This window comes from Hemibagrus wyckioides, linkage group LG28 (assembly GCF_019097595.1).
Source record: "Hemibagrus wyckioides isolate EC202008001 linkage group LG28, SWU_Hwy_1.0, whole genome shotgun sequence".
NCBI classification, from domain to species: domain Eukaryota; kingdom Metazoa; phylum Chordata; class Actinopteri; order Siluriformes; family Bagridae; genus Hemibagrus; species Hemibagrus wyckioides.
The window spans coordinates 5,319,926-5,376,265 of record NC_080737.1 but is presented as its reverse complement, the minus strand read 5'-3'; the positions used below and the strand labels follow the sequence as shown (position 1 = coordinate 5,376,265).

General features: G+C 40.3%; 1 protein-coding gene and 1 long non-coding RNA gene across 3 annotated transcripts; one reads left to right on the top strand and one right to left on the bottom strand.

Moving 5' to 3' along the window:
- The first annotated feature begins 26,602 nt into the window (after nt 1-26,602).
- LOC131348261 (golgin subfamily A member 6-like protein 4) lies at nt 26,603-41,532 on the top strand. 2 transcript variants are annotated; one of them, XM_058383056.1, is made up of 19 exons: nt 26,604-27,299; nt 27,501-27,580; nt 28,380-28,529; nt 29,846-30,016; nt 30,193-30,285; nt 30,380-30,457; nt 30,970-31,050; nt 31,194-31,349; nt 31,621-31,701; nt 37,351-37,509; nt 37,650-37,742; nt 37,883-38,053; nt 38,248-38,322; nt 38,591-38,674; nt 40,257-40,337; nt 40,505-40,597; nt 40,774-40,854; nt 41,090-41,182; nt 41,351-41,532. In XM_058383056.1, the coding sequence occupies exons 1-19, from the start codon at nt 27,194-27,196 to the stop codon at nt 41,393-41,395; spliced, it is 1,971 nt and encodes a 656-aa protein (XP_058239039.1). In that variant the 5' UTR covers nt 26,604-27,193; the 3' UTR covers nt 41,396-41,532. The 2 variants fall into 2 exon arrangements, with proteins under 2 accessions (XP_058239040.1, XP_058239039.1); XM_058383057.1 differs by lacking the exon at nt 28,380-28,529 and having other exon boundaries at nt 26,603-27,299.
- A 4,509-nt stretch (nt 41,533-46,041) lies between these two features.
- Nucleotides 46,042-55,523, bottom strand: LOC131348326 (uncharacterized). The gene is made up of 3 exons (XR_009203917.1): nt 55,278-55,523; nt 47,704-47,933; nt 46,042-47,209 (listed from the first exon to the last, which is right to left on the bottom strand). It is a non-coding gene; the product is annotated as an uncharacterized LOC131348326 (long non-coding RNA).
- Between the last annotated feature and the right edge of the window lie 817 nt (nt 55,524-56,340).

Below are 56,340 nucleotides of genomic sequence, written 5' to 3'. Positions count from 1 at the left end.
AGCAAGTTTGGAGTTAAGGAAAGGAACCTTGAAGGACAGATGGTAGTGGACTTTGCTAAGAGGATCGACATGGCTGTGGTTAACACTTATTTTCAGAAGAGGGAGGAGCATAGAGTGACTTACAAGAGTGGAGGTAGGAGTACACAGGTAGACTACATCCTATGTAGAAGAAGCAATCTGAAAGAGATTAGTGACTGTAAAGTGGTAGTGGGAGAGAGTGTAGCCAGACAGCATAGGATGGTGGTGTGTAAGATGACTTTGATGGTCTGTAAGAAGAAGAGGTCAAAGATAGAGACAGAGAAGAAAACCAAGTGGTGGAAGCTGAAAAAGGAGGAATGTTGTGAGGAATTTAGACAGAAGTTGAGGCAGGCTCTGGGTGGGCAGGTAGTGCTGCCAGATGACTGGGAAACTACAGCAGAAGTGATCAGGGAGACAGGAAGAAAGGTGCTGGGTGTGTCATCTGGAAGGAGGAAAGAAGATAAGGAGACTTGGTGGTGGAATGAGGAAGTTCAGGATAGTATTCAGAGAAAGAGGTTAGCCAAGAAGAAGTGGGACATGGACAGGACTGAAGAGAATAGACAGGAATACAAGGAGTTACAGCGCAGAGTGAAGAGGGAGGTGTCTAAGGCCAAGCAGAAGGCGTATGATGAGTTGTACACTAGGTTAGACACTAGAGACAGAGAGAAGGACTTGTACAGGTTAGCTAGGCAGAGGGATCAAAATGGGCAGGATGTGCAGCAAGTTAGAGTTATTAAGGATAGAGATGGAAAGGTGCTCACAAGTGAGGAGAGTGTACAGAGGAGATGGAAGGAGTACTTTGAAGAGCTGATGAATGAGGAAAATGAGAGGGAAAAAAGAGTTGAAGGAGTGAACTCTGTGGAACAAGTAGATAAGATTAGAAAGGATGAAGTCAGGAAGGCTTTGAAGAGAATGAAAAGTGCAAAGGCAGTTGGTCCTGACGACATCCCGGTGGAGGTCTGGAAGTGTCTAGGAGAGGCGGCAGTAGAATTTTTAACTAGTTTGTTTAACAGGGTTTTAGAGAGTGAGAAGATGCCTGAGGAATGGAGAAGAAGTGTATTAGTGCCGATCTTTAAGAATAAGGGTGATGTGCAGAGTTGCAGCAACTATAGGGGGATAAAGTTGATGAGCCATACAATGAAGCTATGGGAAAGAGTAGTGGAAGCTAGGTTAAGGAAGGTAGTGGAAATTTGTGAGCAGCAGTACGGCTTCATGCCCAGAAAGAGCACAACAGATGCAATTTTTGCTCTGAGAATGTTGATGGAGAAGTATAGGGATGGTCAGAGGGAGTTGCACTGTGTGTTTGTAGACTTGGAGAAAGCATATGACAGGGTGCCAAGAGAAGAGCTGTGGTACTGTATGAGGAAGTCAGGAGTAGCAGAGAAGTATGTCAGAGTGGTGCAGGACATGTATGAGAAGAGCAGGACAGTGGTGAGGTGTGCTGTAGGTCAGACAGAGGAGTTCAGAGTGGAGGTGGGACTGCATCAGGGATCGGCTCTGAGCCCCTTCCTGTTTGCTATGGTGATGGACCAGTTGTCAGAGGAGGTCAGACAGGAGTCTCCTTGGACAATGATGTTTGCAGATGACATTGTGATCTGTTGTGAGAGCAGGGAGCAGGTGGAGGAAAACCTGGAGAGGTGGAGGTTTGCGCTGGAGAGAAGAGGAATGAAAGTCAGTCGTAGTAAGACTGAGTACATGTGTGTGAATGAAAGGGAGGGAAGTGGAACAGTAAGATTACAGGGTGAAGAAGGTAAAGGAGTTTAAGTACTTGGGGTCAACAGTCCAGAATAATGGAGAGTGTGGGAAAGAGGTAAAGAAGCGAGTGCAGGCAGGTTGGAATGGGTGGAGAATTCAGGAGTTCTGTGTTATAGAAAGATTTCAGCAAGAATCAAGTGGAAGGTGTACAAGACAGTGGTGAGACCGGCCATGCTGTATGGTTTAGAGGCAGTGTCACTGAGGAAGAGACAGAAGTCGGAGCTGGGGGTGGCAAGAGCTGAGGATGTTGAGGTTCTCTTTGGGAGTGACAAGGTTGGACAGGATTAGGAACGAGTACATCAGAGGGACAGCTCATGTTGGACTTTTGGGGGACAAAGTTAGGGATGCCAGATTAAGATGGTTTGGACATGTTCAGAGGAGGGAGAGTGACTATATTGGTAGGAGAGTGTTGGACATGGAGCTGCCAGGCAGGAGGCAAAGAGGAAGGCCAAAGAGGAGGTATATGGATGTAATAAATGAGGATATGAAGCTAGTGGGTGCAAGTGTAGAGGATGCAGAAGATAGGGATAGGTGGAGAGAGATGATTCGCTGTGGCGACCCCTGAAGAGAAAAGACAAAAGACGAAGAAGAAGAAACATAGTCACTCTTCCACAGTCGGAAGCTATCTCAGATCACTATCTTGTTTCATTTAAAATGCATCTTAGACACAAGATGCTCAATTTGCCACATTACCAAATGAAGCATACATTTATGTCTGCTACTGCAGAGAGATTTACCAATAGTCTCCCAGAACTATCACACATGATTAGTTCGCCATCTGACCCCACAGAACTTGACCAGGTGACTGATTACTTGGAGTCATTATTTCAGAACACCCTAGACACTGTAGCTCCACTTAAATGGAAAATAATTAAAGAGAAGAAACTAGCACCCTGGTTCAACGACCACACACGAGCTTTAAAACAATCAGCTAGGAAACTAGAATGTAAATGGAGTCAAACTAAATTAGCAGTATTTCAGTTAGCCTGGAAGGAAAGCCTTCTGAGATACTGAGTATAGCTAGATCAGCGTATCTCTCTGCCCTAATCGAAAATAACAAAAACAATCCTAAATTTTTATCTAGTACTGTAGCAAAACTAACTAGGAGTAAAACCACTGTAGAAAAGTGCACACCATCTATATTTAGCAGCAATGACTTCATGAATTTTTTCAATGAAAAAATTGACAATATCAGGCAAAAAATTCAGACTATTAATTTAAAACCATATTATTTGTTAGATAATTCTTTAGATACTACCAGTAGCTACCGAACCCCTTCTAAAAATCATTAATTCTTCCCTAAGCACTGGCTATGTGCCTAAATCTTTTAAGCTAGCAGTTATCAAACCCTTGATTAAAAAACCGGACCTCAACCCCTGTCAGCTGTCTAACTATAGACCGATATCAAACCTGCCCTTTATATCCAAGATCCTAGAAAAGGTGGTAGCACAGAAGTTATGTTCTTACCTGCATAGAAATAACATCTATGAAATGTATCAGTCAGGATGTAGGCCTCATCATAGCACAGAGACAGCACTGGTTAAAGTGGTAAATGACCTGTTACTGGCTTCAGATCAGGGTTGTGTCTCCCTACTGGTGTTACTGGATCTTAGTGCAGCTTTTGACACCATTGACCACAATTGGTAGACTAGAACATGTTGTTGGTATTAAAGGAACAGCCCTCTCCTGGCTCAGGTCTTATTTGACTGACCGTTATCAGTTTGTAGATCTAGATGGTGACTTCTCTATGTATACCAAGGTTATGTTCGGTGTTCCACAAGGTTCTGTTTTAGGCCCACTACTTTTCTCCCTATATATGCTACCCCTTGGTGCAATTATTCGTAAACATGGTATTAGCTTCCACTGTTATGCAGATGACACACAGCTATATGTTTCAGCTAAGTCAGATGAGAGACACCAGCTTATTAAGATAGAAGAATGTGTAAAGGACATTAGACATTGGATGGCCACTAACTTTCTCCTGCTTAATTCGGACAAGACAGAGGTGCTTGTATTAGGATCACATGCAGCTAGAAGTAAGCTTTCTGATTACAGAGTAACGGTGGATGGTCTTTTGGTTTCATCTTGTCCAGCAGTAAAAGATCTTGGTGTGATTATTGATTCTGGTCTTTCATTCGAAGCTCATGTAGATAATATCACTTGGGTAGCCTTCTTCCATCTCAGAAATATTGCTAAGATAAGAAATGGGGGTAGAGCTTTCTCTTTCAAAGCCCCAAAGTTATGGAACAGCCTTCCAATTAGTGTTCGGGATTCAGACACAGTCTCAATGTTTAAGTCTAGGCTGAAGACACATTTGCTTAGTCAAGCTTTTAATGTATAGTTCTTAGGTAAAGGAGCAGATCTGGAAGGTTCATGGGCATAGAGTGTTTGGTGTACTGGGATGTTTGGATGCTGTCATCTTACCACCCTTGCAAGTCGCTCAGGTTTGCTGACTGTAAAGTGGTTGGAAGCCTTCATGTCTGTCACCTTCTGGCTCTTCCTTTTAGTTATGCTGTCATAGCTAGTCTTGTCGGAGTCCCTGCCTGCACTTTACACATAATCTTACATTGTCTTAAACATCACACGATCAGAATCATACTTAATATCATTCTCGTTCTCTCTGTCTTTCTCTGTCGAGCTATACACCCCACTCCTGAGCTCCCAGTGTTTGCCAGTTTCCATTGCGACCACTGCCCTACCCCTGGTCGGAGTCTCGTTGCTTGGTGGTGCCCACTGATGCTGTGGATGGATCTGTGTGGACCAGGAGACAGCCATGGACAGAGCCACTTGGGGACTTTCACACCGTCACAGATCTGCCATTTCATCTGTCAGCTTGTGACAGCAAAGAATTTGTGTCTATAATAACCTCAAACTACACTGACCTAATAGTTCCTCATGGGTCATCGATTGCTGTTGTAGAAAGGACATTAATCAGCTTCAGTTACATTATTTACTGTTTAGTGTCACCCAAATGAGGATGGGTTCCCTTCTGAGCCTGGTTCCTCTCAAGGTTTCTTCCTTATTCCATCCCAGGGAGTTTTTCCTTGCCACCGTTGCCACAGGCTTCTCATTAAGGATAAAATAGTCTAATTATTAAATTTAATAATTTATTCTTATTTCTAGATATTTAGTTATTTTTTATTTTAATTTTTCCCCTCCCCTTTCTGTTTTTCTTCCTTTGTAAAGCTGCTTTGAGACAATGTTCATTGTAAAAGGCGCTATACAAAATAAATTGAATTGAATTGAATACTAATTTGATTGTTTGATGATTATTTTGTTTTGTTAATGCAGGTCCTGTATGACTTCTTTGTATTTTTTACTGTGAAAATGTCACTTTGACACGGACAGCATGTAAGGGTTTAAAAGGAGGTGATTAGTTAGGGTTTGAACAGCAGGTGGCGCTAGTGTTATATAACCCGGGTTTATACCCGCGTCTCTCGCCGTGATGAGGACCAGCGCCTCGCATTGTGTCCTTCATCACTTCCTCCTGCTCCTCCTCTTCCTTATACAGTGCTTTCTCAGTCTTTCTGAAGGACCTGATGCAGATCAGAGCTTTTATTGTTTCCTTTTATGTTTTTCTATTTGTTTTCAGACATCTTCATGACAGGAGTGTTTTACTTCTTTGCAATTTCTCAGTAACAGGACAAGCTGATCATTTTTTATCTGAGTAACTTGAAGAGGGAGAATAAAGGGAGGCTGCTGAGGGAACCAATGTGTACAGGAAGAGGAAGTGTAATGATTACTCACCACTACAGTGTAACACAGTACAGTAGAGTCGTAGTTGTATCAGTGTGTGTGTGTGTGTGTGTGTGTCACGTCTGGTCACCCCCGGTGTTTGGCGAGTTTATTCAACCTTTTTAAACACTTCCAGACAACACACACACTGAAACTTATAAAGAGGTGGAACAAAAACAAGCTGTCCAGTCTTCCTCTGTCCAGTCTCCCTCTGTCCTACAAAAGATGTTACAGGAGAGTTTTAAGGGAGGCAAACCCTATCCAGGTACAAAGAGCAGAGTGATTACTTCATTTATTAACTGTACTCTCTCTCTCTCTCTCTCTCTCTCTCTCTCTCTTGTTACCGTTAGGTAAATAAGAATAAAAGTGTGTGTGTGTGTGTTTGCTCATGCATGCACTTCTGCATGTATAGGGGAGGTACCAGTATTACTTACATTACAGAGACCAAAAACATCCCCACAAATATAATAATACCAGTAAATTCTGACCTTCTGGAGATAGAATATACAGTTTGTACAGTATGATAATAATTGTGTTTGGAATGTCCCCTTGTTAGGAATACCAGAATGTTAGGAATACCAGTATGCATGTATATGAATATTTATACTATGTGTGTGTGTGTACAGTGTGTATATTTTGTGTAATTTGCTATTAATGGCCAGTATGTCTTTGTAATTTGCCTTTACATGTAATGATCTATTTTCTAAAAATGAACATTATTTTGAAAAATCACATCCACATTTAAAATAATAAGTGGCATCAGTGCCGTTAAAATTGTAACAAAAATCTGTTTCGTATCACATTAAAAAATTGTGGTATCCCTTATCCCTAGTGACGATTGTCTTTGCTGATTAATTCTTCTTATTGTTGATTATTAAAATGGATAATAATAAAATCTTGCTTAAATGGTATGGAGAAGGAGATCAAGATAAAGTGTAAAAAATAAAATTAGGGGTTTCTATCTTTCTTTCTTTTTTACCCCCCCATACCAAGCTATTTTCTAAGCAAACGGCCAGGCATGGGTGCTTGGTCAGGTGTGGCACTCGCCCATTACAGGAGAGGTCACTTGGCGCTACCTCACCAAACACAATAATACAGTAGGACATGAACGCTATTTATGGTACGAAGAAGAGAGCGACAACATCCTTCCATCCTTTAAACATTTCTACACAGACTCCTAGACATGGTGAGGACTAGTATTTCATTATTTTCTAAAGGAACGAATTTGAAATGGCATTTTTGAACGTACACTATATTGCCAAAAGTATTCGCTCACCTGCCTTGACTCGCATATGAACTTAAGTGACATCCCATTCCTAATCCATAGGGTTCAATATGACGTCGGTCCACCCTTTGCAGCTATAACAGCTTCAACTCTTCTGGGAAGGCTGTCCACAAGGTTTAAGAGTATGTTTATGGGAATTTTTGACCATTCTTCCAGAAGCGCATTTGTGAGGTCACACACTGATGTTGGACGAGAAGGCCTGGCTCTCAGTCTCCACTCTGATTCATCCCAAAGGTGTTCTATCGGGTTGAGGTCAGGACTCTGTGCAGGCCAGTCAAGTTCATCCACACCATACTCTGTCATCCATGTCTTTATGGACCTTGCTTTGTGCACTGGTGCACAGTCATGTTGGAAGAGGAAGGGGCCAGCTCCAAACTGTTCCCACAAAGTTGGGAGCATGGAATTGTCCAAAATGTCTTGGTATGCTGAAGCATTCAGGGTTCCTTTCACTGGAACTAAGGGGCCAAGCCCAGCTCCTGAAAAACAACCCCACACCATAATCCCCCCTCCACCAAACTTTACACTTGGCACAATGCAGTCAGACAAGTACCGTTCTCCTGGCAACCGCCAAACCCAGACTCATCCATCAGATTGCCAGATGGAGAAGCGCGATTCATCACTCCAGAGAACGCGTCTCCACTGCTCTAGAGTCCAGTGGCGGCGTGCTTTACACCACTGCATCCGACGCTTTGCATTGCACTTGGTGGTGTATGGCTTGGATGCAGCTGCTCGGCCATGGAAACCCATTCCATGAAGCTCTCTGCGCACTGTTCTTGAGCTAATCTGAAGGCCACATGGAGTTTGGAGGTCTGTAGCGATTGACTCTGCAGAAAGTTGGCGACCTCTTCGCACTATGCGCCTCAGCATCCGCTGACCCCGCTCCATCAGTTTACGTGGCCTACCACTTCGTGGCTGAGTTGCTGTTGTTCCCAAACACTTCCACGTTCTTATAATACAGCTGACAGTTGACTGTGGAATATTTAGGAGCGAGGAAATTTCACGACTGGATTTGTTGCACAGGTGGCATCCTATCACAGTTCCATGCTGGAATTCACTGAGCTCCTGAGAGCGACCCATTCTTTCACAAATGTTTGTAAAAACAGTCTGCATGCCTAGGTGCTTGATTTTATACACCTGTGACCATGGAAGTGATTGGAACACCTGATTCTGATTATTTGGATGGGTGAGCGAATACTTTTGGCAATATAGTGTATATGTATCTTGGAGTATTCCATTGTGGGCGTGTCCCACTGCACCTACGGCTCTTTTAATACAAGGGTTTGTTGATTGCGCTCGGCAGTAAAGCTAAGATTATTTGTGGATTTATTGACTTATTTCCACGGAACTATCGTAATCCGGCCCTTAATGCTGACGCCAAGCGCATATTTAGTGGTTCCAACTTGTCCGGACTTGGTCAGTGGACTGTTATTTATGGACAAGCTCCGTTCTGCCTTCCGGGTTGTTTCAGTCGAGTTGAGTGACGGTTGAATTGTCCAATCCGCAGAGGGATTGCGTTCGGCTCCCCAGCCTATCAGATGTAAGTAGGGGTGGGACCTGTCGTATCCTAGGGGTTAGTGCTCGTACTTGTAGCTGTGGCTAATATGGTAAGATGAAATGACAGCATACTTGATATTGTTGTCTGGATACTGTTCATAAAAACAGTCGGGAGTTTGTGAGAATGATGTCTAATGTTTACATGCTTTGGTGTCTTTTTGTATCATTGCAAATAAATAAATAAATAAATAATCTCGCTAGCAGCTAATGCTAATCGCTAGCTTGGTCTGTGCCATTACTAAGCCTTGGATTGACACAGGTAAATGATGTTGAGATAGAAATGGTTTTGATATAAATCCTGTTATTTCCTGGTTAAAAGCCTATTCTGGTTAACAGGACACAATTACTGTATAAAAAATGTAGAAATTCATAGTAATGTTCTAGTTAAAGATGTTCTAAAGCTAGAAAGGTTAAAAGTGGATGTTAAATGATTCACTAAGGTGTGTTACTGCTGAAAACATGATCATTAATCATAACCTTAACAGCTGACTAAACTAAAACAGGCATAAAATGTCCATTAAAAATGAAGCAGCTAAGAGGAAATGGGCCTCCTTTCAGAATAAAAGCTTACCTTACCCAATAACTTGTGGGAAGAATGGACCTTTTCATTATAATGACGATGATTAGAGAATAGAAAGTCTATTTTATTTTATTGACTGAAATGTTCTGTTGGTGTTGACTTGATAGTTTAGTGTTTATCATGATGTGTGGTTTGTGGACAGTCCAGATTTCAGGGTGCAGCTAAATATTTATATTGTTTTACTTTTAGGTACGGATGGACGGACAAGCAGAGAGTTGAGCTTCTCTATATGACTACAAGAAAAGAGACAACAACAAAGTCAAGAAGAAGAAGACAAAGACCTTCTCTTTGTGTGGAAAAGACGTAATCCTCGAGAAACTGTGCTGAACATAGGGCTGGGCGATACAGCAAAAAAAATGATCAGGATATAATGTTTCATATCATTCGGTATCAATAATTATTGAATATTTTTTAACAATCCATTTATAAATGAAGACCAGTAGAATAAATGTTTGAATTTAACCACTTTATTTTAATTGACCAACAATACTAAGGCAAATAGTTTTAATAGTCAAAAACAAAAAAATGTAAACATATAAAAATATCTTGTCTCTTGTGTCTTATAATAAAATAAAAATAAGTGTTAAAGCGACTCTTAAAGTTAATAAATAAAATGTTACAAAGTGTGTGCAATGGTCAAGTGTAAACGCTGAACAATCAAAGCAAACCTTGAGGTAGATCAGCATCTGTAAGATGTCAATAATAACGATACACAGTAAACCTCAAACTCTGTAAACAAAACAAATTATGATAATCAAATCTGAGCTTTCATGTAGAGGAACCAACCATCATTATTCACATATACATTGCAACATTACACATTGTGAGCAAGAAAGACAAGTTGGTTCCCTCTCTCTGGTTTTAATGCTGTCCGAGTACATGTGACTACATTACCCCCTGTGCTAAAAATTCTTTCTGAGGGGGTGCTGGTGGCTGGGATGCACAGGTATTTTTTTGCAAGCTTGCTCACTCTTGGGAAGTTGCGCTCATGTAGCCTCCACCACTCCAGTGGTTCAGACTCACTGTCAGCGTCAGGGGACATCAGGTAGCTTTCCAGCTCACTCTGTACCCTTTGTCTTTCAGTGAGAGGTAAGGCATCTGCACTAGGGTTTTGACTCTTAAAGAAACTCCCTAAAGACGTCCTTTGCTTCTTCATACTCAGTGGTGGAGGTGGTTGTGGTTGAGCAGCAGCTCCTCCCTCTGCACCAGTTGCTTCTCTTTCAACCAGAGTCTCTTCCTGGTGTAGGCCTTGGTCATCATCCATAATTTCAGCTAGTGCCCATGTTTTAATGGCTTCCACCTTGTCTGGCTCGATGTATTGAGCTTTGAATCTTGGATCTACTTATGTTGCCATGTCGAGTAGGTCATCAGTGACCTGGTCTGCATAATTTTCATCAAGGTATGCCATGATTTTGGTTTTAAAGTCTTTTGTGAGTTGAGTGTCCTGTTCACTATCACACAGTTGGTTTGTTCTCAGCATCTGGAGAACAGGCGTCACATATGACACAGTCACATATGACTCCCCAGAAAGAGAATCTGTGAACTCCAGTAAGGGACTTAGTGCTTCGTGCACAGATTCTATGACATCAGTGTCCTGCCAGGTAGGAACCAGGTGTCGGGCACTTCTGTCTGAAGACAGGACTTCAGCAATGGCCTTCTGTTGTTCCAGCACTCTTGCAACCATTTTCTGGCGTGAGCCTCACCTGGTGGGTGACTCTGTGACAAGCTGATGTTTGGGGAGACTGAATTTTTCCTGAGCTGCTGCCAGAGAGCCGAGAGCAACGCAGCGTGGCTGCGTAAGCTTATTGGCTGTTTGCTTGTCACTCGTAGCACACTCATTCATCGGAACATCTGATAGGCTGATGAGATTCAGGCAAGGCGCGTGCTCAGCCAGCCGCATTTTAATAAAACTATAGCGCTTTATACCGAACATTGTTTCTATCGTTATCGACAATGGTGTACCATCAATAAATACTGATACCGTTTTATCGCCCAGCCCTAGCTGAACATTTGAAATTCTCCAGTATAAGGTGTTTTTGGTAAACTTTCAAATCTCTCTCTCTCTCATTCTCTTTGAGATCGTGGAGGAATTTGCTATTTGCATGAAGAAGGGAGGTGCTTCTTGATGACACCCTTGACCTTTTAAATGAGGCATGTACGTATAACGCAAGACTTTCGGTAGAGGTTTGATTTGAAAATGGACATCGGCAGGAGTCTCGCTCTAAATAAATGTTAATTTATTAAAATAAATGTTGTGTCCACACTATTTTTGAAGCCATGTTGCTGCTGCTCCTGCTGCTTTTCTTCCGGTGACCTCAACCTGTTGACTTGCTCTCTCATTGAGTGCTGCTGGGCTTTCTTGGTGATGGAGCTGGTGTTGAGTGACCAGGTGAAGTTCTCTGCCAGATGTACACCAAGGAATTTGGTGCTCTTGACGATCTCCACAGAGGATCCATCGATGAACAGCGGAGAATGGTCACTCTGTGCTCTCCTGAAGTTAACAACCATCTCTTTAGTCTTGTCGATGTTCAGAGACAGGTTGTTGGCTCTACATCAGGCAGCTGCACCTCCTCTCTGTATGCAATATCAACATCACAAAAGGTACAATTATTCTGGTCAATATTAAATGTGTATCTAAGAATCTCTAAAGATGGAGAGATATTACAAATCTTAAAGTGTACTTTCTTGGCTAAATGAAGAACTTCAGTTACACTGGGCACTGTATTACTGACCATCAGTACAAAGGCCTTTGGAATACAGTTCAATACCCTGTTATATTGCTTGCACTCACAATGAATATTAGATTTTCCACAAGTGATCCCTGAGGGCTAATCTTATCTACTATGGTTAAACTATCTCTGTAATATTACGTCTCTCTGTTATTAGTGATAACTAACCCTTAAACATGTCCGAATTTGAAAAAAAAAAGAAAAAAAAGATTAGTTCTCGGAGCCAGTGGTTTAAAACAGTGGTGGGGCGCATGCGCACTTCGTGGAATCAATTCATCTTCCCTCAGATGTGCTAATAGCTTAGCATCTTCCAAGGTCTCTATGAGCTGTTTGTTTATTGTTAACATTTCAACAAAATTGTGGTCCCCCTCCCTTTATTTAAAGCTTCGGTGCCTTTTTGTACCATTGCAAATGAATAAATGGTATATTTTATGTGCTAATCGCGTTAGCGCTAGCAGCTAATGCTAAACGCCAGCTTGGTCTGTGCCATTACTAAGCCTAGGATTGGCACAAATAAGTGATGTTGACAGAAATGGTTTTGATATAAATCCTGTTATTCCTGTTCTGGTTAACAGGACACAATTACTGTATAAAAATGTAGAAATTCATAGTAATTTTCTAGTTAAAGATGTTGAAAAGGGTAAAGGTGGATGTTAAATAATTCATTTCAGCAACTTGAATATGGTTATGGTAAGAGTTCATGTTACCTGATTCATGGTTCTATGTTAAAAAGCTTTGTTAAAAAACTTTGTTTTTATCTCATAACGTGTGTTACTACTAAAAACATGACCATTAATCATTCAGACTAAAATCATGTTCAGTTCCTGTTGACTGAAACGTTCTGTTGGTGTTGACTTGTTAGTTTAGTCTTTATCTTGATGTGTGCTTTGTGGACAGTCCAGATTTCAAGGAAGGAGCTAAATATTTTTTCTTTTTTACTTTCTTTTTTACTTTTAGGTACGGATGGATGGACAAACAGAGAGTTGAGCTTCTCTGTATGAGTACAAGAAAAGAGACAACAACAAAGTGAATAACAAAAAGAAGACAAAAACCTTCTCTCTGTGTGGAAAAGACGTAATCCTCGAGAAACCACCTGTGATGGACTTCATTTGAGCTTTCCCAGGTATGTTGGACATTTGAAGTTGTGTTCTCCAATATAAGGTGTTTGTGGCAAAGTTTTACATCTATCTCTCTCTCGGTCTCTCTCTCTCTCTCTCTCTCTCTCTCTTGGTCTGTCTGTCTCTCTCTGTCTCTCCCTCTCTCTCTCTGTCTCTCGCGAGAGTCTGACTTGCCAGCACGGTGTCCGTGTTGTGTGTCCGGTGAGTGTTGAAGAATGTTGTTTAGCAGTCGGTTACGTGGTGGCGCATGAGAACATTGTCTCTGCCTCCAGAATGAACAGTGCCATTGTGGTGTTTCTGAATAATGTTGAAAAAGTCAGAAATCTGATTCAGAAGGGTATTGTGGTGAATAATGAGTCAATACTGGTTTCTCCCCTCAGTTCCCCATCTAAGAAGGTCATTTTGTCCAATGTCCCTCCTTTTATTTCAGATGAGGCCATCTGTAAAGAGCTGTCTCGGTACGGGCGAATTGTCTCCCCTATTAAGAGAATCCCCCTTGGTTGTAAGTCCCCACTGGTCAAACACATGGTTTCTTTTAGGAGGATGGTGTTTATGGTTCTGAAAGAAGGTGTAGAGGAGCTTAATGCTGTTTTTAAATTCAGTGTTGAAGGATTGGATTACAACATCTTTGTTTCTTCTGATGCTGATATGAAGTGTTTCAAATGATGTGTTTCAAAAGCATGTGGAGAGGTGAACTCCCGTTGAGCTGCAGGAGGGCCGTCCTGACCCTGCTACCGAAGAAGGGAGACCTGACCCACCTGAAAAACTGGCCCCCGGTCTCACTACTGTGCACTGACTGCAAGCTGCTCTCAGTAGCATTAGCCTCCAGACTGACTAAGGTAATGGAGCAGCTCATTCACCAGGACTAGACGTACTGTGTGCCTGATAGGTCCATATTCGATAACGTGTGTTTAATTCGTGACATTTTGGACATCTCCCGGCTATTGGGCTTAAAGACTGGTCTGATTTCTCTAGATCAGGAAAAGGCTTTTGACCGGGTTGAGCATGAATATTTGTGGAAGGTGCTGGAAGCCTTTTGGTTCAACCCAAGTTTTATAGCCATGATGAGGGTGTTGTACAGTGAAATTGAGAGTGTAGGTTAATGGTGGTTTATGTGCTCCTTTTAGAGTGTACAGAGGGATCAGGCAGGGCTGTTCCCTCTCTGGAATGTTATACTCTATAGCTATTGAACCTCTTTTAAATAAGTTAAGAAGTAATCTCTCTGGTTTTAATATTCCACATGCTAATGCCTCAATATGTTTATCAGCTTATGCAGATGATCTGGTAGTGATGATAAACACACAGAATGATGTGAATGTTAAACTGATATTTTAAATGACTTTCAGATTTTATCCTCTGCCAAGGTCAACTGGTCAAAGAGTGAAGCCATTTTAGTTGGGGAGTGGGGAGGTGGGCAACCGTCACTACCAGGAGGCTTAGCGTGGAAAAGAGTTGGTTTTAAATATTTGGGTGTCTACCTGGGGAACAACGAGTTTTTAAACAAAAACTGGGAGGGCTCTGTAGAGCATGTAAAGGGCAGACTGAGCAGGTGGAAGTGGCCGGTCCCAAGTTGTCCTACAGGGGGCGAACGCTGGTCATCAACAACCTCGCCGCGTCGTCCCTCTGGCACAAGCTGGCATGCATGGATCCGCCGCCGAACCTGCTAGCAAACATTCAAGCCCTGCTGGTGGACTTCTTCTGGGATGGTCTACACTGGGTTCCACAGAGTGTTCTCCATCTGCCGAAAGAGGAAGGAGGACAGGGGCTGGTCCAGCTGTCCAGCAGAGCCACAGCCTTCCGCCTCCAGTTCAGCCAGAGGCTCCTCACTGGACCCAGAGAGCTAGTATGGAGAGCAGCAGCCAGTGGATTATTATGCACAGTTCGAGGACTGGGGCTGGACAAAGCGTTGTTTTTAATGGACACAAAAATGCTGGACTTTTCTGGATTACCAGCTTTTTACCGTGGACTTTTTAAAATCTGGAACTGTTTTAAGAAACAAAACAAAGGCTGCAGAACGCTACACTGGCTGCTGGAGGAGCCTCTGGTGTATGGCGAGCGACTGGACATATCCAGTGTGACCGTCCCTGCACTGTCCAGAACTCTCATCTCCTCAGGGATTGTAGCGCTCCGGGAGCTTGTGAACATTGCGGGGTCGGACTTGTTGAGGGCAGAGGACCTGGCAGCGCGTATGGGACTGCGGCCCCTGCGTGTTGTCAATCAGCTCCTACACTGCTGGAAATCTGCACTAACATCAGAGGAGCATGTTCAGCTGATGGACTGTCATCATACAGAGACTGGTCCTGCAGAGGACAATCCCTTTCCCCAGCTGAACATCGCTCCTGACCTCGACGGGTGTGCAGGCCCCCTCCTGGAGTGCCGGGGCGAATGATGGACTTTGGGTCAGTGTTTCAGAGAGAAACAGTTTTTCATGGTTTTATTCACTGCTCCAGGTTACTTCCACTGTTTGTGTTTTTACGGAGCATTTTAAGGGCTTTTAATGTTGTTTTTACTTTTCAGTGTTTTATTTTTGGTTTTAAGTATGTCAGAAAACACCGGTTAAGGTGCCAACTGATCAATTTTATCTTTGGTCAGGCAAAAATGGCAATATACCTGAGCCGGAAAAACCAGATTGCACAAAACACTGACTGTGATGCCATAAAAATTCTGAAAAGGCTGATGAAATCTAGAATTTTAATTGATTTTAATTTTTATAAAAGTATGAATGACTTGGATGTGTTTAAATGTGTGTGGTGAGAATGCATTGTGCTCTGTTGCAGAAGGAAAAATTAACTTTGCAGCAGAGCTAAACTAATCACTCAAGTTTAAAATAATTTATTGGCATTATTTTAATACGTATTTATTTATTTATCTATTTATTTGTTAAGTCATTGTGACATATGTGACTTGTGAAAATAAAGATGCGTAAAAAGTCAAAAGTCTCTCTCTGTCTCTCTTTCAGATTGAGGAGGAATTTGCATGGGCGGTCCTGTTGGGAGGACTTGATGACACCCTCAACCTTTTAAATGAAGCAGGTACATATAACAACCTAGCACTTAGCTTTATGTACTAGCATTTATAAAATTTTAAATAATAAAATGGTAAATAAGGATTTGTTGAAAAAGGTGTGACATGAGGTGAAGAAGAAAGGACAGAAATATGGGCTTTCTTTTAGCACAGGAAAGAAAAACAGATTCTTAATATTTCCAACATTATTTACATTTACATTTTACTGCATGTGGCAGATGCCCATATCCAGAGCGATGTACAATAGTGCTGTGAAGTCTATCAATAAACACAACACTGGTTCATAAGGGTACAGACTCAGGATACCAGCAGCCTGAAACTCTGTTAGGAGGAATTACAGCACAATGTATATTTTTATTTATTTTTTTAAAAATAAAGCAAACAGGGATAAATAAGCACTAGTTTAAGTGTTTCAGGAAGAGGCAGGTCTTCACCCTTTGTTTGAAGACGGTCAGTGACTCGGCTTTAGACACCTAAGGGAAGTTCATTCCCCCACCCTGGTGTCAGAACAGAGAAGAGTCTAGATGTAGACCTACCTCTTACCCTGAGAGATGGTGGACCAGTCCAGCAGTGCTAGTGGACCTGAGGGAGCGAGGTACAGTGTGATATGAGTAATAAGAGATTTGAGGTCAGATGGAGCTGGTCCATTCTTGGCTTTGTAGGCAAGCGTCAGTGTTTTAAATCTAAAGTCTGTGTCCCACCACACCATCTTCTGATACAGACACACACATGCTGGTGTTTGCACCACGTTGTCCATGTTCTTGGATGGGGGGGGGTGTAATAGCAGATTTCTGTTTTTTGGGGGTTATCCCCCCCTCGAAATGTCACCCCTATGACACTTCACTATAGGTGGTATTTTCTTATTTTTCTTTATTTTTCTTATTACCAAAATTAAAATGTAAATCCCTTGTTTGCTATTTTTATTCTCACATATGTGCAAAAATGGCGATGAAAAGAGAAATGAAATGAAGGTATATGCATTTTCTGTGTAAAAATTCAAGTGTTAAATGAAAATAAAATCAAAAGATTATTTTGTGATTGTTATTTCAAAAAGCTACACCTGAAATTATAACTAATATTTTGACAGTAACAAAGACAAAAACAAGCAAAATGAAATTTTATTTTTTTTAACCACAGAAATAATAAGCTAGCTTGTTAAATAGCATTAAAAACTCCTTATCTTCCCTTCAGAAATCCAGATCCTACATAAACCATACTGTGCCTGACTCTCGGCTTAGGATAGAGTAAAACTGGCTCATAATTACTTTATTTTTTTGTGATTTCACCAATTTTGTTCACCTGGAAGTGTCTATTAGCTTAGCAAAACTAGTACAGTAGGCTAAATTAGCAGTGGTGGGGCATCAAGGTCTTAAAAAAAAATAAAATAAATAAAATTAAGTGTGTGTAAAATGTCTGAGTATTTAGTTATTATTTTTATTAGTGTAATGTCTATAAAATTGCATATGGTTAGTGTTGTCAAGGTTGAATTGGAAAATCCTACATTAACAAAGTCACTTAAACATCTTATGGTGATTTCAGCTTGCTGGGGCCAGCACCACAGATACTGCTAGCCTTTTGTTGAAAGACTACAAGTCTGATGTCAGGGTAAAAGTGGTAAAAGTATAAGTGATCATCTGACTTTTCTGAAGAGGAAAGACCTTGCAGACTGTAACAGGACCGGTTGAAGTGAAAAGGATTCGCAAACTGATTTCTGCCTTATCATTTATTTTCTATGCATCAAAGAACATTTATTGTATCCATCACCATAACACATCCACATTGATAACAGACTATTAAGGAGACAGGTAAGGAAAGTAAAAAAAATAAATAGTAATAAAATAAAAGCTCCAACTTCTCCGGCTGTATTCCACAGGTATCGTCTGAAGCTGCACTCTCGACGGTGTACAGAGAGACCTAACACATCCAATACTGAGAGAAATAAAACAGCTTAGAGCATATCAGTTCATATCCACCTTGTCCCTGTGTGTGTGTGTGTGTCATGTAATTGATATGAATGTGTGTAACGTATTGAGTGGGATATCTCAGAGGGCTCGGACGTCCGGGTCTTCATTTTACTATCAACTTTCTTGTGTATGAATAAATGACTATTTATATGAAGCCATGAGATTATTATTATTATTATTATTTTTAATTTTATTTATTTATTAATTTTTTTACTGGTCTGTATCTTTTCTAACCCATGTTGTCCTAAGAAGCACAACTTCAGTTCATGAAATAAACATGTCTCTTGTATCCATGGTGGGATTTCTGGTTAATTTATTGTGATGTAACCTTTACATACATCTTAATATTGCAGATGAATGATAATTTATTTTTAATGTATTGATTTGAAACGTTTAGATAAAAGGCAAAATGTCAGTATTATAGGATTATTGTATTATTGTCAGTAGTATAGAGGAAGTTGGCTATATTTACACACATACAAACACATAAGCATATACACTATTGTTACGTTCCACGTGTGTTTTGTGTATATTATGTTTTTTTCCTCGCTCCTTTTGTGTTGTTTCTTACTCCGCTTCTAGGTCGGTGTTTATTGGCTGACTCAACTGTCAATCATTTTGACGTCATGACGCTCTGCCAATCCACTGATGCTCCGGCTGTATTTAAGGCCGTGACGTGATTGTGTGTGGGGTGCACCACGCCAGTGTACCTCGTGCTCCAACGTGGTCCACAAGTCTCGTGTTCAACACCGTGCTCTCCCGATGCTTAATGTGGGGTGGGGATGTTTTCCCTTAACGTGCCTAACCCTAGGCATGCTTCAAAACTTTGTGTTTGGAAAATGAGTACAGTACAGTAAAACGAATAGACCTGCAACAAGTGGAGATGAGCAAGTTAAGCACTATTTTTATATACACTTTATGACCAAAAGTTTTTGTCTCTCTTTGCAGCTGAACTTGAATGACACCCCATTCTTAAGCCGTACGGTCTAATATGGAGTTCTCCTTGCAGCTGTAACAGCTTCAACTCTTCTAGGAAGGTTTTCCACAAGGTTTAGGAGTGTTTTTATGGAATCTTTCAACATTGCTGTAGAAGCACAAGCTGGGGAACAATAGTCTGTTTCAGGTGAGGAAGAAAGGAAAAAAATGGGGAAGGAGAGGAAGGAAGAAAAAAGAGAAGAAAAGAAAGGAAAGGAGAGTCAGAATGTCACGTGTGATTTCTGTTTTGTAATTTTTTTTAATGTGCTTTTTACAAAAAAATTCACAAAAAATTCAAGTCCCCCTCCCATCCACACTGACCCGGTCCGAATCCCACCTCAGACAAGGACTGATCCACACTGACCCGGTCCGAATCCCACCTCAGACAAGGACTGATCCACACCGACCCGGTCCGAATCCCACCTCAGACAAGGATTGATCCACACCGACCCGGTCCGAATCCCACCTCAGACAAGGATTAATCTACACCGACCCGGTCCGAATCCCACCTCAGACAGGGATTGATCCACACCGACCCGGTCCGAATCCCACCTCAGACAAGGATTGATCCACACCGACCCGGTCCGAATCCCACCTCAGACAAGGACTGATCCACACCGACCCGGTCCGAATCCCACCTCAGACAAGGATTGATCCACACCGACCCGGTCCGAATCCCACCTCAGACAAGGACTGATCCACACCGACCCGGTCCGAATCCCACCTCAGACAAGGATTGATCCACACCGACCCGGTCCGAATCCCACCTCAGACAAGGACTGATCCACACCGACCCGGTCCGAATCCCACCTCAGACAAGGATTGATCCACACCGACCCGGTCCGAATCCCACCTCAGACAGGGATTGATCCACACCGACCCGGTCCGAATCCCACCTCAGACAAGGATTGATCCACACCGACCCGGTCCGAATCCCACCTCAGACAAGGACTGATCCACACCGACCCGGTCCGAATCCCACCTCAGACAGGGATTGATCCACACTGACCCGGTTTGAATCCCACCTCAGACACGGATTAATCCATACCGACCTGGTTCGAATCCCACCTCAGACAAGGATTAAATTAATTAAAATAATTTAATTCAGTTTAGAAATGGCAACTGTTAGTCTACAGAAATATTCCTGCTGTCAAAATGAGTCAAGTTCTTACTCCTGTGTAGTGAGTTGACTTTGATTATTTAATTATCTGTAAGATATGGCTCCTTGATACATACAAAAATAAATATTGACTTTTTTTACATAGACAAGAATAATACAGCACAAGACACACACCATAACAATATACATAAGTGATAAATTATTATAAAATACTAACACAGTATAGAAATCTATAAACAAACTACCAATATTTATATTATTAAATATATATGTTAAAGCACACGCCTAAATAGACTTATAAATGATGATAAAACAAAGAATACATTCAAGTCAAGTCAAGACTGTCCTTTTGACCACATATAGCTGATGCAGTACACAGTGAAATGAGACCACGTTTCTCCAGGACCCTGGTGCTACATAAACAACATAACAACTTATAATTACAAAACACAGAGCTAAGGACAGAAAGTAAGCTGGACAATATATTCTGGCCTTGTCCTGGCTATGTCCAGTTGCTGATGTCCTAGAACGGATTTGTCCTGATCGGCCGAAAGATTTACAGGGTGAGCTGTGATTAACCGGCTGACCCTCACTATCTTTCTTCATTCATAAATAATAATAAACAGGCAGACATGGATTTATTCTTATAAAGAACATTACAATTGTTCCAAATAAAATATTTATTGGGTGAGAAGTTGTGCTTGAATATCAGGGACCAAGCCAAAAGAACCTGCCCGTAAAAAGCCCAGAGAGTAGCTGGTCATTTATCCATTTTATAGTTGCAGGTCAAAAGGAATTCGAGACCACCAAATTGGGAAAAGATGTAGTTGGGAATGAAGTTCCACAAAGACCATGGGTTCTTCCTAAACTCTTTTAGCCAGTTAATCTTAAAGGTGTAACATATACAGCAAGCGGTGGTGGACCAAAGCCAGTAAGATTATGAAGGACCTCAGCCATCCCTCAATTCTCTCTGTTGAGGTCAGGGAAACGTTTCCGTTCCTTGAAGGCGAACACAGAGAGAATGAGGAGGAGCTTCTTCCCGCAGGTCATTCGCCAGTACACCTAGGATCTGGACTCTCTGGTCTTACCCCCACACAACATAACATAACATTCTACCTCAGCTGATTGTTGCACATGCAAATATTGCACTACTTTGTACTCTGCACTACTCTGTACACACAATAACACTCTCGCTGTACATCTTCTCTGTACATCTTGTGTGCACACTGCACTGTCACTTTACTCCCTGTTAAACTGGACATTATATTTTGCCTTATATACACATCTACATATGCACACTGTACATACTATATTCTTTTGCAACACCATTTCAATGTTGACCATTTTATCTACATATATTCATATACTGTATCTTCTGTACATTATAGAGTCTACACATATATTTATTTATATTGTTTTATTTTTCACATATACTATACGTATACTATATTGTACTATATATATATATATATATATACTATATTGCCAAAAGTATTCGCTCACCTGCCTTGACTCACATATGAACTTAAGTGACATCCCATTCCTAATCCATAGGGTTCAATATGACGTCGGTCCACCCTTTGCAGCTATAACAGCTTCAACTCTTCTGGGAAGGCTGTCCACAAGGTTTAGGAGTGTGTTTATGGGAATTTTTGACCATTCGTCCAGAAGCGCATTTGTGAGGTCACACACTGATGTTGGACGAGAAGGCCTGGCTCTCAGTCTCCACTCTAATTCATCCCAATGGTGTTCTATCGGGTTGAGGTCAGGACTCTGTGCAGGCCAGTCAAGTCCATCCACACCAGACTCTGTCATCCATGTCTTTATGGACCTTGCTTTGGTCACTGGTGCACAGTCATGTTGGAAGAGGAAGGGGCCAGCTCCAAACTGTTCCCACAAAGTTGGGAGCATGGAATTGTCCAAAATGTCTTGGTATGCTGAAGCATTCAGAGTTCCTTTCACTGGAACTAAGGGGCCAAGCCCAGCTCCTGAAAAACAACCCCACACCATAATCCCCCCTCCACCAAACTTTACACTTGGCACAATGCAGTCAGACAAGTACCGTTCTCCTGGCAACCGCCAAACCCAGACTCGTCCATCAGATTGCCAGATGGAGAAGCGCGATTCATCACTCCAGAGAACGCGTCTCCACTGCTCTAGAGTCCAGTGGCGGCGTGCTTTACACCACTGCATCCGATGCTTTGCATTGCACTTGGTGATGTATGGCTTGGATGCAGCTGCTCGGCCATGGAAACCCATTCCATGAAGCTCTCTGCGCACTGTTCTTGAGCTAATCTGAAGGCCACATGAAGTTTGGAGGTCTGTAGCGATTGACTCTGCAGAAAGTTGGCGACCTCTTCGCACTATGCGCCTCAGCATCCGCTGACCCCGCTCCGTCAGTTTACGTGGCCTACCACTTCGTGGCTGAGTTGCTGTCGTTCCCAAACACTTCCACGTTCTTATAATACAGTTGACAGTTGACTGTGGAATATTTAGGAGCGAGGAAATTCCACGACTGGATTTGTTGCACAGGTGGCATCCTATCACAGTTCCACGCTGGAATTCACTGAGCTCCTGAGAGCGACCCATTCTTTCACAAATGTTTGTAAAAACAGTCTGCATGCCTAGGTGCTTGATTTTATACACCTGTGGCCATGGAAGTGATTGGAACACCTGATTCTGATTATTTGGATGGGTGAGCGGTGAGCGAATACTTTTGGCAATATAGTGTATATATATATATATATATATATATATATATATATATATATATATATATATATATATATATATATATATGTATACAAGTTTTTTGTTTTCTTTACCATTTAATTTTTTCCCTATTTTTCCCTATACTTCTTAACTATATCCCTATCTATATCTATCTTTCATGTCCACACATTTTCTTTTTTTACTCTTTCCTCTTTTATGTAAGACAGTTGTAAAAAGCATTTCACTACATGTCATACTGTGTATGATTTCGTATGTGACAAATAAAATTTGAATTTAGAGTACTAAAGTCTAAGAAGTTGAGACCACCTTTTTCAAGTGTGTTCATTATGACAGACTTTTTAATATGAAACTGATCGCTTCCATAAAAAATGAAAAAGAAGCTGATCAACAACTTTACCAAGTTTGGGGTCTAGAGGGACAGACTGAGCTGCATAAGTGTTGAAAGAACTTCTGCCTTAGAGAGAAGAACTCTACCTCTTAATGAAAGATCTCTTTGTAACTGCTGGTTAAATCTTTTCTGAGTCTTATCAATAAGTGGTTTGTAATTAAGAGTACATCTTTCATTTTGGTCTTTCACAACTAGAACCCCTAAATAAGTGACATTATCTTTCACTGGGATATTATGAAGAAAAGAATCAGCACAGTCTTTAATAGCAAAGAGTTCACATTTCTGTAAATGTAATTGTAAGCCAGAGGCTTCTGAAAATAAACTGACAGCCCTAATTGCCAGGGGAATCTGGGTAGCATCTTTAAGAAAAAGGGTTGTGTCATCTGCAAATTGTCTGATAATCACCTCTCTTCCAGCAATGGATATACCTCTTAAACTACTCGCTTTTATCTGATCACAAAGAAGCTGAGCTGCAATCAGAAAAAGGTAAGCGGAGATCGGACATCCCTGTCTAATGCCTCTCGAAATGTCAAAACGTCGAGTTGAACCATGTTTTATAATCACTGAACTGTTACCTTTTCTATACAAGGCTTTAATGGCATTACAGAAGAATTCCCCAAATCCATATTTTTTAAGACACTGAAAAATAAAATTGTGTTCAAACATATCAAAAGCTTTATAAACATCTAGAAATAGAAGAAAACTATCATCAGCTATCAAATTTGAGTAGTCTAAAATATCAAATACTAATCTTATATTGTTTGAAATATGTCTATTAGTTTAAAAGACAGATTGTGACTCATCTATTATAGAATTGAGAGCATTCTTGATTCTTTTGGAGAATATCGGGGCCAAAATTTTATAGTCATTGTTTAACAAGGTAATTGGGCACCAATTTTTAATGAGTGAATTTTTATTCCATTTAGGGATGAGGGATTTTATTCCCTGAGATAAACTGGGAGGAAGTTCGAGGTTTTGGATACTCTCAGAGAAAACTTTTTAAAGAAAAGGGGCAAGAATGTATGTGAATTGTTTATAAAATTCTGCAGAGATGCCATAATTACCAGGTGATTTAATACACTTCAGAGATTTTATAGCATCAACAACCTCTTCCAGGAGTATGTTCTCATCACAGCATTCTTTATCTACATCACTGATGCACTTACTTTATTCCAGAGAGTTTAAATATTGAGTAGAAAAATCAGCACCATAACTAGATTATTGTTTGAGGCAACTAGATTATTATAACTAGATTATTGCTTTGAGGCAACTAATTTTCCTCGAGGCAAATTAGTTGCCTCAAAGCTTCGTTTAGTCCATTTACTGTAACTACACACAGAGAAGATTCAGGCCGAAGAAAACGGCAGAAAGTTTTCAAAGTTTGGGATCATTTCCAACTAAAACAGACAGAAAACTCTGTACAGTGTGATTACTGTAAGACTGAACTGGTGTAGCACAAAAAGTAGCACAGGAAAAAAAAAAAATTAATTAAAAAAATAAATAAATAATTGCAAATTAATTCACATGATTCACAATTAATACTATATATTAATTAAATAATTATTAATAAATTAACAAAAGCATTATGCAATGACGCATGGCATATGCATATTTAAGAAGAAATTAGAATAACTGGGGCACAGTGCCAGGTACGTAACAAGTACCACATTTCAGTCGTACAGAAATTTGTCGACGGTCCCTAAAATACCGCTTCCGAATGTCTAATATCTGAATATCAAACTAACTTCACCGTGCTAATATCCCATTCACACACAGTCCCCGCTTTATGTCCACAGAGTCGACACAAGCTTTGCACTTAGCTTAAATCAATATGATTGCTAGTTGAAGTTAAGGCCGGTGTAAATGTCTGTGGATTGTGGCTACATGTAGTGACAATTTAATACCATAAATCAGTACAGTGGCTAGTTATGATGTCCCTAAATTAGCTAAGTTTTGTGAAAGCCTAAGCCTCTGTCACACACTCACACACACACACACACCAGTATGTAGAGAGACATTTAAGAGGGTTTATTCTCCAAATAACTCTAATTTCATGTTACAGAAAAATGAGTTAAGAAATTTGATGTGGATGGACTCTTATTCTTGTTCCAAGTTTCCTTCCTGTCCACTAATTTTTGCCGCATACAAAAGCCACAAAGTCTTCCAGGAAGACAGTAAAGGCTTATGTCCTGCTTGAGCTTGGAGTTAGACAGAAACGTCAAAGTTAACAACATACATGCAATGTTTAGGTATTATTATTATTATTATTATTATTATTATTATGTTTTAGGTTATACTATTTTTACCTTCTTTTGAAGTAATTAAGTATTTTTATTTATATATTTGTATTTGCATTTTGAATTTCAATTAAATGCACTAAATGGGTTTAGATTTTATTTTCATTTTTGTAAATAGGAAACACCTTAGTTGTTCATTTTAAGAGACCTGTCTTATTTTCTCTTGCATATTTAGTATTCCTCTTTAATAAAGAAAAAATACTTCTTATCCTATTACTCGATTGATCGATGAAGTAATCGGTAGAATACTTGATGACTAAAATAATCGATAGCTGCAGCCCTAATGTGGATATTTCTGAAACCAAAACAATAGTCTGTCGTCTAAGGACATATGAAGTTTAGCATTTTCAGAATTGCAATTGTACCCATAAATGTTAACCAAATTAAAGATCTGATCATTCAGACGTAAAAGTAAACATAAAAAGTGTCCCAGAGGATCTGAAAAAGCCTCTAGGATATTTCTAGAAAAAGTGTTCTTTAATATAGTGACCCCTGCTGACCTCTCAGAAACATGAGCAAACCATAGATCATTATTCCACTGGGACCTCCATAACTTTATATCATTACTAACAGAATGCGATTCTTGAAAGAAAATAAAATCAGTTTTGAGTTGTTTCACAAATAAGAATAAAGCTTTCCTTTTAACAGAATCTTTTAACCCCCTGGTATTAAGTGAAATAATCAATAAAGACATAGAACAAAAGCAAACAATGCAGTGAAAAAGAGAAAAATAGCGAGGAAAAAACCACAAGCAAATACGTAGCTCTTCTGAGCTGCATCACTTACTACAAGGAACAAACACACAAGCCCTTAAATTAAAGTGTCCTGAGTCAGTAGTCTCAAAGTAATAATGTTGCTCTCAGCAGCAAAGGAATACAGTGTATAAATTATATATATTTATTCAATATTTATTCAATAGCTTCTAGGTCATGTGACCCTATGACCCCAAAACTAGTACCAAAATAACCTACTTGGTCATCTATCTATCTATCTATCTTATAATAATTAAGACAGACATAGATAGATAGACAGACAGACAGACAGATAGACAGACAGATAGACAGATAGATAGTGGAAGGAATGGTGATTTTTAAATAAAAAAAATAAATAATTACAAATTATTTCACATGATACATAATTAATACTAGCTATTAATTAAATTATTATTAATAAATTAGAATGGACAGACAGATGTTAATGGCCTGCGCACGTACATTTTTATCATTGTTTTCCAAAACACCGTCCAGCCTCCAATTCCACCGTCTGGAATAGGACTCCATCTCCCCATCCGCTGTTCAGCCCTTCAACCGACTTCTCCAGCGCCACCACACGGACATCTACTCCATACAACTTCTCTTCCATCTCTGTCATTTTAGCAAAACCATATCAACTTTCTTATTCAAATCGAATATTCAGATCTTATTCAAAACCTTCAGTGTTTCCACTCAGCAGCTTTTCAGTGTTATCACTTCTCTCGTGTATCACTTGTGATAAGGCCCTGACCATGTCCAAATCTGGGCTGGACCTGAAAGAAGCAGGACTTTTCTTTTTAGCCGCAGGAGACTCAATTGGAGACACCGACAAATCCGAGGACTCCTTCTCATCCAGGTTTATATCCATGTGTCCACCTTCAGCAGACTGGCCGTAGGCGTGGTCACTGCTAAACGCCGCGGTGTTAGCAGGATTATCCTGACTGAAGGATGGATTTAAATGACGATTTCTTTTCCTTTTCGGTTATATTGAAGATATACTGTAAATATAAAGACGCGTCAGCTCCAGCAGCCATCTTGATCCGGGATTTGAGCATTTCTGACGTCACCGAAGGTGATGACGGAGAGAAGGAGCTTCAGAGTTGACTTTTTTTTTACTGAAGGCTGTTTAACCTAGTTTAGCGGTTTATCGAGTGAACCGTGCTACGATGCTACATTTAATAAGTTTAACTGGTGCGGGAATTTATTATTTTATGAAGAAGCGAAGAGATGGAGAGAAAACAGCGGAGCACACGGACACACCGGACCCCGAGGGTAGGACATCTCTCTCTCTCTCTCTCTCTCTCTCTCTCTCACACACACACACACACACACACACTGCTGAGTTCTGTCCGTTTTTAACACACCACGTTAGTAAAAGTGTTCCAGTCCTCGATGAGCCGAGTGCATGTAAGACTCTAAGCAGTAATGAGTGTATATCATGGAGACCGCGATGTTCTGCTTGTTTGTATTTAGACCCAGTACAGACGGGCTCTTTGCTGGATCCAGGCTTGAAGTGTGGGGATGAAACACAGACGGACAGCGCTGTTCCTCAGGTACTGACCAAACCACCATCACATCCATCTCCACTTCTACACCTCAGTAAAACACTCCGTTATGGTCAGTTCAGGGACTCCAGCAGGCGATAGCTATTAGCTAGGTAGCTACATTAGCTTAGCTGTTAGCCTGGATTAGCGTTTATGTGCAGTATGTAACGAGACTCATTATCACCAGAAACAAACAGTTTTTAATCAAATGTTTGTTATCATTTATTTTTAAAAGAAAAAAAAGTTAAAAAGTTATTTGTAGTTCTTGCCAGCTGTATAAACTAGCAGACTGTTAGAGAGAGAGAGAGAGAGAGAGAGAAAGAGAGAGAGAGAGAGGTTTAATGTTAATGTTTAATGTTAAGAAAATTCCTTTTTTTCTTCATTTCTACAATATATTATCAGCATTTCTACACAGTGTCATAATGAACATGGATCTAGCTCATATTCAGTAAGCTGGAGAAACAGAAATAATCATAGTGTAGAAATAATTGTACATGTGCTGATAATAATAAACATGAGCTTCCCAACACAGTCCTGTATTTCTGTTTAATAAAATACTCAATTATCTAATGAACAATTTTACATTAGCATACTGTATCCTGTTTTTAGAAAATTTATATATAAATATTTCTGTGTCTTGGTAAAAAACAAATGTTTCCATAAATATTCAGAATTTGTCATTACATCTTTTCAGAACATTTGATCATCTTTTCATCTGGTGTGTTCATTGTGTTCTGTTTCCCTGAGTTCTTTGTCAATCCTCAAAATGTCTGAAGGTGTGTGTAAAAGTAGATGATAAACATTACAGGGGTCTGTGAGCGAGGCTGAGGAGAAGAGTCAGAAGGGGGAGGTGTCCGGTTCTCTGCTGGACAGTGAGAGGTCCATCCTGGAGGAGCGAGTGAGGGAGGTGGAGGAAGTGCTGTGTGAGGCAGAGCGAGAGAGTGAGAGAAAACACAAGGTGAGAGAGAAAAGACTCACAGTGACAGGACTTTTTAAAATAACATGAGGAAGAAATAAATCCTTTATATAACGCTCCCATGTCCGGTCTTGGTGTGTGATGCGTGTGCACGATTCGTCTGTACAACACCAGAAAGGGGCGGAGCCTCTGTCAGTTATATTGGAATGAAATTTAAACTGGTTTATTGGGTTCATTTGAGTTTATCAAAGAGAGAGAGAGTAATAGCTGGATTTTGGGCTGATTTTTCCCCGTATCAGATGTGATAGTCTCCTCTTGTTCTCAGTGGAGGAACAGCCTCTCTGATGGCTCAGCACAGTTCGGCCCTTGCTGTTTTTAAGACCGTCTTGTCCTTGAGTCTCAGGACTTCAGCAGCGGCCGCACCTTTGCAGTAATCTATGGCTTCTGGTTGCAGCATGTGGTGATGGTCTTGGAGACGATCACATCATCAATGCACTTGTCAATGTAGCTGGTCATTGATGCCATGTACTTGTCCAAGGTGATAGAGTCACCCTTGGTTGCATCCTACCTGAACATGTTCCAGTCAGTGCACTGGAAACAGTCCTGAAGAGCGGAGATAGCTCCTGCTGGCCAGGTTTTCACCTGTTTCAGAACCGGTTTAGAGTGACTGACGAGCGGTCTGTATGCTGGAATTAGAATGACAGGGATGTGGTCCGAGTAGCCGAGGTGGGGGTTGGACTCCACATGGTATGCTCCGGGAAAGTTTGTGTAAACGAGATCCAGCCCCTCTCGTTGAACAGTCCGCATGCTAATGGAATTTAGGGTGCAATGATTTGAGATTTTCATGGTTGAAATCTCTGGCTATAATAAACAGTCCAGCGGGGTGAGCATTCTGAAGATCGCTAATAGCCCCATAAAGTTCACATAGAGCCTACGTAGGATTAGCGTGGTAAATTCCTGAGGTAAATAAAACTGTCATGAACTCCACAAGCAATGTACAGTAACTAGAAACAAGCTCATAGTTCTAGTACCATTCGGTGTTGATGTAAACACACACACACCGCCACCGCGAGTCTTATCACACAGAGCTGCATTTCTGTTAGCACCAAACGAGGTGAGGACGAAGCTTCTCCAGCACATCGTCATGCCGGTTGGTTGTTGCATGATTTCTGTACTATAATAGTGTCTGGCATGAACACCGCTGTCTCTGGTGTCCGTATACCCTCGAAAAAAATCGGGATAAAGACGTGAGAATAGCACTGTTTTGGATCTGGAGTGACCGCTGTGTGATACTGCTGCGCCATTATCTTGGATCTCTGTAAACAGAGGGAACAAGCTGAGAGTTGTTTACTTTCCAGGTCACTCTGGCTGAATCTGAGGAGAAACACAAGCAGGCGACGGAGTCCGTTGAACAGATGCAGAAGCAGGATGCTGACCTGAAGTCCCAGATAGACACACTGAAGAACACAGTGCAGCAGTTGGGCCACCTGCTCACTCAAAAACACACAGAGTGCACTGACACAACAAGGGTAAGTGAGGAAATCCTTTATTCATTAGCAGTTCCTTCAGAAATAAGGTAACTTCACAGGCTTTCTGTACAAAATTCACTTTAATTTAAGATGCTAGTTTTGATATTGACTGTTGAAGTTATATTTGTGAACATGAAGTAAGGTTTGAACTTCTTTTCACCGTGGCTGTGTTTTAGTTGTACGAGACAGAGCTAAACCTTCGCAAGCATGTGCAGTCCGAGTACAAACAGAAGAAGGAGAAGTTTAATCAGGAAACCAGATCTCTGAGGGTAAACTTTTCTCCTCAACCTTTCCTGGGTTTGTTAGTGTCCAGTGTTTTTTAGTCCTGTTTTTGAGGGCGTTTTGGTTTTGTTGCATGTCCAGGTTGCTCTGATTGAAGCTGAGTGGAAATACGAGCAGGCGATGGAGTCCAATGCTCAGCTGGAGAACTCCAGCCTGAAGGTGAGTTTTACTTATTATGAGTCCAGTACATCATAATCTACTCTGAGGATTACTGCATACTGAGCACTTCCTCCATTTTTAACATCATATCTGAGCTTCTGTTTTTTAAAGACGTTAGCTCACAAATTCAGCTAGATAATGTGGGACATGGGGGAAACAGAAACCCTGTTATTCAGTGATGGAGCTCTGATGTCTAATCTATTTTCTCTCTGCTTGTCACTGCTTATACAAGCAAGCTGTACTTAACCATCAAGCAGTGTTAAGTTGGTTGGATTGGGTTAATTGTTTCATGTTTCGATGATTTTTTAAAACTGGAAATAGGATTTGTTTCGATACTAGTTCTCATTTAGACCCTGGATCTTATATTAAACTTATTTAAGGGTTAACTTTTAACGTTACTTACTTTAGTCCATGTGGTGCAAGTCCCCATTTTCTGCTTCACCAGAGTTCACAGTACTTTGTAGTTCCTACTTTCTAACTGACGATGAAACCTCTCCATGGCTGTGTTTTAGGAGTGTGAGAGAGAGAAGGAGGCTCACAGTGTCCTGAAGGTCGATCAGATGACTTCAACACATCACGAGGAGTTACTACAGGTACGTGTTTCATCTCAAGACTGCTTAAGTGTGAGTGTGTGTGAGTATGTTGAGTGTGTGAGTGTGTGTGTAGTTCTTTTTATTCCAAATAAGAGACAGAAGATGTGAAGCAGTAAATAAAGCTCTGTTTGTTGAATTTTCAGGGCATTCAGGCTAAAGCTACAGAGCTTTACAGGGAGTCCCACGATCACCTGAAGAGCGATGAGTTGAAGAACGAGGTGAACAAACTGCGAGAGTCAGTGCAGCAGCTGGAGAGAGAGCTCTCTGAGTCATGCAGGAAATGTGAAGAGATAAAGAGAGTAAGCATTAAAAAGTTTGCATTGAACAGTTCGTTTTGAATGAATGAACATCTGTAAGATGCTGGGTGTCTTTTTTATGAAAGGAAGTGACATATTGTAGATGAGTTTATTGTAGGACATTGTAGAAATATTAAGCAGTCAAGTTTAAACCTTCTTGACCTGTTTTTTATGGGAGGAGGATCACAGTATCCAGATGCTTCCGTGCAGAAAGATGATGGAAGTGTTAGAACAGTTCAGTGAGTTAATAAATGTCTCCATGGCTGGATTTTAGGAGTGTGAGAGAGACCAGGAGCATCACAGTGTCCTGAAGTGTGATCAGATGACTTCAACACACCTCTTGGAGTTAGTACAGGTAAGTTTTATCTTCTCATGTTACCATGACTACTAGTGTGAGTTAGAGCTGGGCGATTTGTCCTATAAATTGAATCTCCGATTTTTTAAAAGAAAATTCAATTTTCGATTTTAAAACGATTATTTTTCTTTAAAAATTTAATAAAACACTAGAGACTACAGAATAGATTTTTTTAATTTGAGTATAAACAGTATAACCGAACATATGAACTGATTATTTGGACTAAAAGTGCAAACTTACTTTCACTCACAAGTTTTGTTTTTTTTTATTTTAGAAAAACAATAATAATTACAACATAAAGACCTTTTTGGGGATTTACCAGTCTTTACAAGTTCTAATTATTCTAGTAAAATAAAGTAATATAACAAAATATAAGGGATTTGTAAAGTGCAAACTGCAGACTTAAATCACTTTTCAACTAACACGCTAAATAACATCAACACACAACTAACACGCTAAATAACATCAACACGCAACTAACACTCTAAATAACATCAACACGCAACTAACACTCTAAATAACATCAACACGCAACTAACACTCTAAATAACATCAACACGCAACTAACACTCTAAATAACATCAACACAAACGAACACGCTAAATAAAATCAACACAAACGAACACGCTAAATAAAATCAACATGCAACAAACACGCTAAATAACAACACGCACGAACACGCTAAATAACATCAACACGCACGAACACACTAAATAACATCAACACGCAACAAACACGCTAAATAACATCAACATGCAACAAACACGCTAAATAACATCAACACGCAACAAACACGCTAAATAACATCAACACGCAACAAACACGCTAAATAACATCAACATGCAACACGCTAAATAACATCAACACGCAACTAACACGCTAAATAACATCAACACGCAACTAACACGCTAAATAACATCAACACGCACGAACACGCTAAATAACATGAACACGCTGAATAACATCAACACGCAACTAACACGCTAAATAACATCAACACGCAACAAACACGGTAAATAACATCAACACGCAACAAACACGCTAAATAACATCAACACGCAACTAACACGCTAAATAACATCAACACGCAACAAACGCTAAATAACATCAACACGCAACAAACGCTAAATAACATCAACACGCAACGAACACGCTAAATAACATCAACACACAACACGCTAAATAACATCAACACGCAACTAACACGCTAAATAACATCAACACGCAACTAACACGCTAAATAACATCAACACGCAACAAACGCTAAATAACATCAACACGCAACAAACGCTAAATAACATCAACACGCAACGAACATGCTAAATAACATCAACACGCAACGAACACGCTAAATAACATCATGCAACAAACACGCTAAATAACATCAACACACAACACGCTAAATAACAAACACGCAACTAACACGCTAAATAACATCAACACGCAACTAACACGCTAAATAACATCAACACGCAACTAACATGCTAAATAACATCAACACGCACGAACACGCTAAATAACATCAACACGCAACAAACACGCTAAATAACATCAACACGCAACAAACACGCTAAATAACATCAACATGCAACACGCTAAATAACATCAACACGCAACAAACGCTAAATAACATCAACACGCAACGAACACGCTAAATAACATCAACACGCAACGAACACGCTAAATAACATCAACACGCAACGAACACGCTAAATAACATCAACACGCAACAAACACGCTAAATAACATCAACACGCAACAAACGCTAAATAACATCAACACGCAACAAACACGCTAAATAACATCAACACGCAACAAACACGCTAAATAACATCAACACGCAACAAACGCTAAATAACATCAACACGCAACAAACGCTAAATAACATCAACACGCAACAAACACGCTAAATAACATCAACACGCAACAAACACGCTAAATAACATCAACATGCAACACGCTAAATAACATCAACACGCAACTAACACGCTAAATAACATCAACACGCAACTAACACGCTAAATAACATCAACACGCACGAACACGCTAAATAACATGAACACGCTGAATAACATCAACACGCAACTAACACGCTAAATAACATCAACACGCAACAAACACGGTAAATAACATCAACACGCAACAAACACGCTAAATAACATCAACACGCAACTAACACGCTAAATAACATCAACACGCAACAAACGCTAAATAACATCAACACGCAACAAACGCTAAATAACATCAACACGCAACGAACACGCTAAATAACATCAACACACAACACGCTAAATAACATCAACACGCAACTAACACGCTAAATAACATCAACACGCAACTAACACGCTAAATAACATCAACACGCAACAAACGCTAAATAACATCAACACGCAACAAACGCTAAATAACATCAACATGCAACGAACACGCTAAATAACATCAACATGCAACGAACACGCTAAATAACATCATGCAACAAACACGCTAAATAACATCAACACACAACACGCTAAATAACATCAACACGCAACTAACACGCTAAATAACATCAACACGCAACTAACACGCTAAATAACATCAACACGCAACTAACATGCTAAATAACATCAACACGCACGAACACGCTAAATAACATCAACACGCAACAAACGCTAAATAACATCAACACGCACGAACACGCTAAATAACATCAACACGCAACAAACACGCTAAATAACATCAACATGCAACACGCTAAATAACATCAACACGCAACAAACGCTAAATAACATCAACACGCAACGAACACGCTAAATAACATCAACACGCAACGAACACGCTAAATAACATCAACACGCAACAAACACGCTAAATAACATCAACACGCAACAAACGCTAAATAACATCAACACGCAACAAACACGCTAAATAACATCAACACGCAACAAACACGCTAAATAACATCAACACGCAACAAACGCTAAATAACATCAACACGCAACAAACGCTAAATAACATCAACACGCAACAAACACGCTAAATAACATCAACACGCAACAAACACGCTAAATAACATCAACACGCAACAAACACGCTAAATAACATCAACACGCAACAAACACGCTAAATAACATCAACACGCAACAAACACGCTAAATAACATCAACACGCAACAAACACGCTAAATAACATCAACACGCAACAAACACGCTAAATAACATCAACACGCAACAAACACGCTAAATAACATCAACACGCAACAAACACGCTAAATAACATCAACACGCAACTAACACGCTAAATAACATCAACACGCAACTAACACGCTAAATAACATCAACACGCAACTAACACGCTAAATAACATCAACACGCAACTAACACGCTAAATAACATCAACACGCAACTAACACGCTAAATAACATCAACCCGCAACTAACACGCTAAATAACATCAACCCGCAACTAACACGCTAAATAACATCAACCCGCAACTAACACGCTAAATAACATCAACACGCAACTAACACGCTAAATAACATCAACACGCAACTAACACGCTAAATAACATCAACACGCAACTAACACGCTAAATAACATCAACACGCAACTAACACGCTAAATAACATCAACACGCAACTAACACGCTAAATAACATCAACACGCAATGAACACGCTAAATAACATCAACACGCTACTAACACGCTAAATAACATCAACACGCAACTAACACGCTAAATAACATCAACACGCACGAACACGCTAAATAACATCAACACGCACGAACACGCTAAATAACATCAACACGCAACGAACACGCTAAATAACATCAACACGCAACAAACACGCTAAATAACATCAACACGCAACAAACACGCTAAATAACATCAACACCCAACGAACGCTAAATAACCAACACGCAACGAACACGCTAAATAACATCAACACGCAACGAACACGCTAAATAACATCAACACGCAACGAACACGCTAAATAACATCAACACGCAACGAACACGCTAAATAACATCAACACGCAACGAACACGCTAAATAACATCAACACGCAACGAACACGCTAAATAACATCAACACGCAACGAACACGCTAAATAACATCAACACGCAACATATACGCTAAATAACATCATGCAACAAACACGCTAAATAACATCAACACACAACACGCTAAATAACATCAACACGCAACTAACACGCTAAATAACATCAACACGCACGAACACGCTAAATAACATCAACACGCACGAACACGCTAAATAACATCAACACGCAACTAACACGCTAAATAACATCATGCAACTAACACGCTAAATAACATCAACACACAACACGCTAAATAACACCAACACGCAACTAACACGCTAAATAACACCAACACGCAACTAACACGCTAAATAACATCAACACGCAACTAACACGCTAAATAACATCAACACGCAACTAACACGCTAAATAACATCAACACGCAACGAACGCTAAATAACATCAACACGCAACGAACGCTAAATAACATCAACACGCAACGAACGCTAAATAACATCAACACGCAACGAACGCTAAATAACATCAACACGCAACGAACGCTAAATAACATCAACACGCAACAAACGCTAAATAACCAACACGCAACGAACACGCTAAATAACATCAACACGCAACGAACACGCTAAATAACATCATGCAACAAACACGCTAAATAACATCAACACACAACAAACGCTAAATAACATCAACACGCAACGAACACGCTAAATAACATCATGCAACGAACACGCTAAATAACATCAACACGCAATGAACACGCTAAATAACATCAACACGCTACTAACACGCTAAATAACATCAACACGCAACTAACACGCTAAATAACATCAACACGCAACAAACGCTAAATAACATCAACATGCAACGAACACGCTAAATAACATCAACATGCAACGAACACGCTAAATAACATCAACACTCAACAAACGCTAAATAACATCAACACGCAATTAACACGCTAAATAAAATCAAACAGGAGCCAGACCACATTTTACATCTGTGTATACGGCCCAATCAGGGGCGAGTCTAGGATTTTCATTTAAGGGGGGCTCAGCCCCCAGTGAGGGTATAATAGTAAAATATGTAAGTAAGTAAGTAAGTAGGTAAAAAAATAACATAACATAACATAAAATTAAGGTTTGACTAACAGGGTAGGATGGTAAACCTATTGCAGCATTTCACTGTATTGCATAGATGTGTATAATATTTGAGAACTGAACAAGCCAAATACGAGTCTTCCTGATCACACACACACACACACACACATACACACACACACACACACACACACATACACACACATACACACACTTGTCCTCTGATCCTCGCTCTGCCACACCTCGGTCTGCGGATTGAAGAACACTGAAAGACGGGGAGGAAGTAATCAAGTAAATAACGAAGTAATCTATAATAACGATTAATCGCCCAGCTCGAGTGTGAGTGTGTGTGAGTGTGTGTGTGTGTGTGAGTGTGTGTGTGTGTGTGAGTGTGTGTGTGTGTGTGTGTGTGTGTGTGTGTTCAGGCTCTTGACAGATGAAGATCCTCAGTAGTGTCAGATTGTGTACATTGATGTAATTAATGGCAACCAGCTTTACGTTTTGAACTTGCAGGTGTCTCAGGCTGAAGCTGAGGAGAAATTTGAGTACACTGCTCAGCTGGAAAATGAGAACTCTGACCTGAAGTCCCAGGTGAACACACTGCAAGACACAGTGCAGGAGCTGAGCAGACTGCTCGCTGAGACACACAGGAAGTGTGAAAAGGCAAAAGAGGTAAAATCCTTACATTAACCAGGTCCTTTAGACACCATGTGAGGACTCATGGTCGTCATGAGTTACAACACAAGCTATACACCTGAACAAAATCTCAACTGTATTATTCATTTTAATTTTTTTAACTGGTTGTGTTTTAGGAGCATAAGGTAGCAGAGGACATCCTTCAGTTCGTGGAGACCAGGACCAGAAAACGGCAGAGATTTTTAATTCAGAAAAAAAAATCCATTCAGGTACGCTTCTTCTAAACAAATTACAACTGTGTGTGTGTGTGTGTGTGTGTGTGTGTGTGTGTGTGTGTGAATTGATTCCCCCAAAGTATCTGAATGTGTGTGTAGGAGTGAATAAAGACAAGAAGCTTTGAACCTTTCAGGAATCTCTGGATGAATGTGAAAGAAAATATACGGAGGAAATGAAGTCAAAAAATAATCTGGATTATCTTCTACCTCGCCGAACTAATCTAGCCCTCTCATTAAATCAAGACGCGAGAGCGTTGTCAAATGATCTCTCTGACATGCAGTGGACGTTAGAGCAGACAATGCAGGTGAGTGGAAAAAAAAGTCCTTACATTGACCAGTTCCTGTAGCGGTAATGTGAGAAGCGGTGATGTTCATGCTACAGGTTATTTGGGCTTGAGCAAAATAAAATTGTACTTTTCTTAAATAGAAGTGGTGCATGGTAGATGTGAACATTAAGCACATGAGTCTGAACCTCTTCTGCTTCATGGATGTGTTCTAGGAGTTAGAGCAAAAAACTCACCAGCTCGCGCAGATAGATTCCGACTGGAAATGTCTTAATGAAACTGTGATGAAGGTAAGCTTTATTTTTTATTTTTTTTAGAAAATTAAAAAAGCCTAAAATCCAGTCTGAGTGCTATTGCAAGCAGTGTCTTGAATTTGTATCTCTATATTTTAAATTCATTTGGTATTGAAGCTGTTTTAGTCGCCAGTTCTCCTTAAGAACTTTTTAAAATTGCCAGTTTTATCCGCATGGTACCAAGTCCTCAGTTTCTACTGAAGTAAAGGAGAATTTAGCAGTTTAGTACTGAAGATTCCTCTTCTGCTGCATTGCTGTGTTTTAGGATCATGAGGCTGAGTGTCTCGCTCACGGACTCCTGAAGGTGCAGTACAGTGAGATGAAGCAACAACACGACAAGTTAGAAGAGGTAAGTTTCGTCTCGTTAAGTCCTGAAAGCAGTTCTGTACTGTGTGTCAGTTATGGGTCAGAAAAGAGGATATGGAACCTTCAGGCATTTCACACGTTTATAATATAATGAATAATATTCAAGCCTGAAACTAGTTCTGTTCTTGTGAACTATGTGTGAGGACTCTTCATGTTCGTGCCCTAGGCCTTTAATAATGAGTTATAATGAGTGGGTGCACATAATAAAAGGTGTTTTAGAAAAATAGCAGAAGAAATAAAAAATTAAATGCCACAGTGTCCTGAGGTTTGACCAGTAACAGAGCCTCCACTACAACACCTCTGAAAAATGTTATCATTGTCTAATGGTGAGTAACAGACTGGCTTGTAAAGCCAACGCAAAGGCTCACCCTGCCCTGACCACTACAACAATAAAGCCACTGGGCTGATCGAATATTCTTGTTCACTCAGAAATGTCTGAGCTGGTATCTGGGAAGGGAGTGGGGAAAAACCACAGTGAGACAGTGACTGAATAGCAAAAGACTAAAATTTACTGAGGGAGTATTTATACTGTAGAAAGGTGTAGTATTCAGTGTTATCTACATGCAGCATTGATAAACAGAGACATTAGCAGAAACAGATGTGATGGTATCTACTGACGGTCTGATGAGTTTGTCATGGAGTGTCTGGTCTCGGCACATGTTTATCAGAACAAAACAGAAAGAATGTTTAGGACAAACAAAAATAAACGGTCATAAACGATTGGTATCACATGGCCAGGGTCTCAAGGATCCTGCCCTGTCTATATAGGCTTATTAGGGGACCATGGGGTAAAAGTAGGGGAAGTAGTTAGGAGTAGGGAGAGACGTTAGAATTTAATGACCACAGGGAAGGAGAGTAGGGAGAGAGTGTAGCGAAGTATGGAGAGCCATTAGGGTGTAACGATCAGAGAATGTTGGGGGAAAGTGGACCTGTGAAGAGGTCTTGATCTTCTTAGGGATGGATGAAATATAGGAGACAGGTTGTGCTTAAGTCCTCCATTTCTGTCTACCTTATTGTCCTCAAATGTGTGTCCTTTGTCCTTGAGATGAAGATACACTGCTGATTCTGTTCTTGAGGTATTGCTCCTTCTGTGTTGGTACATCTTCCTATGTAGTACTTGTTTTGTCTCTACAGACTAGACATATGAGTTCCTGTGAGAAGTGCATGGCGGTGCAGTAGTGCGTAGTTTATTTGTTTTGATATTTTATCTTTAAACATTGCAAATAGTCTGTAAGTATGAAGTTCATTAATTTGATGGTAATAAGTCTATTTAGCTGCCACTGCTTTTTTCACCTAGTAGATGAGCTACAGAAACAGACTGCCTATTATATTACAACCTTACAAAATATTACTTATTAGGTCCCCATGATGCACAAATCCAGGGTTGCCAGTGTTTTTACTCCAAATTGGGATACTTCTATGAACATGTTTTTCAAGTGCAGACTGAGAATTTGATGTGTTTTAGGATCCATGTTTCATATGCAGAAAGCATTATGGAAGTGTTTAATTGTACATGTGTTCACTGATTATAAATGTTTTTTATTTTCTCAACTGCTGTGTTTTAGGATAATGAGCGATTGAGGGAGGCTTACAGCACCCTGGAGTCACAGTATGAAGAATTAAAACACCACCATGGGTCACAAATGGTACGCTTTTACTCTCAGAAAGCCATAAATGTTTGTCTACTGCTAATTGCAAATTATATTTAGGCTAAAATGAAGTTTCTATTTGACCAAAATTCACTTTACTTGGCAGTGAAACAGCCAGTTTAGCAGTAAATTTAAAGGTCTTCTGCTCCATGGTTATGTTTTAGGAGTGTGAGCGAGAGCAGGAGGCTCACCATGTACAGAATGTGCAGTGCCATGAGATGAAGGAATCTTCATCACACACTGAGGAGTCAGTAAGGGTAAGTTCATCTCCTTATATAACCATGACTGTGTGTAGGTTGTTGTTCAGTCATGTTGTTACGATATTTGGTCCTTTGTCCCTAACATTCAGTTTGTTCTGATAATTGATGAGTCGAGTTCTCAGCAGTGTGTGTGTTTAAATAAGTAAAGTTGGTTGTCTGACCTGATGTCCCAGGTGGACAGACAGCAAAGCTCAGTGCAGCAGGCGGAGGAAAAGCTCACCGCGATACGGAGGAAGTGTGGTGAGATAAAGAGGGTGAGTGAGTGCAGAAATTCTTTAATCACTTCTTTTAGAAATAACATAAGGACCTTTGTGCTGTGTGATGAGTGAAACCACAGGCTGTATAAACTTAAACTAATGAAAAGGTCTGTTTAGAGTTTAAGATGTGGGTTCCTTTTTTCTGTCAGTGTAAGACTGTAAGTATCCCCTTGTAGAGATAAAAATGATTCAATCCGTTGTGAACCTCTTCTGCTTCATGGCTGTGTTTTAGGAGAGGAAGAGAGAGCGGGAGGATTACAATCTCCTGAAGGCGCGGTGCCAACAGATGGAGGAAACTTTACAAGAGTATGAAGAGTTACTAAAGGTAAGGTTTTCTTATCATGTCTGCTGAAGTACACTGTTAGCTGTGCGTCAGAAAAGTACATTTAAAGGTGAAGTACCTCTGGCCATTTCTCACATGAATATTTAAAAGCAAACATTTAAGCTTCACTATGACCATCTTACTATATTAAATCGGTGTTTTTTCTCACAGACCCACTGTACAGATCTTGGATCCAAAGGCACTACGGATCCCTGAAGCACAAGTGACTGTCGAGGGCCGTGTTTAACATCTGGATAAACAAAGTCATATGATGACAGTGTAATAGTACTTACTATACAGGTACATCTCAAAAAATTAGAATATCATGAAAAAGGTCAATATTTTTTGTCACTCGGCTCAGAAAGTGAACCCCATATATTATATAGATTCATTACACATAGAGTGAAATATTTCAAGCCTTTATTTCTTGAAATTGTGATGATTATGGCTTACAGATAAGGAAAACCCCAAAATTCTGTCTCAGAAAATTAGAATATTACATAAGATCAATACAAAAAGGATATTTCCAACAGAAATGTCAGGCTTCTGAAAAGTATGTTCATTTCTATGCCCTCAATACTTGGTTGGGCCTTTTTCATGAATTACTGCATCAATGTGACGTGGCATGGAGGCAATCAGCCTGTGGCACTGCTCAGGTGTAATGGAAGCCCAGGTTGCTTTGATAGCGGCCTTCAGGTCATCTGCATTGTTGGGTCTGGTGTCTTTCATCTTCCTCTTGACAATAACCCATAGATTCTCTATGGGGTTCAGGTCAGGCGAGTTTGCTGGCCAATCAAGCACAGTAACACCATGGTCATTGAACCAGCTTTTGGTACCTTTGGCAGTGTGGGCAGGTGCCAAGTCCTGCTGGAAAATGAAATCAGTATCTCCATAAAGCTTGTCAGCAGAAGGAAGCATCAAGTGCTCTAAAATTTCCTGGTAGATGGCTGCGTTGACTGTGGACTTCAGAAAACACAGTGGACCAACACCAGCAGATGACATGGCAGCCCAAATCATCACTGACTGTGGACACTTCACACTGGACTTCAAGCAACATGGATTCTGTGCCTCTCTAGTCTTCCTCCAGACTCTGGGACCTTGATTTCCAAATGAAATGCAAAACTTACTTTCATTTGAAAAGAGGACTTTGGACCTCTGACTTCTGACGTTGTCTCTGGTTCAGGAGTGGCTTGACACGAGGAATGCGACATTTGTAGGCCATGTCTAGGATTCGTCTGAAGCTCCTCCAAATTCTTGAATGGATTTTGCCTGACAATCCTCTCAAGGCTGTGGTTATCCCTTTTGCTGGTGCACCTTTTTCTACCACACTTTTTCCTTCCACTCAACTTTCTATGAATTTATGCTTGGATACAGCACTCTGTGAACAACCAGCTTCTTTAGCAATGACCTTTTGTGGCTTACCCTCCATGTGAAGGGTGTCAATGACTGTCTTCTGGACAGCTGTCAGGTCAGCAGTCTTCCCCATGATTGTGTAGCCTACTGACCCAGACTGAGAGACCATTTAAAAGCTCAGGAAACCTTTGCAGGTGTTTTGAGGTAATTAGCTGATTAGGGTGTGACACCATGACTTTCCAATATTGAACTTTTTCACAATATTCTAATTTTCCTTATCTGTAAGCCATAATCATCACAATTTCAAGAAATAAAGGCTTGAAATATTTCACTCTATGTGTAATGAATCTATATAATATATGGGTTTCACTTTCTGAACTGAGTGACAAAAAATATTGACCTTTTTCATGATATTCTAATTTTTTGAGATGTACCTGTAAATATTAATGTGGGTGGACAGAGCAGTCAGGTGTGGGTGAGTTTTGGGCTCCTGAGAGCTCGGCTGTAAGAGCCTGTAGCTCCAGGGTGGCCTGTAGCCTTCAGAGGGCACCTGAGCATCGGCTCAGGTCTTGGAGCAGCCCTTGGATAATCTCTGTTATTATATTGGTTATGAAACTTTGAGTTCTGAGGCTTGGGCTCTCCACTCTAGGGCCTCTTTGGCTGGAGGCCCAAAGAGCAGTCCAGGAACTCGGAGCAAACCCTCTACCAACCACACATGATGCTCTATAGTGTTATAGTGATGGACATGATCTACTTCTGCTTCTCAGTCCTCGTGCTGTCAGGAGGGCAATTAGGGCTAGTCGTTCTCAGCAGTGATGGAATGAATACCACGCCACAAAGAGAAGAAAAAATTAAGAGACATCTGGAGTAGAAAAAAGAGAACCTCAGTGATGTTTACATTGGGTACAGGAAGTACTACGTCATTGCTATCATATGACTGTGAAAAAAGTCTCGGCACACGCACACAAAACTATATCCAGGTGTTAATCACTGGTCCTGGTGGTTAGAAGCAGTGACATGGAGCAAACACCAACCACCAACAAGTGCTCATAATGAAGACAACAGGAAAAATAAAAATGATAAAAGACATGGCTACATCTGATTAAATTTGTGCAGCTATAATCAGTTCATCTGTGGGTTTATCAAAGCTATTCAATTTATTCCATTCACTTTAAACAGGTTGTTTTTTTTTCTTAAATCACATCTATTTTAATGAATTAATTCTTAATTATTATTGAACATCTATCCAATATGGTGGCGGGGCAGTAGCATGCAGCGGCTACTCCAGATTGTTCATTAAGATTTTTTTTTTTTTTTTTTAATAAAAGACATTATATCACTTAAGAGCAGAGGTGGACAGTAAAGAAGTACATTTACTTGAGTACTGTACTTAAGTACACTTTTTGAGTATCTGTACTTTACTTGAGTATTATTTTTTCTGGATACTTTTTACTTTAACTTCACTACATTTGAAAGACAAATACTCTACTTTTTACTCCACTACATTTCTGTCAAGGTCATTGAGTAGAAAGTAGTTACATTAATCATAGGATAATTTTTTTCACTCTTGTAGCGTCACGTGTTGTAAAGTTCAGTGGTTTTCCATAATTTTTTGAACTCAATTGCTCAATTGATCAATTGCTGACAAAATGGACAAAGATATGCTTTGTATGTTATACACCACCAACGCATTGGTAATGATGTTAGTTAACACACAAAAACGTATGTTGTGTCCAAATTCTCATACTATGTGTCCTAAATAGTATTCAAAAATAGAATTAGTATGCCCCAAATCGCAGTATACTGAAAAGAGTATTCCAAAAATTCCTGGATGGTCTACTACTTCCGGTAGAAATTCAAAGTGCAGAACAATGCACACTCTAACGGGTAATATTACCCACAACGCATTGCACACAGGAGGGAGGAGCCTGGACAATGGTGTAAATGTATATTAAAACGGTGTAAATGAATTGTGGAAATATATATAAACTCTGCTTTGTTAAAGCTGTGTTGCTGTTGGCTGGTTGTACAGCTGCAGTTGTGTAGCTGGGTTTTAAAGCAGGTTAGATTTTTTTTTCTGACCAGTCTTCATTTACAGACCATTTGATTGAAATGTGCATGAGTGGATACACATAGATGTGTACAGGTACATCTCAATATTTAGAATATAATGAAAAATGTCAATATTTTTTGTCACTCAGTTCAGAAAGTGAAACCCATATATTATATAGATTCATTACACATAGAGTAAAATATTTCAAGCCTTTATTTCTTGAAATTGTGATGATTATGGCTTACAGATAAGGAAAACCCAAAATTCTGTGTCTCAGAGAATTAGAATATTGTGAAAAAGTTCAATATTGGAAAGTCATGGTGTCACACCCTAATCAGCTAATTACCTCAAAACACCTGCAAAGGTTTCCTGAGCTTTTAAATGGTCTCTCAGTCTGGGTCAGTAGGCTACACAATCATGGGGAAGACTGCTGACCTGACAGTTGTCCAGAAGACAGTCATTGACACCCTTCACATGGAGGGTAAGCCACGAAAGGTAATTGCTAAAGAAGCTGGTTGTTCACAGAGTGCTGTATCCAAGCATAAATTCATAGAAAGTTGAGTGGAAGGAAAAATTGTGGTAGAAAAAGGTGCACCAGCAAAAGGGATAACCACAGCCTTGAGAGGATTGTCAGGCAAAATCCATTCAAGAATTTGGAGGAGCTTCAGACGAATCCTAGAAATGGCCTACAAATGTCGTATTCCTCGTGTCAAGCCACTCCTGAACCAGAGACAACGTCAGAAGCGTCTTACCTGGGCTGTGGAGAAAAAAAACTGGACTGTTGCTCAGTGGTCCAAAGTCCTCTTTTCAGATGAAAGTAAGTTTTGCATTTCATTTGGAAATCAAGGTCCCAGAGTCTGGAGTAAGACTGGAGAGGCACAGAATCCATGTTGCTTGAAGTCCAGTGTGAAGTTTCCACAGTCAGTGATGATTTGGGCTGCCATGTCATCTGCTGGTGTTGGTCCACTGTGTTTTCTGAAGTCCACAGTCAACGCAGCCATCTACCAGGAAATTTTAGAGCACTTCATGCTTCCTTCTGCTGACAAGCTTTATGGAGATACTGATTTCATTTTCCAGCAGGACTTGGTACCTGCCCACACTGCTAAACGTACCAAAAGCTGGTTCAATGACCATGGTGTTACTGTGCTTGATTGGCCAGCAAACTCGCCTGACCTGAACCCCAAAGAGAATCGATGGGTTATTGTCAAGAGGAAGATGAGAGACACCAGACCCAACAATGCAGATGACCTGAAGGCCGCTATCAAAGCAACCTGGGCTTCCATTACACCTGAGCAGTGCCACAGGCTGATTGCCTCCATACCACACTGCACTGATGCAAAAGGAGGCCCAACCAAGTACTGAATGCATAGAAAAGAACATACTTTTCAGAAGTCTGACATTTCTCTTTGAAATATCCTTTTTTATTGATCATATGTAATATTCTAATTTTCTGAGACATAGAATTTTGAGTTTTCCTTATCTGTAAGCCATAATCATCACAATTTCAAGAAATAAGGTTGCTAGGTTGCTACAAAAGGTACTGTAAGTATTGCATACAACAATGCAACAATAATTAAACAATGCGTTGACATTTACTTTTGATACTTAAGTACTTTTAAAAACAAGTACTTCTGTACTTTTACTTAAGTAAAAATCTGTCTTTACAACTTTTACTTGTAATGGAGTAATGTTTGACCAGTAGTATTTGTACTTTCACTCAAGTAAGGAAGTTGTGTACTTTGTCCACCTCTGCTTAAGAGGAGCATGCTCAGTATGCTCTGATATCCAGAGTCTCCCAGATGAGGATGGGTTCAGTTTTCAGTCTGGTTCCTCTCCAGGTTTCTTCCTCAGATCATCTCAGGGCGTTTTTCCTCACCATCATCACCTCTAAAATGTACGAGTTTCAATTCATATTTATGTCTAACGTACAAGCCGATGATGTTACAATAAAATGAATTTGAAGTGAGAATCTAACAATATTATTAAATGGTAGATTCTGCATTCACAGTTCCATCGTGATTTTATTATTAATTGTTGTCATGTTCTGTTGAGATTTATTTTGCTGTGAATAAAATATAGCTGTACATGTTCTCTATATGAACAAATATACTACTGTTTTATGGAAATAAACATTTATGTTTGGTCAGTTATCTTTTGCATTTATTTGTTTCTTTATTAAAAAGAATATTGTGTTTACTAACCAGACAAACCATATAAATGTACATTATTCTTCAGGCAACAAGGAAAGCAGCTTCTGTTCCCTAGAGCCAGTGGAGTGGAAAAAACCCAAAAAGCATTTATTTTAAACAAACCTCCTAATCTAGATAGCTGATGTTCCCTCTGTAACTGATTTAAAGCCCAAGAGGTCTTCAACTGCTGACTGAATATTCATGACATTGTGTGAGTTTCTGTGTGTTAGTTTGTGTGTGTGTAAGAGGTTTTGTGGGGCTTGTTTGTGTGTGTGTGTGTGTGTGTGTATGTGGTGTGTTTTGTATTAAAAAACAGCACCTCAGGTACCAGACTGAAAGTGTGTGAAAATGTTCTGCTCTCAGTCAGATATATTAGTGGCATCACAGTGTCCCAAACATCACATGGTCATGTCATAGTGGATATCAGGAACATTTCTGGAAAGATAACATGTAAATTAGGAAAAGTCATAAAATATCAGGATAAAAAAAATCAACACTGAATATATTTTTCATTTTAAAGAGGCTCTGGGGGTTCATGTGGATCCCCCCTCCCCCCACACACATCAGGGTGAAGAGGTCACTACTTTTTTGTTTCCATTTTATTCAGAAATGTCCATGCAAATTCTTACCCGCATTTTTACTAGTAACTTTTTCCACTTACAATACAGGGGCAATAAATAAATAATAAAATTCAATAACACTCTAGGACCAAACCCCCAAACTGACCCCAGTGCCTCACAGTTCAGTCTCTAAAAATCATAAAGCTGAACTAAAGGCATGTAAGGGTTCAAAAACCCTGAAAATTCCATTATTCATGCTGGTAGGATTTACTGTGAGGCTGTTTACCTGCACAACAACTTTCACCTGCAACTGTGAAACATTTTTTCCGTTTATTTTTACTAGACCAGTTTATTATTTAGAGACATCACCTTTAGGCTCGCTTCCAGATCCAGCTGAAGAAATATCTGCTTGTTGTAGCTGAGGTGGAGTGTGTCCATCAGCCCCGTGAACAAGGTGCAGGCTCTGGGTACGTCCAGGTCTTCAAGGACTTCTGTTCCCTCGGTCACCAGCATTAGAGTGCTGAGGTCAGACCACGTGGCACCTGCTGTTACCATCATCTTCATCACTTCACTGGTAATAACCCTCATCATCCAAAGCACTGCTGAGCGTATGGCATCAAATTAGCATCATAAGTATTGTACTCATAAAACAAAACAAAAAAAAGAGAATCAGAATTGAATAAAAACAAAAAAACTCGAAATACTAGGAATTAAACAAACTTATTTTCTGTGCTTACTTTACTCAAATGCTTGTTCTTTTTTTGCTCGTTATTTAATTTTCTTTATTCACGCTTCAGTTTTGTGTTCTATTTTTTCCAGGTTGCTAGATTATTATTCCAAACAAAACAACTGGTCCAAACGTCCAAACTGAGCAGTAGCGTCTACGTAACACTTCAAGGCACGAACGGGACACAAAAGATGAGCTCTCGAATCACACCCAGAAGAAGTCTGAAAAGAGGCCAGTTCAATGTTCTGATTTATGAACTGAGGAAGGAGAACTTTTGGTAGAAAGGAAGGATTGGGTCATAGGACCACCCCGGAGTCATCTGGCAACCAATGCAAGCATAGCTCACTAACAGACAGTGCATGCAACTCACCCACTCGTTTCATAGAGGCAACAGCCAACAGAAAAAAGGGATTTTCAGGGATATCCATTTGATGTCATTGCCTTGAAGGGCTCAAATTGGGATGAACAAAGGAACGAAAGCACGAGTGGTAGATCCCATACCGGAAATTGACATTTTTGAGCAGGCTTCAGACGGTGTGCCCCTTTTAGAAAACTGCAGACAAGTCTGTGAGATCCAAGAGAAGATCCCTCAACTGGGACATGATGCGCAGAAATCGCAGCTACGTAGACCTTCAATGTGGAAGCTGCTTTGCCCTCTTCCAGTAAACGTTGAAGAAATCTCAAGACATTCGGTATGTCACATGTTGCAGGAATGAGCGCATGCTCCTCACACCATGCAGAGAAAAATTCCCAGCATGAAGCATAAATCTGACAAGTGGAAGAAGCCCTAGCATTGGAGATAGTGTGAATAACTGCATGATCACAATGCTCCAGAGAAGGATTTATCCCAACGGCCATACCCAAATCTGCAAATGAGCTGGGTCTGGGTGCCAGATGCTGGCCTCCAGCTGGGAGAGGAGGTCCTTTCTGGGGGAAGCTGCCACGGATTGCCTGTCAGAAGCCTCAATAACAAAGGAAACCACGGTCTGGCTGGCCACCGTGGTGCCACAAGTAGCACTCTGTGCTTGCACAGAAGGATCCTGTGTAATGTCTCCCACAACAGAGGAATTGGAGAGAACACATATAGTAGGCAGCTCGGCCATTCGTGAGACAATGCATCCTGACCCAAGGGGCTAGACACCTCAGTCTTTGCAAACCATAATCGACAGTGAGCGGTCTTCTCTGAGGCAAAAAGATCCACCTCTGCCCTTCCGAACCGTAGCCAGATCTCCTGCACCACATCCGGATGAAGCCTCCATTCCCCTGGATTCAATCGATCCCTGGAAAGGGCATCCTCTGTCTGGTTGCATGCTCCGGAAATATGAGCTGCCCTCGGTGAAGCGAGTTGCGGCTGACACCATGTCAGGATCTCGTGAGTAAGTTGTAGAGACCTGCGGGATTTCGTGCCACCCTGGTGGTTCAGATGGAACACTGTTGAGGTATTGTCGGACCGAACAAGAACATGGCGGCCTGCCAGGACTGGTAAGAATACCTTAGAGCCATGAACACCGCACGTGGTTCCAGCAGATGTTCTTTTGCCTGAGTAGCTGTCCATCGTCCACAGATTCCCCTCTGATTCCATGTTGCCCCCCAGCCTGTGAGGGAAGCGTTGGTTGTGACCAACTCTTGCAGAGAGGGAACAACAGCCAGGTGCACTCCTGCCTTTAGAAACCTGTCCCCATCGGCTCAACGCATGTATGCAACTGTGAGAAATCACAACCAGTCGATGGAGATGTTGGGAGGGATTCAGTCGTAAGCTGTTGTTCCATAATTGTAGTGGTCTGAGGTGTAGCAAACCGAGGGGAATCCCCACTGTAGCAGCCATTAACATCCCTAACAGTCGTAGAACAATCCGGTAACGCAAAGACACACCTGGCCGAAAGGGGATGAACTTTTTCTATGGCTCCCTTCTCTAACAGAGAACGAATTTCCAGAGAGAAAGCCACTGAACAAATTGCGTCTCTGACAACCGTCGGAACAATTCTTGAAAATCTGGGAGGCCGGCGTCGAAACTGTAGAGTATATCCTCTGTTTAGAGTTGACAAGACCCAGGGGTCTGCTGTGTTGGTCTTCCAGTACTCTAACTGTTCTATTGAGAAACGATCGACCACCGGCCCGGATATCTCAGGCTTTACGTATGCGGCCTTTAGTGGCCGTGGGGGGATGCTGACGGGGTCCTCCTGGCAACTGTCGTTGAGGTGGCCGAGAAGCCCGTACGTCATCAGTAACACGAGGCCTTTGATGGAACTGTGACTGAGGTGCACCATGCTGGTGGAAACGGGTGTCTATTGTGGCATAGCGATGACAATTTTGAACTGCTGACATCTTAAAGGTACAGTGGTGCTGCACCTGCATCAATTGGCGAGTGGCTTCAGACAATTTTACCCTCTTTTCCAACAGTTCTGAAACATTAGGTCCAAAAAGATGTCCAGGAACAAAAGGAAGCTCTCACAAGGTTTTCTTACAGTCCTCAGGTAGCCGTGCTTGGGCAAGGCACACTTGGCGGCGGGCTGCCAAAAGCGTGGCTGTAAGGTTACCCAGCTCACGGGTTACATGGCCCATGGCCAGAAGAGCTGTTTGTAGGAATTGTGAAATGGAGGGGTCAACGTTTGCTGGCTCCAGAGTACTGGTGGCAGCAAGAAGTAATTGACAGATTTTGTTTTCTGTACGAGCTATGTAGGCGACAGACTCGTATGCCTTTTTCAGTAATGAATCTGTGCGACCACATTGCGCACTGGGGCATCGCACATTCCCTCGTAAAGCCTCGTCAGGGGACACCACCAAGGCTGCAACAGGCTGCTCTATTTCTGGAGCACGACCCATCCCAATGGAATCAGCTTCAGCCATAGTTGCTAGAGTTCGAGCAATCTTTGAGTGCCACTTAGGCAGACCAGAACCTGTGAGAGCATTCGAAAATTCAGTCACAAAATCCTTACATGGTGGCATGGCAAAGGAATTTGCAGCTGAGGGCTGTCTGAAAAAAATGTTGGTTTGAGCAGATTGGGCAGGTGACTCATCGAGTCCTAGACGAGCAGTTGCCATTCGGAGTGCAGCCAAGGTCTCGTCAGAGGATGATCTGACCTCTCCAGACGACTGAACTGACCCTTCACTAGACCCCTCTGTTGCTGGGTGACCAGTGAGAACATCCTGTGGTGAGGGTTGCACAGCCACATCCACAGTTTCCCCATGATCAAGCAAAAGGGAATCAGAAGCACATGTAGAAAGCACATCCAAGTCAGAGAAATAAGGAGATTCAAGAGATCCTCTCCAGCTCCTTGATTCTGAGCATTCTCATCATCCTGAGTTGTCTTCACAGGAGTAGCACCTGTGACAGGCTGAAGTGGATGAAGCAGGCATTTCAGTTCCGCCATTTCTGAAGAAAGCATGGAAACCGTCTTAGAAATCGAATTTTCCTCCACACGTGAATGTCCGTCACTTCGCGATGTGGCCATTTTCTTAGATGGGTGTCTAGCACCGGCTGCCGCAGATGTTTCGCCGTTGAACTAGAATCTAACTCAGCAAGACGTAGCCATCATTCTGACATGGGTAATATACTGCAGTGTACTGCGGGTCCATGAGAGCCTCTCTCAGATGTTGAACACCCAATCACGACGGGCAGGTGTCATGACCGTCATCCGGGAGAAGATTATAAGGGCACAGCTTACAAGTCAATGGGAAACCAGTGACAATCGAGCTGTGGGCCATACTGTTCCTCACTATTAGCACCCTCAGATAGCACCGTAAGGTTTGAGTCAAGCAGAGAGTTGCTAATCATGCAATAAAGAAATACAATTCCTCCGGATAAAACCAACAGGCAATAACAACAAGGCTCACGAAAGAGAAAAAATACAGCTAGTAGCCTATGGATTGAACCAAGGGTCACAATGCAAAAACCAAAAAATTTCGAGGAAAAACACTCGGAAAACTAAAAATATAATGGTTATGCTAACGGCAGACCGCTAACTTATCAGTGTGTATAACACCAGTCACCGGATTGCACAGAGAGACACAGAGTGTTACTGACGAAAAATAATGGAAACTAAAAGAAACTCACCAAAAGCACTGCTGAAGGATGATGGCACACAGAAGCAGACGGCATTTTTGGTCTGCTGCAGGTGGATTAATTAAGTTCGGCTTTTCATAAATTTCATAAATACGAGGAGGACTCAAATTGACATTGAGAATTTTATTTGAAAGTAACCTTCAATCCAGCGTCTTTTTTTTTTCCAGAGTTCAAAATGTTTTTGTTGCATGCAGAAATAAAATTCTCTGTAGCGGTTCATTGATTTCATGAATGCAACACACTATAGTTTTTTTATACATAGCATAAAGGTAAAACAAAAACAATATATGCAGTGTTCTCTTCATTTCATCAACACTCCCGGTGTTTCCTTTCTGTGGGAAACGGGTCCAAATGGCTCTTTGGGTGTTTGTGGTTGGCGACCCCTGGTCTAGAGGGACAGACTGAGCTGCATAAGTGTTGAAAGAACTTCTGCCTTAGAGAGAAGAACTCTACCTCTTAATGAAAGATCTCTTTGTAACTGCTGGTTAAATCATTTCTGAGTCTCATCAATAAGTGGTTGGTAATTAAGAGTACATCTTTCATTTTGGTCTTTCACAACTAGAACCCCTAAATAAGTGACATTATCTTTCACTGGGATATTATGAAGAAAAGAATCAGCACAGTCTTTAATAGCAAAGAGTTCACATTTCTGTAAATGTAATTGTAAGCCAGAGGCTTCTGAAAATAAACTGACAGCCCTAATTGCCAGGGGAATCTGGGTAGCATCTTTAAGAAAAAGGGTTGTGTCATCTGCAAGTTGTCTGATAATCACCTCTCTTCCAGCAATGGATATACCTCTTAAACTACTCGCTTTTATCTGATCACAAAGAAGCTGAGCTGCAATCAGAAAAAGGTAAGCGGAGATCGGACATCCCTGTCTAATGCCTCTCGAAATGTCAAAACGTCGAGTTGAACCATGTTTTATAATCACTGAACTGTTACCTTTTCTATATAAGGCTTTAATGGCATTACAGAAGAATTCCCCAAATCCATATTTTTTAAGACACTGAAAAATAAAATTGTGTTCAAACGTATCAAAAGCTTTATAAACATCTAGAAATAGAAGAAAACTATCATCAGCTATCAAATTTGAGTAGTCTAAAATATCAAATACTAATCTTATATTGTTTGAAATATGTCTATTAGATTAAAAGACAGATTGTGACTCATCTATTATAGAATTGAGAGCATTCTTGATTCTTTTGGAGAATATTGGGGTCAAAATTTTATAGTCATTGTTTAACAAAGTAATTAAGAGTGATAAACTCCCGACCCCCAATATCGTCTGTGTGATGCAAATTACGTTAATGGCACACATTTGTGTCTTAGTCATTTATTTGCGTTAAATTATTTTAAGATGATCAGGATTTTATATTAATCGCATGCTTTAACATGTTAATATATATATATATATATATATATATATATATATATATATATATATATATATATATATATATATATATATATATATATATATATCATGTGTATATATATATATATACATATATATATATATATATACATATACATATATATATATATATATATAAGGGCTGTCAAAATTAACGTGTTAATAATGCATTAATGCAAATTCATCTTAACAGCACTAATTTTATTAACGCACGATTAACGCAGCGCGCATTTTCTGTTTGCCCTTTGGCCTTGCCTGTAGTTTGGGAAATGGAAGATGCAGCAGCAAACCAAAATTGAGAAAGAAAAACGTCTTCTTTATATATATAACGAGGTCTGATGGTTCTGTCGACAAGACAAAAGGCTGCATTTATTGTGGATGTGAATTAAGTTATCACCGCAGCACGTCGAGTTTAAAATATCACTTGATGGAGAAGCATACAGCTGATGCTTGAGCTCTCCTGCCCCTCTCCTGCCCCTCGCCAAAGGCAGACAACACTAGATACTTTTCAGCGGACACGGAATGTGAACCTGTGTTCTTTCTATGTTCTTTTCTTCATGTGTTTAATAGTCATGAACAAGTTGTTTGACAAACATGTCTATGTTCTTTATGCTCTATATTTAAGGTGGTTTCAGTAATAAATGTACACTTTGCATGTTTAGAAGAAGTGATCTGAAAATGTTAACAGGCTCGTGTAAGTAAATCGCTCAGTGCAAAGAAAGAAGTAATTGTTTTCTATGTTCTTTTTTTCATATGTTTAATAGATATGAACAAGAAAAATATCTATGACCTTTGAAACATGTCTAGTCTTCATGCTCTATGTTGAATATGATTTCACTAATAATAAACAACATACATTTCAATATTTGTCCATGCCCATGTTGATTAGAGTATTAAAAAGTATTAATTTAAGGTACATTTAGAATGGATAAAAATGTGCAATTAAGTTGCGATTAAATATTTTAATCAATTGACAGCCCTAATATATATATATATATATATATATATATATATATATATATATATATATATATATATATATATGTGTCTGAATGCTGGAAGGAATCAGTTAGGGACTGTTGTTTTTTGGGTTCCTATGTTACCTGCTCTGCCCTCCTGCTTCCACACAGTGATATCTCTGGGTGATGGAGCTGCAGATGTGTGGTCATGTTGGAAGTATTTCCATGTGAGTATCTAACTCGTGTGTAACAGTGCTTGCACACAGTCATTTTTTGTTTAGCGTTTTTGTTTCATCGGCATCATAATCAACAACAAATCCGTAATGTCCCCACACCACAGATCTGAAAGACGGAGCTGCTTCCTCGTGTTTCTGTCTCACTTCACCGCTCTCCAGGGTCAGAGTGAAATCTGACACCAGCATCGCAAGCATGGTTACCGCCCCTAACTTTAGTGCTCACTGATTGGATATTTACTCGCGGGGAGGCGTGTCTGTCTCAGCGCGTAGACATACAGTACAGGCAAACACAAACAGGCGGTTCAGAGTAGTGATGGGAAGTTCGGATCATTTTACTGATTCGGTTCTTTGAATCTCGTTCAGCAAAATGAACGAATCTTTTTTCGAGTCATTTCGTTCACTTCAGCAGAATATAATTAAAATGTTCCATGTTAATTCCCTAACACATCTACTTACGCACATATTGATCACATTTCGAATAAGAAAGAATTGTCATATTATAAGTAATTGTCATATTATAAGTAATAAGCAAGACACCACTTACCGGTGTCTTGAGGCTATGCAGTCTGTTACTTCATCACCTCACCTCCGGATGTTTTGGGTCGAATTCGTTCGTTCTTTTGTCACGTAACATCCTAAACTAAGCTATGCCGTGCCGTCTCCTGTATACCCAACAGAATGATTCATCTCCCACGCCTTCGGTTCGAGTCATTTTGTTCATCACGTGACAGCCCCGTATAGCAACGCAGTCTGAGCCGGAAACAGAAAAGATTCGTTCACCTTTCGAGTCTTCGGGTTCGAGTCTTTCGTTCACCTGACATCCTTATACGCTAAGGCAACGCAGTCTGAGCCGGAAACAGAAAAGATTAGTTTACATAACAAGTCTTTGGATTCACGTTGTTTGTTCTTGTAATGTGACTGCTTCCCGTCTCAGTATCTTATGACAAATACAATATTACATTAGTATTATTGACTTTATAAGGTATTAAATTATAAAACTATAAAATTGTCAAAATAGTTGTGCAATAAACATTTTCTGAAAAATAATAATTCTGTCAGTCTCCTTTTTTTTATTGTTTAATATTTCTTGAGGATATGTGTGGTGTGTGAGGGTTTTTTAAAAATAAATAAATCCACATTATCTGTAAACAAATACTACTTATTAAAATAAACTAAACCTGCAAACACAAAGTACCTATTGTTGTTTATTTTGCCACCAGTTGTGCATTTGCTGGTATATTACTGATAACTCAAACTCATAAATGACACAGGGGCATAACATAAAAGCAAATAACACTATTAATGTGAATAATCAATATTAGTTATTATTAATTATTATTAAATAACTGCATATGGATTAAAAACAACACTCAGATTTATGCATGAATTTATACATTTCTATTTTCTACACTGCAGGGTTAGCTGATGTTTATTCAGATAAATAATACAAAGAATAAATAAACAGTAAGTTAATAAATAAAATAAAATAAAATAAAAAGTAAGTAGATAAATAAGAAAGAAAGAAAGCAAGAATGATTTTCCCTAATGAAGTTTAAAGCATTAACCGACTCTTTATTAAAACATTTAGTGTTATGGAAAAGAACCAT

Excerpts from the sequence above, each read along its gene's own strand:
- LOC131348261 (XM_058383056.1), top strand. The coding sequence starts at position 27,194 with ATGCTACATTTAATAAGTTTAACTGGTGCGGGAATTTATTATTTTATG. Across the intron at positions 30,017-30,192 it reads AGTGCACTGACACAACAAGG|TTGTACGAGACAGAGCTAAA; the intron begins GTAAGTGAGGAA and ends GCTGTGTTTTAG. Across the intron at positions 38,675-40,256 it reads AACACGACAAGTTAGAAGAG|GATAATGAGCGATTGAGGGA; the intron begins GTAAGTTTCGTC and ends GCTGTGTTTTAG.